The following is a 71,124-nucleotide window of genomic DNA, read 5'->3' as shown; positions in this document are numbered from 1 at the left end:
AACATCAAATATCCAGTGAAAATACTTAAGTAACTTATTAACTGAATTTTTTTTTTTAATACAAAAGCATGGTAACAGGTGATGCATATTCATATTTACGTCTGTTAACAAATTTTTTTTTTGTGTTTTTTTTTAATCAATCTGATTTTCTTTTAGCATCAAATCACTAGTGAAATATTTAAATAACAAAAATAAGTTTGTTTTTTATTTATTTATTTTTTTAAAAATTGGTAATAGGCAATGCATAATCATATTTTCGCGTCGCCTGTTAGCAAAAATATATATTTTTTTAATCATTTTGATTTTCTTTCAACATCAAATATCTAGTGAAAATATTTAAGCAACTTATTAATTGAACTTTTTTTTTTTAATACAAAAGCATGGTAATAGGCGATGCATATTCATATTTATGCCTGTTAGTAATTTTTTTTTGTTATCAATCTAATTTTCTTTCAGTATCAAATCACCAGTGAAAATACTATGCAACATAAACGGTTTTTCTTTTTTTTTTTTTTAATTTGTTAACAGGCGACGCATAATCATATTTTCGCGTCCCCTATTAGCAAATATATATATATATATATATATATATATTTTTAATCAATCTGATTTTCCTTCAGCATCAAATAACCAATGAAAATATTATGCAACATAAATGAGGTTTTTTTTTTTTTAAATATTTGTTAACAGGCGACGTATAATTATATTTTCGCATCGCCTGTTAGCAATATGATTTTCTTTCAGCATCAAATCACTAGTGAAAATATTATGTAACATAAATGGGATTTTTTTTTCTTTTTTAAAAAAAAAATTGTTAACAGGCGATGCATAATCATATTTTCACATCGCCTGTTAGCAAATATATTTTTTTTTTGGTTTTTTTTTAATCAATCTGATTTTTTTTCAACATCAAATATCCAATAAAAATTTTAAGCAACTTATTAACTGAACTTTTTTTTTTTTGGCACAAAAGCTTGGTAACAGGCGACGCATATTCATATTTACGCGTCGCTTGTTAGCAAATTTTTTTGTTTGGGTGTTTTTTTTTTTTAATCAATCTGATTTCTTTCAGTATAAAATAATCAGTGAAAATATTATGAAACAGAAATGAGTTTTTTTTTTTTTAAAAAAAATTGTTAACAGGCGATGCATAATCATATTTTTGCGTCGCCTGTTAGCAAATATTTTTTTTGGTTTTTTTTTTAATCAATCTGATTTTCTTTCAGCATCAAATCACTAGTGAAAATATTATGTAACATAAATGGGATTTTTTTTTCTTTTTTAAAAAAAAAATTGTTAACAGGCGATGCATAATCATATTTTCGCATCGCCTGTTAGCAAATATATTTTTTTTTTGGTTTTTTTTTAATCAATCTGATTTTTTTTCAACATCAAATATCCAATAAAAATTTTAAGCAACTTATTAACTGAACTTTTTTTTTTTTGGCACAAAAGCTTGGTAACAGGCGACGCATATTCATATTTACGCGTCGCTTGTTAGCAAATTTTTTTGTTTGGGTGTTTTTTTTTTTTAATCAATCTGATTTCTTTCAGTATAAAATAATCAGTGAAAATATTATGAAACAGAAATGAGTTTTTTTTTTTTTAAAAAAAATTGTTAACAGGCGATGCATAATCATATTTTTGCGTCGCCTGTTAGCAAATATTTTTTTTGGTTTTTTTTTTAATCAATCTGATTTTCTTTCAGCATCAAATCACTAGTGAAAATATTATGTAACATAAATGGGATTTTTTTTTAAAAAAAAAATTGTTAACAGGCGATGCATAATCATATTTTCGTGTCACCTATTAGCAAATATATTTTGTTTTTTAGTTTTTTTTTTTTTTAATCAATCTGATTTTTTTTCAACACCAAATATTCAGTAAAAATTTTAAGCAACTTATTAACTGAACTTTTTTTTTTTTTTTTTGTACAAAAGCTTGGTAACAGGGGACACATATTCATATTTACGCGTCGCTTGTTAGGAAATTTTTTTTTTGGGTGCTTTTTTTTTTTAATCAATCTGATTTTTTTTTTCAGCATCAAATCACCGGTGAATATTATGCAACATAAACAGGATTTTTTTTAAAAAAAAAAATTATTAACAGGCGATGCATAATCATATTTTCGTGTTGCCTGTTAACAAACATTTTTTTTTTTTTTGGTTTTCTCTTTTAATCAATATGATTTTCTTTCAGCATCAAGTCACCAGTGAAACTATTATGCAACATAAATGGGTTTTTTTTTTTTTTTTTTTTGAAAAAAAGAGTTTGTTAACAGGCGACGCATAATCATATTTTTGCGTCACCTGTTAGCAATTTTTTTTTTGATTTTTTTTTCAATCTTATTTTCTTTCAGCATCAAATAATCAGTAAAAATATTATGCAATATAAATGAGTTTTTTTTTTATTTGCTAACAGGCGACGCATAATCATATTTTAGCGTCGCTTGTTAGCAAATATATATATATATTTTTAATCAATCTGATTTTCTTTCAGCATCAAATAATCAGCGAAAATATTATGCAGCATAAATGAGTTTTTTTTTTTTTTTAAATTTGTTAACAGACGACGCATAATCATATTTTCGCATCGCCTGTTAGCAAATTTTTTTTTTGATTTTTTTTAATTAATCTGATTTTCTTTCAGCGTCAAATAACGAATGAAAATATTATGCAACATAAATGAGTTTTTTTTTTTTAAAAAAAATTTGTTAACAGGCGACGCATAATCATATTTTTGCATCGCCTGTTAGCAAATATTTTTTTTTTTTCAATCAATCTGATTTTCTTTCAACATTAAATATCCAATGAAAATTTGTAACCAACATAAATGAGTTTTTTATTTTTTATTTTTTGTTTTTTTAATCAATCTGATTTTCTTCAACATCAGATATCCAGTGAAAATATTTAAGCAACATAAATGAGTTTTTGTTTTTGTTTTTTTTTTTTTTAATCAATCTGATTTTCATTCAAGTATATTTTATTTTCTGTTTAAACTTTCAAAACACTTAAAATTTATATGCTTTTTATTGTTTGATAGGCGACGTAGTTTCTTCTTTATGAGTCGTCCATTCTAATTTCTTTTTTCTTTTCTTTTGCATTTCGATTTTTTCTTTTTTTGTGTCTTTAAATATTTTCATTTGCCCCTAAAATGTTCAAAGTGAATTTCTCTTTACGTTAAGCATCAAAGACCGTAACACCCTCATTCCACAACTGCTGCAGGTCTTTAACTAACGGCTCCGTGTATACATCAATTTGATTGACGGGTTGCTTCGGTCCAGAAATTAGAAGACTTAATATCATAAATTTCCACTTCATTTACAACCAAGGAGTAAGATTATACGCAACTGTCATCACAGGCCAACAACTATACCTACTACTCAACATATGTATATATATATATATCCATATTTCCATATACGTACACAAACATATACATATTCCTCATCCATTATGCATCAATGGACCCCAAGATTATCATAGTTACATAGTTACATTATATAAAGAAAATTAACACCCTTCATGCATTAATATTATGTTACATAGTTACATGAAAAAAAAAATTAACATAAAAAATCACCAACAGAATTATCGAAAATGCAGAAGGATACTGTCGGTAATTTTTCAGCAACTATGTTAATCTTTGAAAAAATTACCGACATGGGCCATAGGGATTACACACATGCAATGACCAAATAGATGTATGCATTTTTAGGGAAAGGCAGTTGGTCTAGTTCCAAATGATTTAAAACCAGGGGATATGCAAGAAGGGAACAAGGATTTTGTTGGAGAGTTATCAGTGACCATTATGGACGCTCGAAAGCTTTGTTATTTCTTCTATGGTAACAACTATATGCTTTTATCTAGATGTATTTCAAAAGATAATTCCATTATGCTTTATGTATTAGTGAAATTTAGCTGCTTTTAGTCATTGATATGCTTTGTTAATTCCATTATGCTTTATGTATTAGTCAGTGGCATGAAGAAATTGCTTAAATATTTGCTAGGATATGAAAAATGACATAATTTTTTGTAACATTGTCTCTTTTTATTGTGTTATTTTGATCTTCTAATAATGCTCTGAATTGTCAGACCACTTGACTATTTTATATTTTATGTTTTATTTTTTAATTTAAAGCAATTTTTTTTAATGAAATTTATGATTTTCAATTGAATACTTCATACATGAAACAGGTAAAACTGAGTCTTTAGATCCAAAAACAACTATTCTTGTACCTGAAGACAGATATGGACTTCATGCAATTGATACATTGGACCCTGACATGGTAAGGCCTAAATTATTTTTCTTTAAGTTTATTAAAGTTCTTATATTATGAAGCTAATTTTTGCTTCTATTTTGCTACTTGTATGAATATTTGTTAAGGAGAAACTTCCAGATTTCCTTTGCAGATATTTCTTACTGTCCTAGTTTTGGAAGATTACCTGCATCCTTCTAGAATCCCAAACCTGTTGTTGATATCCTCAACAATTCCTTCCTTCTATCTTGCCAGTTTTGGTGTTTTTGTTGTTCAAAGTGTAATCTGAAATATTTATTCCAGTTCAAACTAAAGCTCAAATAACCAATTCTAAGGGCATCTTATGGAGTATATGTAGGCAACACCAGGATTTTTTATATTATAATGAGCAGCCCATCCTATTAAGTGGCATCTTTAACAATGTATTTATTTGCATGCTTTAACTAGTTGGTTTATGCAGACAAGTTTCACTTTGAACTATATGTCTCTCACAATAACTTCATGTAAGATTCTCTAATAAAAATTTTTAATCTTTCACACTTAACATGGTAATGTTGCCAACCTGTTAACCTCACTAGTATATGTAGGAAATTGATAATAAAGCTCTGCCTCCTAGAGTTGATTACTTTACATTTTGAAAGGCAAAGGATGTGGTTAGCTCTTAGCAGCATGCTAGAAAAGGGTTTTGTCTTAGGCAAAATTGCAATCAACAAAGCAAACAACTTTGATGACGGACACCTATTGTCTTCAACATGTTGCCTTCTTTTGATTAAAATAGGGGGAAAAAAAAAAAGTTCACTGATAAAATAAGTGATGGTGATTGGAGTGGATCAGAAATTTCAGGTTTTTAGAGAAGAAAAAAAATTGAACAGCCTTTGTAACTGCAGAGCATAAAAGTTACTAGCGCAGGTTCTGCCTTAATGAAGAATGTTTTATTTTCTGGAGCTTCTTGGGTTGTAGGTGCTTTAAGTAAGATTATGAAACCAGCCAAAAGATTGAGGAGAAAGTAGGAAAGTGATTGAATAGGAACAAAAAGAAGAAAAATGGCATAAAATTGTGCTTAAGTTTATCCATCCGAATCTACACCAATCAAGGATCAGCCATCTAAGGATGAACCTACTCAAGGTTTGATGCTGAGATATGGTCTGGCAAAATAAATACTTTTTAGCATTTGTATTCAGTTCTATTTAGATGTGGCCCTTTTCTAGGCCACTGGGTGATTGATGAGAGTTCATCTATGCCTTTGGATGTGACAATTTCCTATAATTTACTGATGTTTATTTCTCATCTAGCAGAAACTAGTTGAGCTCCATTTGATCTCCCAGAAGTGGAAGCTGAATCAGCTGTAGGCTATAGTGTGAATGAAATTTTTCCTAAGTCTTTCATATGCTTACAAGAGGAGAGGTGAGAGATGCTTTTTCATAAAGGAAAGGAAAGCAGAGGTGGAGCAGGGATTTTTTTTTTTTTTTTTCAATGGAGTTGTGGGAATGTAATTAGTAGCCCAATTGTCGGATGTGTGATTTGGTAGAAAAGTCAATAGTATTGTGGTATTGTTTTGTTAAAAAAGTCATTTGTGGTATTATTTTGTTAAAATAGTATTGTGTTTTAAGTATTTTGTATGTTATTTAGCATTATAGAGATGACATTCGATAATTATGACAATACAATATTAATGTGTTTATGAAATTATGGTGGGAAATTTATTTTTGTTGCAAATACACATTATTAATGATAACTATTGATAAAGTAAGAGAAAAAACAACATTAATAAGTGAAAACTTTCAATTTGTAGTTGCTGAAAAAATTACCATAGGTTTCATCGGTAATTATCGAAACCATAAATGTGGAGTTAACTATATACTTAAAATGTGAAAGAAAACATATCTTTTGTTTTCTCTTTCTGATATTGATGTTAATGTTGCAGACATTTCAGGAGTCACTGATTGCAGCTGGAGCAGGAATTTCCTTGGTTGATTCAGTGGTGCTGTCTCAATAAGTCTCTTATCATAGTGCTTTTTTTTTTTTTTTTTCAAAAAAAAAAAAAATGATTTACGTGTGCTAAAACTTCAACTATTTTATTGAGAATTTGGGTTTTGAATTTTCATTGAAGTTGCTTTGCTAATTATGAAAATATAAAAGGATCAGATGTTTTAGTTCTTGTTTGATATAGCCGTCTTCTAAGATATACTGTTCCATGGTTCAGGTTGCAGCATCAAAGAAAAGCCAGGACCAACCTGTTGGTTCTGCTTTGATAAGACCACCTGGGCATCATGCTATTCCTAAGGGGCCTATGGGGTTTCGTGTTTTTGGAAATGTGGCCATTGCAGCCCATTATGCACAACGAGTACATGGCTTGAAATGTGTTTTTATCATTGATTTTGACATTCACCATGGGAATGGGACAAATGATGCTTTCTATGAGGATCCTGATATATTTTTTCTTTCAACTCACCAAGTAAGTAATTGCTTGGTTTAGGCCGTAAGTTTGTAGCATTTCCAGCAATCCAAGTCACAATTTTTGTTACTGTGCATAATAGCCTAGTACTTTTTCTTACTAATTTTAAAATTCGTCAGTTGGTAGTGGCTATTAATGATATTTTCACGAAAATCCATCATTTTTTAATACTCTTTTTCTTTTTCTGTTTTTTTCCCCTTTCCTTTTGTGATATATTTATTCTTTGTCATTGTAGTTGACTTGTTGAATTCAGTACTCTAAATCTGAAATGGTTATCCAAATCCTATATTTATTTGCCTAAACATGTTAAGAATTTGATTAAGTATGGACTTTAACTACAACTTCTGTCATGATAACAAACTTGTAAATACATTATTACAGTGGTACATTAAGCATTCGTATGAAATTCTATGCATATTATTTGCCATAACACACAAAGGCATGTTTTAGGAAAAATAACCTTGTATCCATGTTTTTAACAAGTTCTGCCATCCTCTGAAAACATGCTCTTTTTCTTATATGTATCTATAAAATATGTCTTTACAAACATGTTACAGTTTGTGATGCCAATACATGAACACGATTGAATAACAACAGATGAAAGGAAAACGGTGCTGTAAAAATTCTTTTTAGATAATATTGTATTGTGTGCATGCACAAATGTGAATATGTATTTTCTTAAAACATGTAGACATTAATGGTATTCCAATTGGTGTTGACAATTTTTTGTTTCCGAAACAGTTTCCTGTCAAACCTCAGTATCAATTCTATTTAAGGTTCTTGCACCCAAAAAAAAAAAGAAAAAAAAAAAAGAAAAAAAAAAGAAAAAAAAAATTCCATTCGAGGTCAAAAACATGCTAATCAGAGTTTCTATCACTCTATAGAACTGTATTTCCTCAATTTTCCTATATAAACAAACATTGTGATCTTTCAAGATTTTGTTTTCCTTTTACTTGTTTATTGCGTGAAGGACCCCTTTTGCTTAGCTATTACATCATTTTCTTGGTTTACATTGTTCTTTCTGTTTAAAACATGTTGGCTGTAGAGAATAAATTTTAGCGAAAGGCGCATAACACTATGATTTCTAGGTACAGTAGTAGAAGAATTGATGTGATTGCAAATCTCAGATAGTAGAGGTACTGTACAGTTAGTCAAATTTTATGGTGTCTGAAAGTCAATTTTGTATTTGTGCTTCACTTATTATCTTCTTCTTGTTGGACCTAGACCTTTGTACTTTACCTTTTAATTTTATGTTTATTTGATGCAATACATTTTTTTCCTCAACTAGTTTAGTTTTACGTATTTGTCAGGAAAATGAAAAAGAAAACAGAAAAAGAAAAGAAAAGAAAACGGGAGAATCTAACATGCACACATTGCATTCAATGAGTCTAGTATTAAAAAAATAATTCACCATCTTACATCAAAATCCCCTTTACTCATTATAACGTAGCTTGACCTTTAAATCTTTTGCACTGAGATTGCTTTGTATATATTTAAATGCTAAATAACCATCATGGTTTTGTACTTTCAGTCCAAAATAACATATGCATTATCGTTTCTTCTTCTGTGTGATTCTTTTTATTTTTACCTTTATTTTTATTTTTATTTCTTATTGTTATTATTATCCTTATTTGAAAAGGATTATGAAATATGATAATCTCAACCTGATAAGTTTGACGAAGTTATGATAATTTAAACCTCAAAAGACTGGAAAATAACACCCCGTTTGCAATTTGATCACTTTTAATTCAGGATGGAAGCTACCCAGGTACTGGTAAGTTTGACGAGGTAGGTCAAGGAGATGGGGAAGGAACAACTCTTAATCTTCCTCTACCAGGAGGCTCTGGTGATATTGCCATTAGAAACATGTTTGATGAAGTTATTGTCCCATGTGCTCAAAGGTTTAAGCCGGATATTATTCTCGTCTCTGCTGGGTGAGTTTATATCCTAGAAAGTTTAACATATGATTAGAGACTAAGTGGACTTCAAAATGCAATTTATTTGCAAATCTATGCAAGCTCTAATAAGAAATTGATTAGACATATATAATCATAGTCCCATGAATATTTTAACCATCTCATTTTGTTGTGGCTTCTAAAAAAAAATGTTTTTATTCATACCTTTGAGCCTATGATGTGGTGGTAATGCCCACAAAGCTATATTGCATTGATTAAGCATAATAAACTTTCAGCAGTACAATCACCTAAGCTGTCACATCATAGAGTTCTATTTTCATAATTGGTGATAAATAGTACTTTTATAATATAATCCTAACATAGGATTTGAATTGTTTTCCACGTGTACTTGGTAACCAAACAATGAAGCTTATATTATGTTGTTATTACTAATTGGTGCAGGACCAGTATAGGAAAATGAGAGAGAATGAGGGGGAAGAGAAAGAAAAGAGGGTGAAAAATAGAAGGGGAAGAGAATGTAGACAATAGGAGGATAAAAAGAGAGAAACAAAGGGGAAATGTTTTGTAATATTCAATAATCAAGTCATGTCTATCTTTCTTGTGTTTTACACAAAAACATATTTATGATTAAATAAATAAATAAAAAATTAAATCCTATACTGTTTAGGAAACAAAACCAAATCAAACCATACCAAGTCAATTATTTACCCCAAAAAAAAAAAAAAAAAACATACTAAGTCAATATAAAATCATAGACAAAAAGTTTTCATGAGAGTGAATTATTAAACTATGGTTTTGTTCTGCAATGCTAGTTTATCTATTCACCATGTTTCATATCTTTTAACTTCATATTTCAGGTATGATGCTCATGTATTGAATCCGCTAGCCAGTTTGCAATTTACAACGGGGACATACTACATGCTTGCATCTAACATTCAACAACTTGCCAAAGATCTATGTGGTGGCCGCTATGTGTTTTTCTTGGAAGGAGGCTACAACCTTGATTCTCTTTCATACTCAATAGCAGATTCTTTCCGTGCTTTTCTTGGAGAGCCAAGCTTGGCATCTCAGTTTGACAACCCTGCTATATTGTACGAAGAACCGGTCAACAAAGTTGAGCAAGCTATCAAGAGAGTAAAACATATACATTCATTGTAAAGATGTAATGTAGATTTACATGGTTTATGTGAACATCTAAAATTGTTGTAGAGTTCAAACTATAATAGCATTGTTTTTCCTTTGTACGTACAGTAATTATAAAGTTTACAATGTGTTTATCTTGTATATATGATGTGTTTAATAATTCATCCAAACAAAAAAAAAAAAAAAAAAAAAGGAGTATCCTTACGTTTTAGACATGAAATACATCTTTCTAAGGAACAATTACTAAAAACTCCTAAGGAGAAAGAATTCATGAGTAAGAAACATTATACTTTGGTAGTTGGTAGTCATGTATATCATACTGTGCACTAGGCCAGATATTTATTATGTAGTGGGATTAGTGAGCTGTTTCGTGGAATGCTAAGTTGCAGTAAAGCATATATTCAAGTATCTAAAAAGAACGAGAGATTATATGCTTATGTATTCTAGTAGGAGTTTGAAACAGATTCAGATTTTCAAAGGGATATTAACTCTAATAATCAATGTCAAACTATGTATTACCTTTAATGGAGGAGCCATTGATTGGAGAAGTATCAAACAGACTTATGTTGTTGACTGTATCACTGAAGTTGAATATATAGCTACATTTGAAACTGCAAAGGAAGCTGTATGGCTTAAAAAATTTCTTATGGATCTTTAGGTGATATCATGTATGGATTGGCCCATTATTCTTTATTGTGATAATAATGGGGCTATAGCACAATCCAAAAAGCTTAGGTATCACAAGAAACGAAAATACATACAAAGAAAGTATCACTTGATCTATGATTTCGTATATAAAGGAGGCACGATGGTTACAAAGATAACTTCTAAGAAAAATTTAGTAGATCATTTTACTAAGATTCTACCTCAGCAAGTATTTGAGAAGCATTTAGATAGTATGGGTCTAAAAAAGGTCCTAGACTTACTTTAGAGTGAATGAGAGTTAGTTATATCTGTGCTCTAAGAGCAAGATAAATTGCAATTTCATTTTTTGATTTAATAATATGAAGCTTTTCCTAAAATGTTTGTGCACATTATATTTTAAGTATAAGGTCCAGATTAATTATATAGAATATGATAACATGGATAAGTTCATAGAAGACATAATATTGGGTTCTCATAATTAATGAATTGTTCCACAGAATATGATAACATGGATAAGTTCATAGAAGACATAATATTGGGTTCTCATAATTAATGAATTGTTCCACAATTGATAAATAAAGTTAAGCATTTTATTTAGAATGCTTAGTTATTATATAATATTAGAATGAATTATGATTATTCTGAGAGAAGTTAGAGAAATTTAATTAAGGATAAGTTTCTGTGAAAAAGAATTAAATCTCAGGTAATATTGGATATGTTATTTTTTTTAAATCCTGAGTAAATTATAAATAGATAGTTAAGTTATTATGTTTTTTTGAACTATCTATAAGTGAAGTTTATTATGGATGAACAAGATAATTTGGAAATTATGATTTTTTTTTATTACTAAGTATTTATGGAATATGCAAAATGGGATTTGTATGAAATATTTTCTTGATATGTTTACTTGCTCAGATATTGAAAGTCACTGGCTAGTATATTGGATCCGTTAGAGAAATTGATAAGTCAAGAAAATAAATAATTCATTGATTGACTGAAAATATTATCAATTAATTATTGATATTTTACAAAAAATAAACATTATTAATCTTGGAGTTCGAATATGGGATTTTAGTAGAGTAGCACCAGATTAGATTAAAGTCCTCTCAAAGCAAATGGGAGATTGTTGAATTTATGTTTTTGGAACAAGTTAATTCATTGATCAAGAGCTTTAATTAATAATGAACCGTAAAATTTCCAAACTAGTTCATTAAATGACAAAGCCCATTTAACTGATAATTAAGATACAAGAAGAAGCTCATTAGTTGAGCCCAAGGTGTTATAAAATATTAGGAAGCAAGTGTTAGTAGCCTATAAATTATTGCCTTTTAGCTTACAGTCACATAAGGTTCTACTTAATTTTTTTTGAGATTAAGAATTCTAATGAGAAAATCAAATACCTTAATAGAAAAACAAAAACTATAAGGTTTCAATGCATTTTTCAGATTAGTCTTTTTTATTTTTTTGTGATTAGATGAGCGCACATGGAGATCTATCACGTAAAAAATAGTTTGAAAGGTCATGTGAATTCAAGAAGATATTTGCTGCACTACTACATATTAGTATTGAGTAATGAAAATATATCTATCATGTAAGGTTCCTAGCTTCTGCTATATAATTCCAACATGAAAAGACAACATAGTAGATGAGAAATCCGAGGGAGTCCAATAGATCATATCATTTTATGGAAATCCAATAACTTATACATCTCCTAGCTCTCGAAGTGTTGAATGTCTTTGTATGCTAGATAACATCACAAAGAATTGAATTCTAGTGTTGACTTTTTCATTAACTGTTTTATTCATATGGACAACTTGTTAATCTTGCTATGCTAACACCATGGTGCATACAATTTTAAGAAAAACTTCCTAGATGAATTAATTTTCATAACGGTTTTGGTTGATGAATAATGATTAGGTACAAGAAATATCATGTCTTTTATCTCTGAAGAGGATGAGAGAAAAGCTAGCTACTGTGACATGGTAAGAGAAGCCCTTTGCTTAATCATCTATTTTAAGAATGCCTTATGTAAGAATTACTCGCTAATAATATGCATCTTTCATATTCTTCTAGTTTTTACTTAAAGATCTGCTTTCCCCATTTGCTTTTTTAATTTTTTATTAAATTTTTAAAATGGGATTGTAAGACTTGCCGTATTAGTTTGTTGCCACCTTGTATTTTTCTGTCTTACTGATATGTATTCTGAAACATGATTTTATTTTAACTTTATTTGAGTATAATTGTTAGCGAAAAAAAAAAAAAAACTTTAATTGAGTATAACATATATTGTTGTTAAGAGCTGAGATCCTGTTAAGTAAATAAATTAAGTAAATTGACACATTAGTACCCTGGTTTTCCCATATGCTTGGATATCAAGGTAATTGGAATGAAAATGAAATTTGTGTTGTATTTGTTTTCTATTCTGTTTTCTTAGAAATCTAACGGATGGTTAATAGAAATAAGAATGTACGGAAACCCATATTATGGTTATTGTGGCTTGCTTTGCAATTGCATATCTGTTTTTAAGGATTGTTGCCATAGTCGGTGCTTCATTGTTTTACTAACTCTGTACCATACAATCTACTCTCTATGAAACAAATTGTGCATCTCATATTTGTAGTCTACAGTTTTTGATCACTAATTTGTACATCTGGTTAGTTTTAACTGCACATTTGATCCTAGTCATTTACATGAAGCCATTATTATCTTCTTCTTCTTCTTTTTTCTTTTTTAATTTTTAATATTTAAAAAAAAGAAAAAAATTAGTTACTTCCATATTGTTCCATATATAAATATTTAGGTGCCTTTTCTTTTTTCTTTTCATTTCCATTGTGCTCTGCTATTGTACCAACTGTTTGTTGAAACTTGAAATCATTCAAACATGAAGCATAAGTTCAAAATGTCATACTATTATTATTGAACTATTTGAAAATTTCCAATTGATCTAATGTTTATTTAAAATTTACCTTCTTTTTTTTTTTTTTTTTTTTTTTAGCTGGGTAGCTTAACTGTTGTGGAAGGGAACAATGCATCTCACATTATGAAAGAGCAGGTTGTGATCCATATAAGCAAAAAGGATCCACTTTCAAAGATTCATAAATATAAGGCTGGTCGATGGGAGGGTCAAGAAAAGGAACAGAACCAGGATTCTATTGGTGGGGACCATAACTTTCATATAAAAAGAATTATATTTAAAATTAAATTATTATTAAAAATAATAGTATTCAATTTTTATATTCAACCAAAAAAAAAAAACTATATTAATAACTCTATTATAAAAAAAATCATAAATCAAAATATAATTTTATGTTCTTCCAAATCTCAAAGATCAATATAATCTCATCAATTCTTTTTTCTTTTCTTTTTTTTCTATTATATGTGCACATTCAAAGACGTTTTTCTAATACTTGTTACAACGTATATAATCAAATTGATCTATGCATCAAACTTTACAAATTTAAAAGTATAAAAAATATATATATCAAATGGTTAGGCATAAGAATAAAAAATTAGTGAAAACAAAAATTCTTAACCTTGATCTCTTTGTACACAATTGAAAAGCAAAACACCATTGAAACCAATTTCAAAATTTTTTTTTTCCCTGTTATTTCACCTTGTAGAGTAGTTTACTATAAGAGATAAAAAAATAAATAAATAAATTGATTAGATTAGGTTAAAGAGATAATATGTGATATATAGAAATTTGTAACTCATAAGGCAGAATATAGAAATTAGTAACTAATTATAACTTGCAGATATTAAGAATTCATAAACTCTATTAAGTCAAAAAAATGATTTAAAAACTCTATTAAGACAAACAAATTTGACTAATTAGCTTTAATGAGATTTTTTTTTTTGGAAAGATAGCTTCAATGAGATAAGTTTAAACAGAAAGTCAAGCAATTTTTTGATAGGGCCAAATTTAATATTATGTTTAATTTTATACGATATATAAAGATATTCTAAAAAAATTAAAAATTCCATACAAATCCATACAAATTTAGAAGTATTCGATTTAGATTTTAAAAAAATCCATACAAGTCCAATAATATTCAATTCATAGATTTTATAAAACTCTATTAAAATATAGATGTATTCAATTATGATTTTATAGAATTCATTTAAAATCTAGTAATATTTAAAAAGTTATTAACTTTAAAAGAGTTTAAAAAATGATGGATTTTAATGGATTTAAAAGTATTTTAATAGTAAAATTGTAAATAAAATTGTCAATATGAAATCTAGTCTTAAACCAAAAGATTTCGTTGGATTCCTATAAATTCTTTATAAAATCTATGGAATACCATAGTAATCCATTAAATTCTTTAAACTCTATAACTCATTTTAAATCCTTTAAACTCTGAATTGAATACATCCATATTAATATAGTTCTGTCCCTGAAATTGATTGTTGTGTAGGCTAAGTCAACACATATGTCTTTAGTGAGCAAGTGCAAGGTGGGTAAATTTCATTACTTTAGCATGCCTAATGAAAGAGAACATAAATATATTCAAGTAGCAAGAACTGCTAGGAAGTTTTAATCTTATTGTTGTTCTAATTTCACCTTTTCATATTCTTTTTTTTTTTCAACAAATTTGGACATAATAATTAATTAAACTATAGTCGGTCTAATCCATATATATTTGATTTACATATGAAAAGTTTAATAAGTGTGTGTAGATAATAAAATATATTTATTCTAAAACAAAATGATATTTGAGGGGTGATCTCTGATAATTTTGAGGAATACAGAAAGCAAAAAAGAAAAATGTACACATGAAATGTTATTGCAATTTTTCCAAAGATCATACAAACTAAAGTTTCCAATGGTCCATATTCAGGAGAACAAGATCGGAATTTTTAGATTCCCACGTAGGAAAGTTGAGAATATAATGGTCCATATGGTTTTGTAAGAAAATGAATTGAAACCCATGTAACCTTCTCTCATTACTTGATTCTAAATCCCATAGACTTAGGCTCCAACGTTCGCCTCCAACGACCATCTCACACGTATAATTCGTATATATTTTTGTAAAAGTAATTTTTGGTTTTTTTTTCCTTTTAATAAGAAATAATTGTTTTTGTCCAAAAGAAAAGAAAGATAAAAGAATTGTGAATCTAATTACTTTTTAAAAAAATTTAATGTGATGACAGCAATGAACCAATTATTTAGAATAGTAATTTGATAATGCAAAACAGAGCATGTTGCCAAACAAGTTAAAAAAAGAAGAGGAAAACAAATAAAAATGCTATAGTGTGTGTTCTTTGTTCTTAGGTATGCCTTGAGTAGGGAAATAATTGTATGGGTTTCTTAGCCCGGTGAGTGAGTTGTCATGTCATGGCCTCCTAATCCACTAGCTCTTGTAGGCGTTATTAAAATAATAATAACCACAAAAAAAAAAGTGCAGAAGATTTATGTGTTGACATGAGGTAGAAACATGGACAAGATTCTTACACTATAGAAAGAAGAGATATGGGAGAGGTTCCAGAGCCTCCAAACATCTTCAGCGGCTGCACTAGTAATATGAGAATTTTTGCACATAGAAAGTGTTGCTTGCTCAGTTTTGTTGAAGCTTGCATGTGTACCATGTTTACTGTGTAACATCCATAACATTTTTGGTATTGAATGATTTAACGTTTTTTCATTCATGGAAAATAAATGAGTTTTAATAGATTTTACATTGATAAGGAATAAATGGATTTTAATTGGGCGATTTTTAATATTCCTTATGTTTGGTCTTATAATGTTATATATGCAGTTTTTTAGAGCTTTCTTTTGAGCAGAATAAGAATTGAATTAAGAGAAGAACTTTGAGGAATAAGTGTAGTAAAGCTTAGATTAAATTCGCAGTGAAAGATTTTGATGGTGTCATGTTCGAAATCTAAATTAATTTTTTGCATTTTGGGAGACGAACATAATAGAGTCATCTGTAGGATGAAATTCATCTTAAGAACGTTTTGGTATCACACAAATCTCGGATAAATCATTCAATTCATATATACTAAGTTCTGAATATTTTATTTTATTTTTTTAATTTAATTTTCTTACATACTGAAATTAGTATCTTTATTTTTTCTTGTTATTCGATACATGGTGCGTACTACGTGCAATTTTGATTTGTGGAAGATGGAGTCCATACCTCTTGATTCTTAAGTGCATGTTTTTTAAAAGGTAATAAGACCGCAAGATCAAATGGTTTTGTTATGTATGCTCAATTTATTTGTTTTATTATGTATTGACATCTGAGAGTGATACTTGGTACAAATGAATGATTTTGTTTGGCACAACTATATTTTAGCAGTAGTTCTTTGATCATGTGTTACATGGAAACAAATGAGACCTAATTAGTGTCATAGATTTTGTTGTCTATATTTTCCTATATTTGTTACAAAGTATTGCCTATTTAAGGCTGGTTCACCTCATTCTTGCATTGTAAATCAAGCCACCAAGTGTAATCAGTCTCCCTTTTTCCTTCCTTTTTTTTTCTAAATTTTTTTTTTTTTTCATTTCTCTCTAGATTTCATAATTTTCCATGTCTTCAATTACGGAAATCATACTGGTTGAGTATAATATGATAAAGAAAACGTTCTTGGATGCTCATTATGTCTGTGTGGTCGAATCACATGACTATAGCATCAGCCAATGGACGTGGATACACATTTTGGCCCCCACTTGGAATCCAACTACGAAGTCATTCTTTATGATCTTACTTGTTTCGGCCGCATTATCAATGACAATAGCTTTGATTTTGAATACTATAGCGACATAACTTCATAGGTCAATGATTTGATCATGATTCTTGAATATCTCATGACTGATTGCTATGTCTACATTAGACATTCCAATTTCTGTAGTATTGAGGATATTGAAAGCAATCCAACAACTCGACCTATTTTCCAAATTGATCCTATTAGGTCCATAAGGTTTGTTCTGTATCTATGATGTCGTTTGCATTTGTTTAAATGCTATTATTTTATTAGCGTTCGAATTTTGAGTTTTAATTTGTGAAATCAAGTACTACAATGAAATGGGCTATGAGGGTTTGTTCAATGACAAGGATACTGATAATGCATTTTTAGCAATGCAATTGCAAGACAATTACTAGGCTTGGGTCCACAGTTTCTTGTCGGATTTAATTGGTTCCAAAGGTCTGACAAACCTAGACTACAGGGACACCATTTTAATTATGGGCGTGGCTATCTCGATAAATATTTCCAAAGTAGTTTTCAACATTAATTTGAGAAGTTACTAGAATAGGATAAAGTATCATTTTCCATACTACAGACCTGTCGTGACATCACAGTACCAGAGTTAGTGGTGAACTACTTTAGAGATCATCTGGATGGCCGAACTACCTTAAAAGATATTGAAAATAGAAGTCATTGCCACATTTTATAGCACCACATCTTGTGCTTGATACGATTGAGCAAGCCCTTTCGGGTATCTTAATGTTTGTGTGGTTAGGGTCCATTAGGGAGTCCTCATTTATATGGCCTCATATTTTGCCATCCTTGGAACCACCCAATTACTAAGTGAATCTCTATGACCTCATGTGTTGATGACTTATTTAAAATTCTTTATGGTTTTGTTGTTGATGTATGTTTGTGGGGTATTCTGTTCCAGCTGTTTTTGGGATTTTAGTTGCAAGAAGATGCCCCACTATTTCCTCCAAGCTCATACTCATCGGTATTAAAATATTAAATTGTGTCATTGGCTCTGTTTTTGAGATTTCAAATTGATTTTTTTATTATTAACTTTTGAGCTTGAAGCCTACAAAGGCTTCAAATAGTTGGTCTGACCTTTAAGGTAGTGTTTCGTATGCAGGATTGGGCAGGTCAGGACAAGACTGTATCCCAATCCGGTGTTTAAGAAGACAATTTTGAGAATGAAACAAGTTGTCCAAGGCGGTCACGTTTTCCCATGAGAAGAGGACTCAAGTGACCCATCTCTCCCATTGGGTCACTCACTGTTCCAAACTCGCCGAAGCTCTCCTTTCTCTCATTGGTGTCTCTTGCTGAAGCAGCTCTCCCTTTGCTCACTGGATTGTGTCAACAATCGAAGCAACTTTGATGGAGCTGAAACCATCCCTGCTATGGTCTTGCGAAGAAGGAGATGAAAAAATATGGTTATGGTGATGTGCTACAGTTATGGTGGTTTGGGCTCTCTTTCTTAAAAGAGGAAAAAGAAAGAAATGAGTCTCTGTTGAGGTGTCAAAACATGGATCATCCGTAATACCATTTAAAAATAAAAAAAAATTGTTCCTTTTTTCACATCTCTCCCAGCACACGGTTTTAACTTTTTACATTGCATTTTTTTTTTCTTTTTCTTTTTTTTTTTTTGGGTGAATTCTTACACTGCATTATTAATACTAAAATAATACTTGTCATTAATACCTAAACTAGTTCAGTGTACCAAATACATAACTACACTATTCTATCTGTCTAATCCAAACATTGTCCTGACGGACGTATCAAACACACTCGGAAGGTTAAGTAGGTTGGACTAATTTGAAGGCAAATGTACTCCCATATGCTTAAATTGTAATTGGGGCCTGGACTGGTCTGAACCTGTGTCAGGTTATAAGGCAGATTGAATAGGCCTGACCCAGAATGTTATAAGGCTGGCTGAACTAGTATCCTTGATTCAAGTAGTTTATGGACGATTAGCCTCACGTAAGGGCCTTTTGTCTTTTTTTATTTTTTATTTATTTATTTTTTTTTTAAAGAGAAGGTTTTTTCTACACAACCCAAATATCAGTTTAAACAAATGTTTTTTTTTTTTTCTTTTTTTTTTAAGGTTCGAATTACTAGAAAGCCTTTTAAACTGAAGCATCGAAATCACCAGCGGTTCAGTTGGGTCGGGTCGTCTTCGTTGGAGACGGACGGTTAGTCGGACCTCTTGATCGGCGAATTTTCGTCAGATTTGTTCGTTGGTGTTGCCGGACTCGATTTCCATGGCGTTCATCGTTGCTTGGAGCCGTCAATGGCCGTTGTATTTTGGGAACTGAACGAACATCTTCATCTTCTTTGAACACAAAAAGAGGTTTGTATGTTTAAACAACAGAAGCTGAAGCTTCGTTTCCATGGCTCAGATTCCCAATTTAGACAATGCACCTCTCAATCTCACATTCCTAAGGTACGAAATCTTTGTTTCGCTGCACTGCAACTATATCATAAGCATTTCTTTGATTAATTTATCTATATATATATGGTGTTATGGAATTCAATATATATATGTACTTCAGGGAACAGTCTCAGAAGGAGCTCATAAACATCCTTAAGAATGTAAGTTCAACATCAAACAGAAAAATAGTATATATATATATATATATATATATATATATATGTACATATATTTTCTATATTTTCATCTCCTTGTTTGTTTATTAGAAAGTTTTGCTGATTACATAAAATACCCCATCCATGGGTCTAATAATTGGGTCGGGCTTAGTTCAATGAAAGATTTACTCTTCTTCTTTGTGTGTATAATTTTATATGTGTTCTACTTGCATATAATTGGAAGAAATGAGGGGCTTTTTGTTGGATGATTGTATGTGTATTGTATTGAATCAATTTTGTAATATATAGATTCGAGGAAAGAAGTGTTTGGTTATCGATCAAAAGCTTAGTGGCTCTCTCTCAGTGATTATCCAGACTTCACTTCTTAAGGTAATTCAATCCTAGCGATTTTGTTCTACTGCTTGTCTCAATAAAATTTTGATTCCGATTTTGTTTCCCTTATGCTGAAATTATTTAGTTGTAATGAGAAGTTTGTGCAATAATTAGTACTCATCGTCATCTTAGATTTCGAGAATTTGCATCTGATTGCATACAAAATTGTCATCTTTGGTTTAAAATCAATGTTGTATGTATTGATTCTATTGTGGAAACTGTGTTCTGCTGTAATCGGTGGAGAAAAAATTGATGGAAATAATCTGACAATTTAGATTGTACACATTGAACTGCTAATTACAAACAGGAGCATGGGGTTGAACTGCGACATCTTTCAGCTGAACCTATTCAAACCGATGCTGCCAAAGTGGTTTACCTTGTCAGGTCTCAGCTTAATTTGATGAAATTCATTAGTTCCCATGTTAACAATGATATATCCAGAGGTCTTCAGCGGGAATATTATGTCTATTTTGTTCCCCGCCGAGCAGTTAGTTGTGAGAAGGTAATAGTTCTTGCCCATTGATTCTCTTATATAGCTTACGTTTTCACTTTAATGGTATTCTTTCATGCATTCACTTAGGAAATGCTTTAAGGTATTGTTTTGCTATGCAGATCCTTGAGGAGGAAAAGGTCCACCACTTGTTGACCATAGGGGAGTACCCATTGTACATAGTTCCATTGGATGAGGATGTTTTATCTTTCGAACTTGATCTTGCTTACAAAGTATGGCAGAAATTTCTACTTTTATCCATTATGAATTAGGTATGGTGTCTTTGACTCTTGGTTTTCAATAATTTGTTCATTTACTGTTTTCTTGTAGGAATACCAAGTTGATGGTGATACAAGCTCTCTTTGGCATATTGCAAAGGCCATTCACAAGCTTGAGGTTGTATAAATACTCATCTTTTTTTGCGCTTTTAATTAATTATGTGTTTGGTTCAGTTGACTCATTAAAGATGAAGCCTCAAATGTGTAACTAAAAATTTATAAAGAGATTATAGAACTAGACTTCCATAGAAACCACAAACTTTTGTGATTGCATTTATTTAGTATGGCTCTATTGTAATTTCTGCAATTAGCCTGAATTCATGAATTGGCTATTGTATTGCAGTTTTCTTTTGGGTTAATACCCAATGTGAGGGCCAAAGGGAAAGCATCAGTTTGTGTTGCTGAAATTTTGAACCGTCTGCAAGCAGAGGAACCTGTTAACTCACCTGATGTAATTATAAGTTGCTTCAAGATTTTCTTGCAATAAATTAAGTTCCACATAATATATAATGTTATCTTTATAGCCTTGAATGAGGGATACCTGTACCTAGATTGTTTCTCACTTATCTCTTCATTTTTACTTCAGATGGTTGTGCCAGAGATAAACACACTTATCCTTATAGATAGGGAGGTAAATCTCTCTCTCTCTCTCTCTCACACACACACACACACATGTATCTTGCTTTTTTTTTTTTTTTTTGTGGGCATCTTCTTGTTAGATGATATGATGTGAGTTGCACTTGCATCATGTTATATTTTAATATCTGTAGTTCATAATGAAACTCTTTGCAGTAGAATATGTAAGATGCAGATGGTTAATATTGCATTTATTATTGCATATTTAGTATAATATGGAAGACATATTAGAATTATTATGGCTTGATAATGAATTTACGATTGTTGGGCATTCAATGTATTCAGTTCTGAAAGCATAGCATATGCTAGATTACTTTGATGCCTTTTCCTCTTCCATGCTTCAGGCTTGGAACTTCTGAAGTTTTGCTTTTCTGGCACGATAATCTTGGGTTTTAAGCACACGCCTGTTGATAATTTAGGTGCTTCTATTGATAATTTAGGTGCCCCCTGTGTGAGGTCGGTTGGATGACTTTGATTCTGAAGTAGTGTAAGATGGCACCTCTTGGTTAAGTAATGCTCCTTCTTAGTCATTTTCATAGGCTATAGCGGAGGGTAATGTGGTTTTGAAGTTTGAGGGTGTAAAAATGAATCTGTGATACATTGTATGTGTTGTTGTGCAAGGATGATCTTGAGGGCTTTGTCGAAATGTACTAAGTGAATCCAGATTTTTCAGTAGTGTTTAAGGTGGGATGTACAGGATGATCATTAAGTACCATGATGGCAAAAGGCAAGGACTCATTTGGATGGATTGTTGCACTAAATTACAAGAGGGATTGTGGATTCAACTAGAGAAAGGAAAGCACGTTTTTTTTTGGGGGGTAGGGGTAGGGGTGCTGAACGGGATTCAAAACAGTTATTTAGTGTTTTAAGGGATTTAGAGTACTATTTAGTAGTTAATGAGGGAAAGCTTAGCACTTCGAGGGAGAATTGTGATGTTGATTGAGCTTAAATGAGCTTGGATTGCAGGAAATTGTTAGTTAGAAGTCTAAGGACCCAGGTAAAATTGCTAGGAAAGGCTTGGTGTCGAAAAAACTAAGAAATACTATAGAAGAAAGGAAGAGATGGATTTTTTTCTGTAGATAACACTTAGCATGCTCATTTTACAAGAGAGATTCAGAATTTGGGATGTTTAGATACAAAAGAATTAACTGGTAAATCTAAGAGTAACCTACCAAGGATAAGAAATCATGGTCCTACTAGTTATTCCCTGTGCCAAAATACTATCTAATCAGGTTAGAAAAAGTACAATCATACTCAGCACAACCATCAACCTACTGCTACAAACAGGAAAAATAAAAATTAGGCATCAAGATACATAGGGAACCATACTGAGTATCAAATTCGATCAAGATTTTGAACTTTGTATAGGGCTAATTAAGGATTTTATTGCAGATTGAATCATTATTTTAATTTCTTATCATCTAATAGCTATTGATAAAATGATATATAGAAGAATTAGAAATTGTTGAATAATATTCTTGCATACCAATTACTGATTTGTAGGGTATTAGGTTTCGTGTTTACTGCTCTAGTGCTTTTTTAGGATGATGAATATATCATGAGTTCTGGCAGTCTTACCAAAAAGTGGCTTTTCCATATCTGCAGGTGGACATGGTCACTCCTATGTGTTCTCAACTAACATACGAGGGGCTTCTCGATGAGGTAAGCCATTGTTTTATTGGAGCACTACTTTTATGCATCTAAAACTTTGTTGTATGACATGATAGTTGAGTAATATGAGTGTAGCAGCTCTAGAAAATGTAGGTGTAATAATCAAATTTAGCTGTCCACTATATATCATTATATAAGTTCAGTTATCATGGTTAAATAAAAACTTTTTAAGTATCTTTCTAACGGCTTTGATTACTGATTTGTCTATATATTTTGTCAATCGAGTCATTACTATCCATATTACCTAAATGAGAAATTTTACATTATTGTCTTTATTTATTTTACAACTTTTGCAAGTATGCCTGGGTGTTTTTAGAAATTATAAATATCTTCCCTTCAGTTTCTTATTTGTTACAAATGTACTCTCATTTTTAGAAATTTCTTCTATTTATTTACATATTTATTTTTGAAGTTTCAAATTTTCTTATGGATGCAACAAATTGAAAGATTTTGGATTGAAGAGAAGATGTTGGTACGAAAATATAATTTGAGGGGAGGTCTATTATTTTATTTATGGAAATATAGACACTTATGCAAAAACTTGTAAAGAAGATAAGAGGTTAACATAAATTTCCCTACTTAGATTAGGGTAGTTGGACCTCTAGTAGTATGAGCTTGCAAGAGATTTTTTTTTTTTTTTTCCTCCATTTTTTTTAATGCAAAATCTTCTTTCAAGGTTAACTTAGTACAGGGATGAAATTTAAGGGTAGGTCTATATTATTTATGGGAATATGGAGAAACATGGTAATTCTCTCATCCTGGACACTCTGTTCACAATTTATCTAGGACAATGCCTATCTTTTTAAGGCTACGTGGGTAAATGCTTTTACACGCATATCCTTTTGTCCCGGACAAATCCTGGATGAGAGAAAAATTATGGAGGCATATATGCAAAACTTGTAACATTAAGAGACTAACATAATTTTCCATACCTCGATTGAGGCAACTAGACCTCCTGTAGTATGAGCACCCATTTGTAAAGAAGCTGAATAGTTTATTTCTTCATTGTTTTAATGAAAAATTTGTGGTCAAATTTGATATTGTAGATTTTTGATGAAATTTAACGGAAGCCTGTGCTTATTGGATTTAGTTAAGCCTTTTCTAATAGGTTCTATGCAGTTTCTAGGCATTAATAATGGGTCTGTGGAGCTTGATGCATCTATCATGGGTCTCCAACAAGAGGGAAAGAAAGTCAAAGTTCCGCTTAATTCAAGGTAAAATGTTGTCTGTGTTTGATATACTTTTTTATGTAATGCAAGTGTATCATGCTCCTACTACACATCTGATTGTTGAAGCCTTTTTGTTTTTATCGTTGTTTCTGGGTTGTTGTTTTTTTTTTCAATCCCTTTTGTCTTATTTTCAATAACTACTTGTCCTATATGTTCTCTGAAAAGCAAGCTCTTGCTCGGATTTTGTTATTTTTATCTTATTGAAAAGGGAGTCAGTAGTCAATACATCTTGGTTGAATGGCCTTCCCACTACTATTGTAGTATCTATTAATTGGACTGATTAGATTGGATAGTCAGATGAAGAATCTAATTATAGGTTTGGTTTACTTGAATTTTGGTAATATTATAATCTTTGAGCACAAAGACGGGTGCTCACTAGTTTCCATTGCAGTATCACTTGAAGAATGCAGGATTTCTTGAAGAATTTAGGAAGTGTCTAGTTCATTTTCTGATGCACTTTAACCATTCAATATGTTCGAACAATATTTTTCAACTCCAAGTGTCTAGAGTTTCTTAAGCTGTATGCACTCTCTCTCTCTCTCTCTCAATAGATTCATAATTCATATAAGTTCATGAAATAAGTGTTATCCTTCTTTTTGGGTTCATATATTTGAATTATTTTGTCCACTAGGTAAAAGTTTTGCTCATGTTGTACTAAATCTTGTTATTGTAAGTGTCTGTAATATGTAATTAACCTTCTATTATGCAGAAAACTTTTAGTCAATAGACATCACCCAAGTTTGGGATTTTAGACATTAGTTGTATATTCCTAGTGGTTCTCCTTAACTTTATTGTACAGTGTAAATCTACTTTTAGTGATTATTTTTATTTATGCTCGCAATACTACTGTGTTAAAGTAAAGAAATTTGTGTAAAATATCTCTAACAATGTACTGCTTTAGGATCCGAATTTGTAAGGTGGTTGTCTTCGGTTTGGTTGATTTTTGCTCCTTTTTTTTTTTTTTTTTTTTTTTAAACAAAATGAACCAGACCAAAGCATGGAGGAAAACCAAACCAAACCAAATTGACCATTTTGAGTTCCGTTTGGTTCAATTTGGCCGGGTTGAATATTTTATTTTATTTTTTAATTTGTTAATAATTTTTTTAAAAAAATATTATTATTTTTAAATTAGTTGAATTTAATATTATTAATATATTTAATTAAATAATCTAAAAAGTAAAAACATAAAAATATATTAAAACTATAATTAAATATTAAAATAATAAAAATTATATATAATATATATGTTCTGTTCGGTTTGGATTGGTTTGAATTATTTTTAATCCAAACTGAACTGAACCAACTATAGACAAAAATTGAATGGAACCAAACCAGTTGAGTTTTGGTCAGTTTGTTTGGCTCGGATAGGTCCAAAATTTTTTGTTGTTTTGTTAACCTTCTCAACAGTTATTAGCAAACCTAAAAAATAGGACTTGACTGTATTTTGAACATAAGTTATATTAAATTTCCATTGAAATTGGAGGAGGCAAACCTATTTTTTTGCCTTCTATGCAAGAACAAGGTGTCTGACTAACTATCACATAAGCTCAGCCTGTCTCTTGGTTTGGTTAATGCATATGACTCCTAGAGCTGTACTTGACTAGAATAATCAATGCCTTTTTTGGTTGTTAATATTATTCCATACCTATTACCTTAGTTACTACTCCCTTGACAAAAATAGCTAATAACTAGTATTGCCTGCTTGGTATCTAGACTTTATATTTACTTTTCAAATTGATTTTAGCATCTTTTTTCTTCTTTATCTCTTTCTTTCATATGTATTAACTGTTCTTGTTGTTACATAGTGACAAGCTGTTTAAGGAGATACGGGATCTCAACTTTGAAGTTGTTGTCCAGGTTGATCTGTTTTTACCAGTTTACATTTGTTTATTGATTTTCTTGTTATTTGTGTCATTCTTTCATTTTTCCTTTCTTCAGTTATTTATTTTTCGTTCCACATATCTCTTTTTTTATTTCATTAAGATCATCTCTTGAAGTTCCAATTTATTAGTTGCCATCTGTTGTATGATTGCAGATTCTACGTCAGAAAGCAACATCCATGAAGCAGGATTATACAGAGATGACCACCACTGTAAGTGAATGGTTCAGCACCTAACTACCCATTTCTTTTACTTTTATTTGTGGTCTCTGCCAGCTTAATTAGCTGCCTTGAAGCTGATATGTGGTTGTTGTTAAGTAGTTCTGATTGATTGATATTTGAATGCATACAGACCCAGACAGTTTCTGAATTGAAGGACTTTGTCAAAAAGCTGAATTCGTTGCCAGAAATGACTGTACGTATTTTCTGATGTGTTATTTGTGGGGTTCTACAATATGAGTTTGGTTTCTAATTTGCTGCATTTTATTTCTTTAGAGGCACATAAATCTTGCTCAGTATTTATCAACTTTTACATCGAAGCCATCATTTCTTGCGCAACTTGACATGGAACACACTATGGTTGAGGCGCAGAGTTATGACATGTAAGAGAATTTACACTGCTGCTGGGAACTTACATTTGGACAGGATTGGAATTTTACAGCCATGAAACTAAATATAGTTGATGAATGCAGATGCTTTGAGTACATTGAAGAAATGATCCATAAGCAGGAACCACTGATAAATGTTCTACGACTTCTCATCTTATTTTCTATAACAAATTCAGGGTTACCTAAAAAGAATTTTGACTATTTGAGGCAAGAATGACATTTTTCATATATGCTTTAAGTTAGTTTGTACAGTTTACCATCAAGTTGCATGAAAATGCAACTTTTTGTATCATATAGATAATTTAAGATTTTCATTCTTGTTTAGGAGAGAACTACTCCACAGTTATGGATTTGAGCACGTGGGTACTTTGAATAACTTAGAAAAAGCTGGATTGCTGAAAAAACAGGTTATCTATTTATTTTTATCTGCATTGCTCATTTAACAAATTTTGTTTATTGTAATATAAGATGATTCATTATGCATCATCTGAACCATTCAGGAGTCCAAAAGCAACTGGCCGACAGTCAAACGTGCTCTGCAACTTGTTGTTGAGGACACTGACACAGCCAAGTATTATTCTTAGCCTTTGGATCTGTCTGTATCTACTGCAAAGTTGTATATTTAATTAGAAAATTTTCTTTTCGGTAATAAACAAAGTATTTTTAGAGCGTTGGTCTAACATAGGTGGCAGCCCATAGTTTCATTGAAGTGGAGAACTCTACTATAATTTTTGCATTTGTATGATATATTGCTATGCTATTCTTGTAAGTTAATATGGTCCACTTCACTTTCTCCTATATAACAGGAATTCAGACAATTTGTCGTTGAATTTTCTAGTTAACAATTCCTTATCTAGATTCTAGATTACTCTTGGTTTCTGTAGATACCAAGTTTCTTTATTTTCTTAGTTTTGATATGCATTGTCTACCTTATTCTATTTTGCCCTTATTAATACACCGAATATAGCCTGCACATTGACCTGTTCAAATTATCGATATATAATAAATACTTGTAACCTAGTTAAGTGGTAAATGATGCACTTGATACTGGCATGCTTTAGTGTGTTCAAGCCTCTCAAATACATTAAGGCTTATTCTCATTTTTGACACTGAAGCACATCCTGCAGTGTTTAGAACCTTTTCGTATCCATTATGGCTCCTTCAAGTTTTTATGGGACTAACACACTTCATGCAGTTTTTCAACCTAATAAATTACAGTATATTATTTCTAGCTTGTTTCATTTACTTATAATTCCTTATAAGTCCATTCTCGCTAATTTCTGTACTTGTTTGCTAATATCACAGCCCCAATGATATTTCCTATGTCTTTTCTGGATATGCACCTCTTAGTATTCGCCTTGTCCAGCATGCTGTTCGATCTGGATGGTGAGGTTAATTATTTTTTGTGCTCTAATTACATAATACATACTAATTCTTGTTCTGAGCAAGCAAGTTTCGGTCTTTTATCTCTTTAAGAATAATGTTATTTATGTTGTATATCTCTTGGTTGTGTATTAACCCTAGAATGTTGAAGCATTATAAGTGATGAAAATAAAATTTCTAAATCTACTCGTTTAACTTTATGAATTACATTTTCACAATAGGTTTGATAAAAACATCTTACAAAGTTGGAAATTAAATTTTTTTAGAACAAATAAAATATATTATCAAGAAAAGTTAAAGAAGTTAAAAACAAAGGATGCTAAAGAGACATTTAGCAACAGTAATTCTCTTATCACCACATTAAGTATTATTCGTTAAATGAAACTTTTAATATGAACTTAATTTTAACACCTGGCAAAATCACAGGATTCCTTGACGATTTTCTGCTTTGATAACATTTTTAGATGATCTCAATTCTAATTTTGTAGCCCATTGTTATATGTTATTTCGGTTTTAAGTGTTTCTCCATTAATTCTTTAAAGCTGAAAATTCTATGGGCCTAATGAGGTTCAATGCTTTCGTTTTTTGTTTTCTGCAACCTCAATTTTATGCTTTTTATTTAACTTCAACTCTTTTTAACTTTAATTTCCTTTCATTATATGGGCTGAAGCTTTGAAATTGGCATACATAGAAGATGTAATTTTTTTTAGCGTTTATTGCATTACATAAACCACCAGTTTTCATTACTTACCTTCATTTAATTTGTCAGCCATATGAAGATTTTTACACCATATTTGGTTCTGAATTGTGTGGCATTTTATGACATTGCTATGCTCTTTTTCTGGAATGCCACTGCTGGGGGTTTTCTGTGTAGCTTATTTTTCTTCAAATCTAATCTTTCTTCAATGTTGACTTCGTGGACCTTATTACTATAGCATCTATGGCTACATGAATGACTTCGTCCCTCTTAAATGTGAAATTTGACTGTTCAGGCGTCCAATAGAAGAAATTTTGAAGCTGTTGCCTGGACCTCATTCAGATAAAAAGCGAGTCAGTAAATCCTCTTGGATTATTCTTCACTTTTTTTTTAAGTTTTTTGGGTTTCTGTTTTTCAGTTGCAAGTTTTCTTTCAATCCTTCTTGGTATGTTGGTTTATAGTTTCTATTTGCAAGCAGTTCTTTCTTGTTGATTCTACAGCAATTATAGCCCTTCTTTCTTATTTGTTATACTGCTGCATCTATTAATTTTTGATATGTTATACTATTTTTACAGGGAAGATTTTCAAGTAGCCCATCATTGGACACTTTACAGGGTGCTTCAGCCAGTATGGACAAGTATGTGTCAACCTATTTCATAGGATACTGCTACAAGCATTGTTTTTTCTTGATATATTGTTGCCTTAGCGTGTTGGGTTATTTTTCTTTGTAAAGAACCACTTTAAAATCACAAGTTTGAAGTTTGTTAATTGATAAGAAACAATTTTGAATAGTTAGAATGTAGGATTATAAACTTCCTGATGTTTGTCGAGTCCATTCTTTTTATGGTTTCTGTCTAAATTTGTTAATAAATTGATACTTCTGTTGCTTAAATGTTTTGACCAATGTTTCCCTTTTTTTTTTTTTTTTTTTCTTTCCGGCTGAAGTTCTACTGGAAAGTTCCACTTGGGTCTGTCTATATGGTTGCTATTTACTGACACTTCTTTTGATAAATCACAGGGTAGCTGATGGAAGGCGCTCCCTGGTTCTTGTTGTCTTTGTTGGAGGTGTAACATTTGCTGAGATTGCTGCTCTTCGATACCTGTGTTCTCAGGTATATTAATTGTTTCGAGTCTATGAGATCCTTTGATTAGAAAAATATTGTCTGCAGCAGCTTCAAAATATATTCAAAACACCCTAGCATATAAGTTTTTTTGTTGTCTGCATCTTTACCACATTCATGGTCCAACGCATGGTTTAGAAACATCTTTGTTCACTTTCAAGGAAGAGGCTTTACACTATAAAATGATGTCAAGTCGTACTCTGTATTGCTTAAAGTGGCACAATCATACAATTGCCATATCAGCTTGGTTAAGCACATTCTAATTGTGATTATGTCAGCAATTCGACGTGTCATACATTATTTCTGTGTCAAATTTCGAAGCATTCAACTTCTTGATTGAAAATATCTATGAACTAGAACTTTTATTGCTTATATTTGAAGATCCTTGTACTGCTTATATTTAAAGAGCTTATGGTAGCTGAAAAGCAATCATTTTACATATTCAATGAGAGGTTAACTTTCAGAACGGTTTATTATTATTATTTCAATATGGACTAGTTTACCAGTTTAAAATCATGTTGTTTCTATTTTATTGTTATACCTATTTAAGATGACTTTATGTCTTGCAGGAAGCAATGGCGTACGATTTGATTATTGGGACAACAAATATCGTCAGCGGCCATTCCTTGACTGAATCATTTGTAGAGAAGTTGGGTTGACTTTTAACTTCTCGTATATTTATTTATTTTGACTTTCACACATTTATATTTTTTTAATTTATTTTTTCTTCTTTTTCTTAGTGTCAAAGATTAATATTTGTATTTTGTTGTCAAGTTGGTATAAATTGTGTTTAAAAGATGATTTTTATTTGAATTATTTCCATAGTACTTTTTTATTTATTGGAATAATAATAATAATAGTAATAATAATAAAAGATTTAGCGCATGATAATGTGTTTAGTTTTGGTTGTCAAAGTTTAAATTTATTACGTTGTAAATTAAAATAGACTAAAATAACCGATTAAAAATTAATTAAACATCACTTATAAAATAAATGATTTGTGAATGTATAAAATCTTTAGTTTCTTTATATATAGAAATTAACTTTTATATATAGTTTTTGATCATTCATAATAATATCTCATATATTTATAATAATTTCTCTTATTTTGTATCTTAAATTTATAACTTTTTAGATGTAGGTATAAATGGTTTATCAATTAAATTTATTTCACATGGTTAAATTTTATATGTACTAACTTTTATATTATATGATATAAGCAGAGCCTTAATGGCCTGTTGAAAACTTTTATAATTTCTAGTAATATAAGATGTAGGGGGAAAATCAAATGATATTTTACTATTTTTATAACAAGTGACATTTTGAACCGTAAGTATTAAAATGTTTATTCAATTTATTTATCAAATGATATCATTATTAATTGGTAAAATCTTATTATTTATATATGAAAAAAATAAAATTTTAAATAGATAAGTGAATAAAAAAATAATTAAATATTATTACACCATCTTTTATATTATTTGATAAATAAATTTGATGAAAATTTTGACAAATCTAGCATTACCGTTTACTTAAAATGCTGCTATTTACAGATACAGATATGAAACACGAACTTTTACAAAATCAGAAGCACCGTTCTCTTGTCACGATGGATGAAAATGATATTCAGAAGGTAGAGGCATGACAACAGGCAGAATTGTGAAGTTAGGTTCTTCCACAGTCACCGTTAACTTTTATGTCCCTAATCCAAGCAAAAGTAACCTTTTAGTCTTCTGTATACGGGGCACATAATTAAAGCACCTATTCCTCCTATAGCTGATCAGGGCAAGGAGTCGATGACCTAAAAACCCTTTTTTCTTGGCCTTTTTTTCGGGTGAGAACCTTCCTATCACTCTCAATGATGTCCTTGAACACCTAAATTCAACTATCTTTTATAACTTAAGCTCCCCATTTATCCCTTCATTAACACAATTTAAGTGCCTATGTATATGGTAATACAAACAATACAACAATTTCCCCATGTCGATTCCCACTATACCTACCGACTACTCTTTCTTCACCTTATATCAGACAGCAAATGAATGACTTAAAACACGGTCCTTATCTTCATGAATTAACAATTACTTTCAAGCCGTTGGAGGACTTCCAAAATACTTCCAGCTTTTCTCTTGGCCCTGTCAGTACCCTTTTCCAACAGTTCTTTCAATGCCTCTTCTGCACCAAGCTCCTTTGCTAGCTTCAACTGTTGCTGGTCACTAGTACACAATGACCACAATACAGCGGCCGCATTCTCCCGATTACGGTAGGAACCAGTTCGTATAGCCTCAACCAATGTAGGGATTGGCTCAGCATGACCAATTGCCATCTTCCCTTCTTGATGGCTGGCAAGAATGGCCAAAATTGCTAGTGCCTCATCCACCATACCACTTCCTGCATCCTTCAGCAATCTCATCAATGGAACTACAATACCAGCCTTAACGGCTCTGGCCTTGTTGCCCTGGTAGATCGAAAGATTGAAAATAGCTGTGGCAGCATCCTTTTTACCTCTTGGAGTCCCCTCACACAGCAAATTTATAAGAGCTGGGATAGCCCCAGCTGCTCCTATTGCGACCTTGTTCTCATCAATGACAGACAAACTGAAAAGGGTTGCAGCTGCATTTTCTCTAGCCTCCATGCTGCCATTTCTCAACACATCTACTATATCAGGTATAGCTCCTGCATTTACAATATTTCCCTTGTTACTGTCATTTATCGAAAGGTTGAGAAGAGCTGTAACTGCATGTTCCTGAGTACGTGGGTCTTGGGAGGATAACAGTTCAACAAGGAGCGGAATGGCTCCTGCCTCAGCAATACAAACTCTATTATCTGCATTCCTCTTTGCAAGCAAGCGGAGCTCACCAGTAGCTGATCTTAGTTCTTCTGGATTCCCATTAGCTAATTTTTCTAATAAGGCATCAATAGCAGCTCGATCACAGTCAGAAAATTTGCTTCCATTTTGCTTGCTTTTACTTTTTCCTTGCTTTCTTGGCAGCTCAACACCATTATTCTCACACCATAAAGCAATTAGACTTTTCAAAACATAGTTAGGTGTCAAGGCTGTGTGCATTAGTGACTGCTGGGTCTTGGGACAGGTTTTATGTCCTGCTTCCAGCCACTTCTGAATACAGGACCGTTCATATGTCTACCAAAAGGAAGTGCCAGTTAACTACATATTTACAATCACTACAAACATAAAAGACTGTAACTTATGAAGGAGAATGTATAATACCTGTCCAGTAGAGACAATGACTGGATCTGTCATCAATTCGAGAGATATTGGGCACCTAAAATCGTCTGGGATAACAGGAGATCTGTGCTTAACCGAGCTCTGATCACCTTTACAGGTGTCATCCACTGGATTTTCCGATAGTACACAATCCTTTAACTTCTTCAGTATTAATGACATCCGTTCAAATGACTCGCCAGGATCTCCACCGCTTGCAATAACCAATTCATGGAAAGCAAGCGACTCTTTCTTCAGGTCACAGATTGTCTTAAGATGCAGCTTTTCTGAAAGTCTTTTAAGAGTTGGAGGGTCTGGCTCTTTTTCTTTCTCGACCACATCTAAATCCATCTCCAGTTGTGAGTCAAATGATTCTTTTCTTTCTATAGCTCTTTTGAATTGAGCATGCACAAGTTCAATCTGAAACAAGTTAAATAGAGGTTAGAACTTCCTTAAAACACTTGTAAGTCTAATATGTAACTCTTTGATCTAGAACTACATAAAATTATAAACTGACGACAAGCAGAAATAGGAATAAACTTGTCGTTTATAACAACTTTGAAAATTTCTTGGGTTGTAACAATACCTGTTCTCGAACTTCATCCGATATAGGGAATTTATCGTAAGGAATCTCCTTCAATGCTGCTTCTATTTGTTCTGTCATTTGGTGGAACTTATTTACAATCTCGTCCCTATGAAAAGCCTTTAAAAAAAAAAAAAAAGAATAAAAAATTTAAAAAAAAAGGTAATTACACAGGCACCGAGTAATTAATATATAAATCTTTAACGATATAAAGAAGAAACCAAAAAAGTGGATAAACAATCAAAGGATGCACAAAAACTATGCAGCTTCACGGTTCATAATAAAAGATCCGAACCCAAAACAGAAAAAAACTGGATAGAGAGAGCAAATGCAACCTAATTGACAGATTGAAACCGTACGAAACTTTTTGACTGTGAAAGCTGTTTAATCTATAAGAGCATCCAAACCAAAAGACCAGCAATTTTTTTTCCACACCAACTGCAAACTTTTCCATTTAATTTAATAAACACATCGTTAGGAAACCAACCAAAATCTTCATCTCCAGCTTTAGTAAATTTTTGAAAGATTCAGCTTACTATTTTTCACTAGAACACATTTGATGTCAGTAGTAATAATCCAAAAGAAAATACAGGTAAAAGGTCTTGTTTGATAATTTGATTGTACGCAAAACAAAGCTTTTTTATATAATATAATGCCTTGGAGTTAACAAAACCAAACAAAAAGAAAAAAAGGAAAAATTTCCAATTTTTTTTTTAGCTGAATATCTTAATTTATTCAGCAAAACCCAAATTTCGATTTCCTTTTATTTCCTTTTTAAGTATTAACCCACAAATCAAAGAACCAAGAGAGAGAGAGAAAAGCAGAGATCAAAAAGAAGAAAGAGCAGGTACCTGATAAAGCTTGCTTCCCTGGTTGACCGACTCCAGAAGCAACTTAGTAGAAACCAAAGCGAGTCTCAGCGATTCAAAGGCCTTCACTTCCTCTTCACCCACCACTTGTTTGTCACTGTCCCTCAATTCCTCGAAAAGAGGGCTCAGCAGCTTCACTCTCCGTACCAAATTCCCGCAAATCTTCTTGAACGCGTTGCAGCACTCCGACGACTCGGAAATCGCCTTCACCGACTCAACCAGTTGACTCAGCACCGAGTTCCTCGCGTCCTCCTCCTTCGTCTCCATCCGATTGACAGCGCAATTCAGCCAACGAAAACCGTACCCCAAAAAAAAACAAAACACACACAAAAAAAAAAAAAAAAAAAAAAATCTTAGAGAAAATTGAAGTATTTACCCTTTAGAATTTGGACATTCTAATTTCTAGGTAGATGGAGAAGAAATGAAAGGCTCAAGGCTGGGATTGTGCTGGAATTATTTAAAGACGGGAGGGATAGAATCGGAAAGTCAAAAATACGCCATTGAAAAAGACCAGGCGTAGAAGCTGTTTTTTCTTTGTATATGTATATGTATGAAGGAGGAGGACAAAGCGTTGCAATGGGTCCGTCTGACCCTGATTCTCTCAAGAAGCACCACTAGATTTATTTATTTATTATTATTATTATTTTTTAATTGTGTAGAGAGAGACTTAAAAGTTTATTTAAATATATAAAATAATAATAATAAAAAAGCATATTATAAACGTTTATTTTATGTTATTTTGATTTTTTAATTATTTGAAATAATCAAATTTGGTTTTAAAATAAAGTTAAAGGATTGTTTTAAAGTTGACCATTTACCGTCTGATAGTGGAGAAAATCCAAATAATTTGTTGACATGTGGATGATTGCCACGTTGGATTGTCTTCCCACAAAAACTCATTAATACTATTGAATACCGTTTTTATTTTGCGCCTGCCTTCTCCGCCTCCTGCATTGAAGCTGCTGCATCCTCTGTGATGTGGAACAAGCTGTTGCCTAATTATATTATATATATACATACATATATATATATATATATATTCATTGTTTTATTATAATTTTTTTTTTAAAAATTTTTTTAGGTAAATAGTTGCCTCCCCATTATAGGAAAGGGGGAAAAAAAAAAAAAGAGTAAAAATCAGTGGACAATTGGCTATGGATCCAGTTAGATTTTTTTTTTCCTCTAATTTCTCTGTAAACTCTATTAAAGCTGAAAAAAAAAACATTTTCACGGTAAGTAATTGTTTCTCATTAACAACTAAGATTTACAATATCCAGAAACTTAAGGAGGTGAAATAGAGTTGAAAGCTGGAGTAATTTTTTTTTATGGTGCCAAAAATGACTACGCTTGGAAATCAATTTTTTTTTTTTTCTTAAGAGGTGTTCCATCGGATCTTATTGAAAAGAGGGCATTTGTTTAATTAGTGATGTATTGAAAAGGGAATGGTGGGGAGCGATTGTTCTTGAATCCATGAACATCCACTATTTCAGAGAAAAATCATGAGAAGGTGTGTGTTGAATTAGCTTCAGAGGCAACAGATGTACTCATAAATTTCATAGTGCCCACCGAATTAATTTTTGATGTACTCTTATTATTTTTTACTACTTTATTTCATTTTATTTTTTTCCTTTTTTTTTTTATCACAGAGGATGCAGCAGCTTCAATGGAGGAGGCGGAGAAGCCAAGGCACAAAAAAGAAACGGTGCCCAACGGCGTTAATGAGTTTTTGGGGGGAATGCCGTGGAAATCATCCATATGTCATTAAATGAAAGGGAAAAGTACTGAGTTTTGAATACTTAGGCTTATGATATGGCTTTTTTTAACACATGTCAGCAAATCATTTGGAATGGTATCAGTTGAGCTGGTACCACCAATGCAAAGAAGATTTTCTCCTGATTAGTGGGGTTGGATTTGATGACATCATTCCTCACCAAATCTATATTGTTCACAATTTTTTTTTGTTTTTTAAGTCTCGGGAATTGTTTATTAATTAGATTATAAAAGTATAGTTAAATTTATTACATTTAAGGCTAATTCTTTTTTTATTTTTTATTTTTTTTTTACATAGGCCAATTATAATTTGTGACTAGTGAGATACCACATTGGGTCGGGGGCTCCTGTCCCCCTCAATTTTTTTTTCTTTTTTATATTTTGAGTAATTTATTTTCAATTTACAATTTTATCCCCCAAAGTATAATGGCGCCCCTTCGTCTCTACCTTTACTAGTCTTTTTATTATTTTATTATTTTATTATTTTTTTATATCTGGTTTTATATTTATTTTGGTTTTAATTTATTTCCCAATTATCTAAATATTTTTATTCATTTATCACTTATTTGTAATCAAATTTATATAATTATAATATTCATATATAATATTTTAGTAATATAATATTTATTTAATTAATTTTTTTTTTGTATATGTTTATTAGCAAACTATAATATTATTTAATACAATTAGTTAGTAGCAAAATACAATGTAATTGAAATGACATTTATATTGATTTTTTTTAATTAGAGAGAAGTCAAGCTATAATTTTTTTTCCTAGGTTTAGTTGCACTTATTTATAAGGAATATAAAAAAAAATTTCGCAAAAATCAAAATTTTATTTCTTTCCTTTTGCCTCAAGAAGTATATATTTTTTTAAGAAAAGTTATTTTATAAAAAATTAGAGAAAACAAATTGATTACTAAATCTTCTGACATATGCCCACTGTTTTGAGTAAATGGTGAGTTTCCCTTTTTGGGTAAAGAGAAACAAAGCAAAACAAAGTAGAAGAAGAGAGAGAGTGGTTGGGAGATAAAGATCAGATGTTGAGAATTTAGAGAGATAAGGATTTAATTTTTCATTCATTCTTATTTCCATCCTTCTATAGCCCTTCTGCTATATATATATATATATATGTGTGTGTGTGTGTGTGTGTGTGTGTGTGTGTGTATTATATGTACAAAGCTCAATTCCTACTAATTCATAACTCCCATAAATAAACATAAAATAATTTATATAATAATTAGCAGTAACCTCCTTCTAGATGATCCCATTTGTAGATAGTTTTCCATGCATGGTTGTTTTATGTTGATTCACACATCCCTAGTCGTTATATGTTGGGTAACAAATCTTTGCATGAGTTGCTACACATCCCTGCATGAGTTGCATGGAAATGAGTTATCCTCGTGAGATCCCCTTCAGCTCCCCCCCCCCCCCCCCCCCTTAGAATCATCCTTGACCCCAAGGATGAAATTAGGATAGGTATGAGCGAGCCGTCTTTCATTCTCCTAAGTTGCATCCGCATTGGTAGTACCTACCCGTTTAACCAACACTTCTTTCTTAGGACGATACTTCCCTCTTTGAATGATTCGTGTGTCTAAAATAGCTTCCGATTGAGAAAGAATTTCAGTTAGTTCAGAGGCAGAAGGGAGAACAGGTTAAACAATTGGTGCTATTCCATGGCATTTCCTTAATAAGCTCACATGGAATACATTGTGGATTAATGATCCAGTTGGCAACTCTAGACAATATGCCACATGACCAATCTTCTCAATAATCCGATATGGACCGTAGTACTGCGGAGAAAGTTTGAGAGGTCAACAAATAGCTAAAGAAGTTTGATGGTATGGCTGTAATTTAAGATAAACAAAGTTTTCAACATTGTAGGAAACATCCCTACGCTTCCGATCTGTCGTAGATTTTATACGATCATGAGCCAGAATGAGATTGCAGCGTAAAATTTGAAGAATCTCTACATAGTCTCGAAGCAACTCATCCACAGCTTGAACTTTTGTTTTGCCTAGTACATAGGTGGGTAAGGATGGCGGTGGGTACCCATAAACAACCTCAAAAGAAGTGAGTTTGATATTTGAATGGACAGAGGTATTGTAGCTATAATCGGCCCATGACATCCAATCTATCCATTTATTTGGAAGTTCGCCAGCAAAGCAACGCAAGTATTTGATTCAGCACCTCCTTTTATCCTTTTGTCTGTGGATGATAGCTTGAACTCAACTTTAATGTGGTACCATGTAATGGAACAAGGTTTTCCAAAAGTGCTAAGAAAAACCTTATCTCTATCACTCACAATGGAATTGGCTCCAAAAACCTTAGCAATCAAAGAAGCCATATATGGGTATTTAAGAGATATGAAATGGGTATATTTTGATAAGCAATCCACAACCACCATTATTACCGCATGACCATGAGATGGAGATAGGCCATAAATGAAATCTATGGATATTTCAGTCCATATTTGTGTTGGAATGGGTAGAGGTTGTAGGAGTCCTACTGGTTTTGTACTATTGGCCTTACAGAGTTGGCATATATCACACTCTCTTATGAATTCCTTAACAACAGCCTTCAAATGTGGCCAAGTGAAGTCATATATAACCCGAGCAAGAGTCCTATGGTAACTAAACTGCCCACCAGTTGAGGATGAATGGGTCTTTGTTAATATTGTAGGGATTAGTATTGAGTTAGGACTCAAATATATCTTGTTATCTTTATACCAAACTCAATCTCGCATGAGATAAATCGTTGGAGTAAATGAGGATGTCTTAGTCATCTTAGTGTAGTAGGGTATTTTGATACGTCCTGCTATAGGATGGCCCACCACCCTAACTGTGGAAGAGAAATTGCATGGCATTGAAATTCTTCCTTACGGGGATAAAGCATCGGCATCGAAATTCTCTCTTCCCTTCTTATATTGAATGGAATATTCATATCCTAGCAATTTAGGAAGCCAACGAGTTTGGGTTGGTGTAGTAATCTGTTGCTCCAACAAATACTTCAAGCTTCGATGATCAGTTTAGATAATGAAGGGCTTACCAAGTAGATATGGTCTCCATCTCTTTATAGCCTTCGCAATAGCTAATATTTCTTTCTCATAAGTTGACAAGGACAATGTAACTCCTTTAAAAGCTTCACTATAATAAGTAATGAGCCTATCTTCTTGCATTCAGATGGTGCATATTCCTTCACCACACGCATCACTCTCTATACTAAATGGTAGAGAAAAATTTGATAGGTGCAAGACAGGTGATGAAGTAGAGGCTTGTTTTAGCTTATGGAAAGCTGCTTTTGCCTCAGGACTCCACTGGAAATCTTTCTCAGTTAGAAGCTGTGTAAGTGGGGTCGCCATTCCTCCAAACCAATTTATAAATTTTCGGTAATAGCCTGCCAATCCAAGGATCCTCATATTCCCTTTTGGCTAGTAGGAGTAGGTTAATTTTGGAATGCCTATGTTTTGGTTAGGTCTATACTTACTCTTTTCTTAGAGATCATATGCCCCAAATAATCAACTTGCATCACTCCAAATCGATATATGATTTTCTTTGCATTCAAGTGGTTAGCAGAGATAATGGTGAGTGCTTTTTGAAGGTGGATAAGATGATCACACTATGTTTTACTATATATTAGTATATCATCAAAGAAAACCAATATGTACTTACAGAGAGATGGCCTGAAAATGTCGTTCATGAGTCTCTGAAAAGTGGTTGGAGCATTCATGATACCAAAAGGCATCATGACAAACTCGTACTGTCCCTCATGTGTTCTAAAGGTCCTTTTATGTATATATTTTTCTCGAACTTGTATTTGATGGTATCCAGACGACAAATCAAGTTTAGTGAAGAACTATGCCCCATGTAATTTGTCTATGAACTTATCTATGAATGGAATGGGGTATTTGTCTTTAGTTGTAATTTTGTTTAGAGCTCCAAAATCCACACAGAACCGCTAACTCTCATTTGCCTTCTTTACTCAACTGGATCATTCTCATTGCCAAGAACTCCTTAACTTGGAATTAATTTTAGCTTTCTAGTAGTAAAGATAACAGTAAGGCATTACACTCACAAGGGGTTAATTTGGTTGTATTAGAATACTATGGTCTTGGGCTCGTTGGAGTGGTAGCCCACTTGGTTCTACAAAATTTTTTTAGAACTTATCAAGCACGGCCTACTGATTTGTTGGTGGGATCCTCCTGTTGTTTTTGGTCCACACGCTTAATTTAAAGGAGGAGTCCATTCAATTCATACTTTTATGATCCTTATCTTTTAAAATTTCTAAAGAAGGTGAGGTATATCCATGTAACGTATAACGCACTCCATCTTTAAAGAATGCTATCACAAGGTTTTTATACTTTGTTTCTATGGGACCCAAGGTTGCTAACTATTATACATCAAAAACTATTTAGCATGCTACTAATGGAAGGACGCAAAATCAGCACATACTCGATACCCCTAATTGTTTAGAGTGACTCCCGTACATTTCTCTGCACAAACTATCTTCTCTCAGTTGGCAACCATCATCGAGAATCCTTCAGTGTGATCAATAGGTAGTCCAAAGCGGGTTACAACCATTTGGTCAATAGAGTTATGGGTACTACCTCCGTCAATCAAAACAATCACACCCCAATTTTGTATTTTCCTCGCTAGCTAAAATGTTTATGGATGGCTAGACCTTGTCATTGCATGAAATGAAATTTTTGGCATGGGTGGTTCCTCTGGTCATGTTGGTTAATTCACATGGTCTTTTTCCTCCTCTTCTCTAGTACATAATTCATCTATCATGAATAGTTATGGTCGTTTACATGTATGCACTTTTCATCACAATAGAAGCACAAGCTTTCGATATGTTGATCCTTGACCTTTTGGCTTGTGAGTTGTGTAAAATTTGATTGGGCTTGCATCTGGTTGGTAGTTTCACCCCGTTGAGTAAGTGGTGGTCCAAAAAGTCCAACCACCATGTCCCCTAATGCTCTGAGATTTTACCCAAGTCTTTGCTATTGGTGAGCCGTCATAGTGCCCCTTTTCTGCATTTGGTTCTGTTCTTCAACCAACCGAGCTACCTTGATGGCATTCTAACATCCAAACGGATGTCAAACTCGGTTTGGTGGAGTTCAACTGAAGAATTTTGTTTCAATCTAGTAAAAGCTTCCAAAGGATCCTCATATTTCGTTGGTCCAAACTATTGACACTGCTCAGGTGAACTGCAGCCATATAAAGGGACTCTTAAACTTGCTCAACAACTGGTGCCATTGAAAAGTGATGCCTTCCAAGTGAAAGGAAGCCAACTGCACTTGTTGAGCAGGCTCTACTCCTTTAAATTGAAAATATTACTCACATTTGTATATCCATCCATTATGATCGTCTCCATCAAACCATGGAAAGGAAAACTTAAGTTTGATATGCATTCCGTCCGATTGATGGATGACCGACCTCGTCTCACTCCTCAAAGTGTGAGGATGATGAGAAGTCTCACCTTGGGAGAATGAGTTAATCTCTCACTCTTCCTACAGTTGAGATTGTTGAGCTCGCAAGGTCTATAGCTCTATCAAGATAGTTTGCAAGGTAACATCATACCTAGCTAGAGCTTTTTGGCATTAGATTTCCCCCTCGTTTCCATGGCTTTGATACCAAATGATATGTGCCCACAATTTTGAGAAAATGATGAGTTTCTATGTTTTGGATCAAGAGAAATAGAGCAAAATAGAGTAGAAGAAGAGAAAGAATGGTTGAGAGGTAAAGATCAAATGTTGAGAATTTAGAGAGATGGGGAGTTAAATTTTCATTCATTCATCCTCCATCCTTCTATAGCCCTTCTATTATATATATATAGATATATATATATATATATATTACATGTACAAAGCTCAATTCCTATTAATTCATAACTCCGATAAACACATATAAATAACTTATACAATAACTGACAGTAACCTCCGCCTACACAATCCCATACATAGGCAGTTTTCCATGCATGGTTGTTTTATGTTGATTCACACATCCCTAGCTGTTACACATTGGGTAATACATCTATGAATGAGTTGCTCCACGTCCCTGCATGAATTGCATGGAAATGAGCTCTCCATGTGAGGTCCCATCATCTTCAAATTGGTTTAACTTGCAATATAGAAAAAAGGGGAGAAGAAAAAAGTTTTATACTCTTATATGTTTTTTTTTCTTTTCTTTAAACTATAAATTAAAAAATAATTAAGTTTAATCATATGGTGGTGCTGCTTTCAAAATAAATTATGGGTACACAATTGGATCTATATACCATTTAATAATTTATATATAATAAAAATTCAACAAAATATATATCTCTTAATGTTTGATCAGATTGAAACCTTAAAGTGTTGCAGGATATTCTTTACGGCACCTACATGAGACTAGAGTTGATCAAAGGCTTGAATCGATTGAAAAAGCTGTAAGCAAAATATTATATTGTTCTTTAGATCTTCTTTTGTTCTTTTCTTTATGATTATGTACTTCAGATGGGAAATGCTTGGGCTTATATTTATCTAAATGTTCTCTGTCATGTCTCTTAATTTAGTTTTCATTTTAACGATTTCTTAAATTTTTTTTTATTATTTTCCTTGATCACTTGAATATGCTTCATGCATTCTTCTCTATTTGCCTTGATTTAATTGTCTTATTTCCTATCAAAAGTTTAGATGTAGTGTCAGCGCCCCCTAACCTTCCTTTTTATATTTTCTGATTACATCTAGACATTATTTATTTATTTATTTTTGTGGCAGATGAGAAAAAATCATGGTATTGAACATTCAGAAATTAAAAATATTGTTGACTCAGGAAGTTTGAGTCTTCCTGCTTTTATAGCCACTGCTGGAACCACGTTAATTATTGGGTTTGTTCCTAATTCTTTGTTGCTTCTTCATATTGCTTTACAGTCTTAACATCTAAACGAACTATTTATTTTATTTTATAGGGATTGAATTAACTTTTATTGTGCTGTTTCCTTAACATCTAACAAGAAAGAAACTAAGAAATCTAGAAGGGAATAAAAAGAAATTGAAGCTGACTCAATTGACCATCCAAGTGACTATGTAACAAAATTGGCAGTAATGACAAAGGTAAGTGTTCCATCACACACACACAAAAAAAAAAAAAAGTAGGATAAAGAGAACTGGTTGCTGTTGCTGCATGAGAGAAGAGGATTCAAAGGGTGCTTGTGCCTTTATTTTTAGATATAATAAAATCTGGAAAATCATTTATTCAACTATGGAAATGGAGAAGCATAAAGATCTTTTGATGCTAATTATTTGAATGATGCTTTGCTTGAGCTACAAATGGCTGGTAGTTTTCTGTATAAATTACTTTATGCTAGTAGTTTCTTCCTTATTTTGAAGTGAGAACTCAGATTAAACATTCTGAACCACCCTTTTGGTTACTTACACTTGCGCTGTTCTATCTCCTCTTTACTGAATTGCAGGTATGGCTTAGGTTGGCGAGGTGGAAGGTTGTACGCACACAGACAAATCAGAAGGGAGCAAACGAAATTTATGGGGCAAATAAAACAAAAAGTTGGCAAGTACTTGGGAAGGTGAAACCTAGAAGGGGTCGCAATTCCTGTTCCTTAGAAGGCCATTAGACAGTGCAAAAGCTCCAGAGAGTGCAAGTAAAGCAAAGATAGAGGGTGCTCCTACAATACATAATTCTAGAGAAACTTATCAGTCTTGTTAACAAACAGTAATTATGAAAGGAAAGTACTTAAGTTGTTTCCTGAAATGGTATGATGGAAAAAATATTACGTAGTTACAAATCATTATAATTTTTTTTTTTTTTTTTTGGGGATCAATATCACTAATTTCATTGTAAGAAACGAGGTCATTTACGTGGAGAAGTAATAAATATCACTTTCTTTCTCGCTTCCTCAAATTCAACAAGGAGCAAACATAGTGATGTTGCTTGTGTGCGATTTGCCTTAGAGCTAAGCTTGACTAACTTTTTTGGCCTAACCTACAGTGGTAGGAAAAAGTGCGAAAACCGTGGTATTTCAACATATATAATTGGGCAATGCAGGTAGAAAGCAGAGATTTCCTGCCTTGTGTTGTGAAAAACTAATGGCTATAGGTGATTGGTGTTTTTTAACAAACTGATTTTTTCAGCGTTCTGGTTGACCTGGCAAGGAAGATTCAATAGGTGTTACACGTCCTCTAATTTGGACAGTGTGAGGCTTTTATTTAGTTTTAAGACCATTTCTTTGATGTGGAAAAAGTTTTGACGTCAAAATGACCTGTTATAGGATCCTCCAATGACATCTTGATGCCAATGCTTGAAGAACTCTGCTTTGTCATGTATGACGGGAAGGGAATGGTTCCTTGATAATCATCCTCCGCCTCAATTGGAGTCATATTTTCAACTTTTACATAAGAGACAAAAGAAGAGCCAAAAAACATAATCTTTGGGATGAACATTTTTTGGTTATATTTTTGCCGCAGTAGCTTGATCACCTTTTTCAATGTGATAACAGTCTAGGAATTTCTGTTCCACCGTGGCAACGATGAAATCCAAGGTTGGTACAAACTATTGGATCCATATTAGGGAGGAGGGACAGAGACAAGGTGGGTCCCATTAGATGCCTAGTTTAAACCACTTATGCAATCTGTTGACGTAGGAGGTTTTTTTGAGCTCCTCACGTGAATGCTGATTTCTGTTTTTATCTGTATTTTTTAGTCTATATAAAATGGCCTTAAACTTGAATGTTGTTGTACAGTTGTACTACAAGACCAATAGATATGAAGGCGGCCAGTACTTTAACCTCAACTATTCTGGCTATTCTCTTTTGTGTGTCAGCAGCTGGTACTAGAACAAAGTTACTTTCAGTCCCAGGTCAGAATGGTGCTTCTTCATTTGCAGCATCCGGCAATGATGATGATGGCATTTGTATATCGCTGGTGAAGAAACAAGGCTATATTTGTGAAGAACATACTGTAATAAACTTGCTTTGTTTATGTTTCTGTTTGCTAAAAATTCTTATTTGTGTAAGCCACTGCAAATGATTCATATGGTGCTATGGCATTTTGGATTCCAGGTTACTACAAAAGATGGGTATATTCTCAGCATGCAGAGAATTCCTTTGGGGAGGTCAGAGGGAAAGGGAGGAAGTAGGGTACCGGTTGTTTTACAACATGGGGTCCTAATGGTTAGTAATTTTGAAACAGGTAGGTGATAGGTTTGATAAAATAGTAAGATTCTGAATGTTATGATTTGTTGGTGCCGGCAGGATGGGGTGACATGGCTGCTTCTACCTCCAGAGAAATCTTTAGCATTCCTTCTCGCTGATAATGGATATGATGTGTGGATAGCCAATACTCGTGGAACTAAATATAGCCAAGGCCATGTATCTCTCAATCCTAACGATAAGGTTAATTCTCTCTCTCTCTCTCTCTCTCTCTCTCTCTCTCTCTGTAATTGTAGTTCTCTTGTGAGTTTCAAACCCTCTGGTTTTTTGGTAAATTTGTTTGCTTTGGTTTTAGGTTTATTGGCATTGGACATGGGATGAATTGGTGGCTTATGATCTTCCAGCTACACTTCAGTATGTTCATGATCAAACAGGAGAAAAGCTGCATTATGTTGGGCATTCACTGGTGAATTTCCACACGTTCTGCAATTCTGTTTTGTGATCTATTTAGCTCTCTCTATCTTATTGTAAGTCTGAAATTCTTCTGTAGGGTACTTTGATTGCTCTAGCTGCCTTTTCCAAAAATCAGTTGTTGAATATAGTTAGATCAGCTGCCTTACTTAGCCCAATCGCTTATGTGGGTCAGATGACCTCACCTCTTGCAAGATATGCTGCTGAACACTTTATTGCCGAGGTAACCAAAAATTGATTTTTGTAGCTATTATAGTTATCAGGTATACCCTTTTTACTATATATTATCATTTTTCTTTAACAGGGATTATATTCGTTAGGTGTTCATGAATTTGATCCGGTAGGGTAAGGAATAACTCTTGCTCCTTATATTTCCCTCACCACTGCTGTACCTAATGTACCAGGATTACTTCTTTGTATATATTTAAGACAATAGCTATAGTGGTACTACATCTATAACCTTTCATATCAAAATGACATTCAGCAAAGTTTTCAAGAATTTAATCAGGAACTGCGAGCGTTGATTAATACAATTGCCAAATGCATTGACCACTTCAGCATCCACTTTAAAGTTTATTTATGTTACTTATTTGAAAGTTGTATTTCAAAAGAAAATAAAATGCATACAGAAACTGGTATTTTTTGTGATACCATTCACAGCAATCAAGTTTTGAGGAACTATATTTTATCACCCCACTTTCCAACGTTAATTTGAAACAGGGACGACGTAGAAAAATTGCTGAAGGATGTCTGCAAGAATCTGGCTGTTGACTGCACCAACTTGTTGACCATTTTCACAGGTAGTATACATGTCTTGATTTTCTTTAGCACTTGCTAGCATGTAGCATAATTGTCCATTTGACTTGTAATTCATGATACCTACAGGCCAGAATTGCTGCCTGAATTCTTCCATAGTAGATATTTTTCTTGCCCATGAGCCTCAGTCATCAGCGACAAGAAACATGATCCATCTTGCTCAGAGTGAGTTGTTACTTCATGATTTATGATTTTTGATCCATGACTTCTAAAGAAACCTAAATAAACTCATTTTAGATCATCAAGCTTTAACAGTAAAGAAACACCCAGCCTATGGTAGCTCAAATGTTCCAATTGGTAATCAAAATTTCTTGTTTTTGACAGTGATAAGACAAGGAACAATCACAATGTTCGACTACGGAAATGAAGATGAAAACAGGAAACACTATGGGAAGCCCAACCCTCCAGCGTATGACATGACAGGCATTCCAAATGATCTTCCTCTTTTCCTCAGCTATGGTGGGGCAGATGCTCTTTCTGATGCCAAAGATGTGCACCTATTGCTTGACAGCCTCAAAGATCACGATGGGGATAAGCTTGTGGTTCAGTACAGGGATGATTATGCGCATGCAGATTATGTTATGGCTGAAAATGCTAAGCAAGTTGTCTATGATCCTCTCATAGCTTTCTTTAAGCTTCAGTGAAAATATTACTTGTAAAAAACAGAAAATACAGTTGCACCTTTTTTCTTTTTTTGGTCCACATACAAGTTGTCTTCACAGATAGAAATATCTCTTCTTTTGTACCACAAATCATAATTATTGTTAAGATAGATTCTAAATTTATAAGATCCATTTTCACCTCCCATTTTGTCATTGGAAATGTTCTAACAGTAATTGTTTTACTGTGTGAGGGTTTACATTGATTTGATTGAAAGTTTGACATTTATTGTTAAATAATACATATTTCCAGCTTGTAATCAATGACATGATGGGTTCAAAAGAGCTACAACCTAATGTAGGCAATGATTCTTGAATTTAGTTATAAACATTATTAATACTTCCATTGTTGTTTATAATGAACTCGACTAAAACTTCCATTCACATACAACTCTCGAAACCATGTGATAGAGCAAAGTTCCACCTTTTACCATTCATGAAATGAAACATTCAAGTTTAAGAGATACAAACCTAAAAGATGGCAGTTTCTTGGGCAGACAAAAACGTAGATGGTTGCAATTCCAGTTTCTTAGAAGACCATTGATTAAGCATCTGCAAAGGATGATCCTTCCAGATACAATCCTGGAGAAAACCAGTAACAACGACGAACAAACTATGAAAGAAAGTCGTTAAGATGTTTGCTGATAAGGTGTGATGAAAAGAATATCATTCTATAGTTTACAAATCATTATAGTTTTATCTTTTGTAATGTTATGTTTGAAGAAAGAATGTAACAGTTCTTTATATCAGTTTTTAATTCTTTTCCTTCTAACTCAACTATTTCTGTTTGTATTCTTGGGTTGTTGCCGTCTCTAATGTGTTTTAGCAATTTGGCCTTGCTTGATTTGACGTTTTAAAATTTTTATTTATTTTTAATTTATTTGGCTCTAATAGTTTATATTGGGAGGGAAACTTACAGTGGAATCGTCCTACTTGAACATTGATTATCAAAAACAATATGGATTATACAGATGTAACATTGTCAAGATTAATGACTATAGTTGACTAATATTTCTAAGTTCCAAGTGTTTCCAATCGTTCTGGTTGGTCCACCAAACAAAGATCAAAGGACAGCTTCCATTCTATACTCAGTAAAAGATCATAGAGTGGGTAGGGGTAGGCATGGATTGAGTTGGTTCGGTTTTGGACCAAAATACAATCCAATCCATACTTTTCGGTTTATCTAATATAGAATCCAATCCAAATCATTGAAACATTAAATCTAAATCAAACCAAATCACTTATGATCGGTTTAGTTTGGATTGGTTAGTCGGTTTGAAACATACTAGTTTATAAATATATAATACAAATTAAAAGTTTTCCAAATATAAAATATAAGATTGCAATCTATAAATATGCAATCTATAATATCTAGCAACACTCATCAATGTTAAAAAAAATAAAATAAAAGAAATACTCTTCAATGGAAAATAAAAAAGAAAATGTAGCAACTGATACACATCATACACTTCATCAAGTAGCAAGCATTAATAGTCATCATCTCACTCCTAGCTAGTGGTGCCACGAGTTTTGAATTTGATGGTTGTGTGTGTGATGGTTGAATTGAAGCTTGATTAATGGTTATGGTGGTGGTGCGGCAACAAGGTATGTAAATGTTTAGGGTTTCAATTTCATTTTGGAAATTGGGAATAAGTTAAAAAAAAATATATTAAAAATTAATATATAAAAATGAAAAAAAAAATTGAAAATAGATCATTTATGTTGGATTGGATTTATATTTCTAACCCAATAATCAATCCAATCCAAACAATTTATGATATTTTGAATCCAATCCAATCCAAACTGCTAAAAATGGATTGGATTGGTCGGTTTGAATGGGTTTGATTGGATTTTGCTGACCCCTAAGAGTGGGGCTTCTATTTATTGTGAATACTTTACTCTGAATGTTCTTTTGTAGGACACTTCAATGATATCTTTGATGCCTGTGCATGAAAAACTCGACTTTGCCTAGCATTAGGATGCTCTTGATTTTCTTGTCTCATGTTGGAGGTAAATTTCAACTTTTTTTTTTTACAAAAAAAAATGACAAAAAACATATCCTTTTGTTAGAAGATTCTGTAACTATGTATTTAACTATATGTTATTTTAGGTAGTTAAGAGATTCATAAACTGTACAAATATTTAGGAATCAATTTTATTTTTTTTATTTTTTAATTAAAGAGATTTGTTACCTATTTTGTATTGTAGAGAGAATTATAAATTCTAATGTACAGAAGCATAATGAAAAATATATATCCCATTCTTCACATTTTTTCTATCTCTATTTTTTATGGTATTAGAGCGGGTTAAACCTTTCGGTGAAAAGTACTGCAATGTGAACAGTATCCCGTGTGAGCAGTACTCGCATAAACAATAGTCTTTTTGTGAACAGTAGCTCTTACGAATAGTATCCACGTGAATAGTATCTCTGCGTTTTTGCACTAAAGATGTCTGAAATCACGTCTAGTTTTCAGCCTTAACCTTCTGAGCCTCAGATTGCCCAGAATTTGCTTGAAAATGACCCTATTCAGATCATTATAATCCGACTAAATGGTGACAATTTTCTCCTATGATCACAATTTGTTCATATGTATTTTAGAGGAAGAGGGAAAATTGGCTATATCACATGAGACATGAAGATGCCTGATATGAAAGATCCAGCTTAAGCTGTCTGGGATGCTGAAAACTCCATGGTAATGACATGGTTGGTTAATTCCATGGCTGAAAAGATTAGGGCAAGCTATCTCTGCTATTCTACAGTCAAGGAATTATGGGATAATGTCTCACAGATTTACTCAAATTTAGAGAATCAGTCCCAAGTTTATGAATTAACTCTGCAGATTGGAGATATCCGCCAAGGTGATGACTTTATGACTAAATATTTTAATTCTCTTAAGAGAATTTGGTTGGACCTGGACTTATTCAACGATTATGAGTGGAAGTCACCCGATAACTGCAATTACTGCAAGAAGATGGTGAATGTTGGTCGAGTCTTCAAGTTTCTTGCAGGTTTAAACATTGAATTTGATGAGGTTCATGGTCGGATTATTGGAAGGAACCTTTTACCCCCAATCGGTGAGGTATTTGCAGAAGTATGTAGAGAAGAAAGCCGGAGACAAGTGATGCTTGTGAAAAAGGTTGTAGGTACAACTGGACCTGTGGAAGGGTCAACCCTAATTATTTCTGAGGCCTAAGTCAGTTGAAAGTCATCCAAAATCAGCGGGGTTGGAGACAAAAATAACCTGCATGTGATTATTGTGAGAAACCTTATCATACACGAGAGAATTGCTACAAGCTGCACGGTAGACCATCCAATGGTAGGATGAGCAAAATTGGTGAACAACATTTACCTACAGCAAATGAGGCAGAATCATCTCCATTCAGTAAAAAGCAATTAAATCATCTTCTTAAACTTCTAAAATCCTATTCGTTATCTAATACTCCTGTCGAGTTTGCAGTACACACAGGTAGCAATTCTTTGGCACTCTCAGTTCTAGGAAAATCTGGTTCTTGGATCATAGATTCAGGGGCTTCTAATCATATGACAAGTTAGTATAATCTATTCAGTTCCTATTATCTTTGTTCTGGTATCAAAAAAGTGAGAATAGTTGATGGTAGTTTGTCATCTATTGTAGGAAAAGGAAACATTAAAATTTATGAAAAAATTACTATAAAATCTGTTCTACATGTTCCAAAACTTGCCTGCAATTTTCTTTCTTTCAACAAACTGTCTAAAGATACTAATTGCTCAATTCTTTTTCTTCCTTCAGGACCAGAACTCAGGGAAGATGAATGGAACTGCTAGAGAGATAAATGGGCTCTACTATTTTGATGAAACATCTACTGGTAATAAAAAAGTTCATGGTTTAAGTAGTACTAGTTCAAACTCTGTTTATGATCAAGTTATATTATGGCATAAAAGATTAGGGCATCCTAGTTTTCAGTATTTTAAACATTTGTTTCCTAAATTGTTTAAAGGAATTGATTGTTCAAAACTTCATTCTAAGTCTTGTCATTTGGCTAAAAATCGTCAAGTTTCATTTCCAATGAAACCTTATCTTGCTTTAAAACCATTTTATTTGTTTTATAGTGATGTTTAGGGTCCTTCTAAAGTTAATACATTTTCTGGCAAAAAATGTTGTGACTTTTATTGATGACCATACAAGGGTATGTTGGGTTTACTTGTTGGAAAGGAAATAAGAAGTTGAACAAAGATTTAAAGAATTTTTCTTAATGATTGAAAATCAATTTCAAACCAAGATTGGTATTCTAAGATAAGATAATGGGATTGAATACTTTAATAAATATTTAGGAGCATTTCTGACCAAAAAAGATATTATTCATCAATCAACTTGTCATGACACACCATAACAGAATGGAATTGGTGAAAGAAAAAATCGACATCTTCTTGAGGTAGCTAAAGCCATCATGTTTTCTATGAATGTACCTAAATATCTCTGGGGAAATGCACTCCTAACTGCTTGTTACCTAATAAATAGAATGCCATCTAAAGTTTTAAAATATAAAACACCTTTACAAATTTTGAAAACTTTTTTTCCAAATCTCAGATAACTATGGATCTTCCTTTAAAAGTGTTTGGTTATGTCTGTTATGTGTATATACCAAATGTTTTTCGATTAAAACTAGATCCTAAAGCTGAAAAATGTTTTTTCCTTGGTTATGCATTTAACAAAAAAGGGTACAAATGCTTTAATTCAGTTACAAATGTTTTTTTTTTAAGAGTATGGATGTACACTTTGTTGAGGACCAACCTTTCTTTAAAAAAAAAAAAATTCTCTTCAAGGGGAGAATATAAGAAAGGAAGATAATTTTTGGGAAACTTTACCTATTCCAGAAGAATTTATACCTTCAATTAATTCTAATAAGCAAATCTCGAAAACAATTGTTGAAAGAATGGAACCTAGTGATAGTACTCTTAATCTAAATTTGCCAAATACTACATTATCAGAAACAGGGGGAGAAGTACTTCAAACAGATAACAATTCTCATCCTGAGTTTCAGTTTTATACTAAGAAGAGGTTTCATAAAAGTACTATTGTTCCAATTGTTCCTCCAGCAGAAGTCCAATCCAATTTGCCTAGTGAAGGTCCTGCAACTCAGAGTAATCCTTCTTCTACTCATATTCCATTTCTATCTAATAATTTGCTTAATCTGTCCTCCTCGGATCTTGATCTTCCAATTGCATTAAGAAAAGGTACCCGAGCTTGCACAAAACAACCTATTGCAAAATACTTGCATATGAAAGACTATCACATACTCATAAAGCATTTGTGACTAGGATTTCTAATTTGTATGTGCCAAGAACTGCTTAGGAAGAATTAGATGATCCAAAGTGGAGGTTAGCTGTGATGGAAGAGATGATTGCTCTTGAGAAAAATAATACGTGGAGTATTATTGATCTATCTCATGACAAGGAGACGACTGGGTGCAAATGGGTGTTTACAATGAAGTGCAAAGCTGATGGAAGTGTGGAAAGATACAAAGCAAGACTCGTAGTAAAAGGATTTACCCAAACTCATGGTATAGACTACCACGAAACTTTTACTCTTGTTGTTAAGATTAACTCCATCAGAATACTTCTTTCTCTTGCAGTCAATTTTAACTAGCCACTTCGTTAGTTCGATGTCAAAAATGTATTCTTGAATGGAAACCTAAAGGAAGAAGTATATATGGACCTACCACCCGGATTTGAAGAAAGTCTTGGAAGAGGCAAAGTTTGTAGTTTAAAAAAAATCCCTATATGGGCTGAATTTGACATTAAGGACCTGGGAAAGCTTAAATATTTTCTAGGGATGGAGTTTTCAAGATCCAAAAAGGGAATCTTCATCAACCAACAAAAATAAAATCTTGATTTTCTCAAAGAGACAGGGATGACAAGCTGTAAAGCTGCAGAAACTCCAATAGACTCAAATGTGAAGCTAAAAGCAGCAACAACAATTAAGGTGGTTGATCGAGAATGTTATCAAAGATTAGTGGGAAGGCTAATCTATCTATCACACATAAAACCTGACATAGCTTTTGCAGTAAGTGTAGTAAGCTAGTTTATGCATTCACTTGGATCTACTCATATTGAAGTTGTGTTAAGGATTTTGAGATATCTAAAAGGAAATCTGGGGAAAGGACTTTTGTTCAAAAATAGGGGTCATCTCCAAGTCGAAGCCTACAAGATGTAGATTGGGCAGGTGATATAAAAGATAGAAGATCTACCTCAGGTTACTGCACTTTAATAGGAGGGAATTTGGTTATTTGGAGAAGTAAAAAACATAATGTTGTAGCAAGGAATAGTGTAGAGGCAAAATTCCGCTTTGTTGCACATAACTTTTGTGAAGTGTTATGGATCAAAAAACTCTTAGAAGAGTTGAAGTTTTCTACACTAGCACCTATTAAAGTCTATTGTGATAACAAGACATTTATTTCCATAGCTCACAATCTAGTTCTACAAGATAGAACAAAACATGTAGAAGTGGATAAATATTTCATCAAGAAGAAGATAGATAGCGGTGTGATATGTATATCCTACATATCCAACACGAGCCAAGCAGCGGATATTTTTACCAAAGGTTTTCTAGGATGCAGTATGAGAACTTAGTTAGTAAGCTTTTCATGAGTGATATATTCATGCTGCTTGAGAGGAAGTGTTGGAAGATTATGTAACTATGTATTTGATTATGTATTATTTTAGATATTTAAGATATTTAGGAATCGGTTTTATTTATTTATTTTTAATTAAGAAGATTTGTTATCTATTTTGTATCCTAGAGAAAACTATAAATTCTAATGTATAGAAGCATAATAAAAAAAATATATATCTTATTTTTCACATTTTGTCTGTCTCTATTTTTTACCTTTGGAATGAAAATGTTTTCATTTACATTTTTTGGCAGACGCATTATCTTGAGCACTGTTTTCTATGTGTTGTTATTATTGGTCTAGGAATTTCTATTAACTATGGCAGCGTTGAAAACAAAGGTTTATATACTCTAACGGGGGTATTAAGGAGAAAAACGACAAGGTGGGTCCCATTGGATGCCTAATTGTAGGAAAAGATTGTCTCCTAGCGGAGGGAGGCTTTTTGACATCATATAAATTTTAGTTTCTGTTTGTGAGCTGTCTCTTTATTTATTTATTTATTTTTTGGCCTCCCCGCCGGGGGGGTATAAAATCCTGTAGACACGAAGGTACTTGAACAATAATATCAAAAGCTATGAAGATGGCCAATACCCCAATATCAGTTATTCTAGCTAAACAAAATTACTCTCTGTTAGAGATTCAGGTAGTATTTCTTCATCAAAACCATTGAGCAGCGATGGCATTTGTGCTTTGATGGTGAAGAAACAAGGCTATGCTTGTGAAGAACATACTGTAATATGCCTGTATTGTTCCTATTTCAGGTTACAAAGAGTTTTCAGACATCTAGTAAACAATGCAATGGCTAATATGATATTGTGCAATGGAATTTCTGGATTCCAGGTTACAACAAAAGATGGATAATTCTAAGCATCCAGAGAATCCAAGTGGGGAGGTCAGCGAGTACAGCAGGAAGCAGGATACCGGTTCTAGTACAACATGGGGTCCTGACCGTTAGTTGATTGGTTTTCATAAAATGGTTTTATTGTTAATGTAATGATTTCTTGAATGCTTTACAGGATGCAATAACATGGTTGATACTGCCTCGAGAGCTTTAGCATTCCTCTTGGCTGACAATGGGTTCGATGTTTGGCTAGTTAGTTCTCGTGGAACAAAGTATAACAGTGGCCATATAACACTGAGGGTATGTTTGGTTTATAGAATAAATATAGGAATATAATTTCTATTTTATAGATTTTATTTTTTCTATATTTGGTAAATTTTTTAATTTGGCAATTGTTATTGCATTGGTATAGATAAGCCTATATTTAAAATAATAATAATTTCTTATTAAAATCTCAGAATTTCTATTTTTATGTTTTAATTTGAATAAGTTTTAAAATATTTTTATCACATCTAAATTTAAATTGATTATCATATACTAAAAATATATAAATAAATATAAAATTTAATTTTTAATTAATTTTTATCAAATTTAAATTTTTTGGAAAAGAAAATATTTATAAAACCTAAATCTTAATTTTAAATCAATATTTTTATCAAATATATAAATAGGAATTATTATTTTTTTTTTCATTTTCTATTTCTATGGATAACTATTCTTATTTTTAAAGAAATACGTGTCCTGATAAGGTTATAATTTTTTTTTTTTTTTTTCTCTGCATACGGTTCTTTTCCTAGTAACACTTAGTTTTCCATTTTTTCACTAAACAACTAGGCTTTGCTTTTAGGCTTATTGGCAATGGACATGGAATGAATTGGTGGCTTATGATCTTACAGCAACGGTTCAGTATGTCCATGATAAAACAGGAAAAAAGATGCATTATGTTGGGCATTCACTGGTGAATTTTCACAGATTTTCTGTAGCCTTTCTGTTCTGTGATTTATTTGGCTCTGTCTTATTCTAGACATATGAAATTCTTTTCTAGGGAACTTTGGTAGCTCTGGCTGCTTTTTCCAAACACCAGTTGTTGAATATGGTAAGATCAGCTGCCTTGCTTAGCCCAGTTGCTTATGTGGGTCATACGGCCTCACCTCTCACAATATCAGCTGCTGAGAACTTTCTCAGCGAGGCTAGCACTAATTCCTTTTCGAATCTATTTTAGTTATTGGATGGAGTAACCTTTCACCCTCTATTATCTTCATGTTAACAGAAATTATACGCGCAAGGTTTTAATGTATTTGATCCCATAAGTTAAGGAACAAACTTTGCTCCTTTCCTTTCTAACACCACTCTTTACCTATATAACAATACTACACTAATACTGCTTTTTATAAATATATATGGTTTAAGAAAATAGAAAAATGCTGCTACATATGGTAAACATACAAATCAAAAGGACACCTTGCAAAACTATTTCACCTAAAAAGTTCATTTGGGGCTTGCTCTGCCTGATTAATACAATTCAGAAAATGCTTCTACATATGCCTCACTTAAGTTGCTTATTTGGCATTAGTATTTTATATAAGTTCAAAGAGAAACTGGTATTATACGCAATACCATTCACAACAGTCAGTTTAAGCTTATCTGCATTTTCAATGTTAATTTGAACAGAGAACGTATACAAAAGTTTCTGAAGATACATTGCAAGAATTCTGATGTTGATTGCACCAACTTTTTATCCCTTGTCAGAGGTAGTATACATATCTTGATTTTTTCTTTATTAGCTATTTGGTATATAGCAATATTCGCCGTTGGGACTTGGAATTTATGATGTCTATAGGCCAGAATTGCTGCCTGAATAAGAGGTTCTTAGATACATTTCTATCCCATGAACCTCAGCCATCCGCGATGAAAAACATGATCCATCTGTCTCAGAGTAAGTTTTTCCACTTTGTGACTTTTGGCATGCGAGTACTAAAGCAACATTTGTTTCTTTATTGGTTTTCTGGAAGGAGTATTAAAGCAACTTAAATGATTATTAACAATAGTACTGTACTTGCTCAAACAGAAACTTACTTAAACTATCAAGTCTTCAAGGTAAAAAACCATCTTAGTAACTAAACAGAAATTCTGTTTTTGTTCCAATTTCGTGTCAAATTTGGTGTTTTGGACAATGGTAAGGAAAAAACCATCACAATGTTTGACCACGGTAATGGAGAAGAGAACAGGAAATACGTTGGGCAGCCAAATCCCCCAGCATACAACATGAAACACATTACAAAGGACTTTCTTCTTTGCCTTAGCCATGGAGGGGAAGATGCTCTTGCTGATATCAAAGATGTGCACCTATTGCTTGACGACGTCAAAATCATCACGAAGATAAGCTTGAGGTTCATTTCTTAAAGGACTATGCTCATGCAGATTTCACTTTTGGTAGTAATGCTAAGCAACTTGTGTATCATCCTCTCATAGCATTCTTTAAGCTTCACTCAGAAAATTGAACTTCCTTTTTTGCTCAAGTCAAGCTATATTGACAAATAGATAGCCTGATAAATAAAATCCTTCTTTTGCTACCATAATTCATAATTGTGGTTAGATTGGTTCTAATAATATAAAATTTACTGTGATTACTCATTTTGTCATTGAATTTGTGATTCCAGTATTTTTTTTTTTTTAACTGTTGACATTGACTATGAGAACCCGATGGAGGCTTGGTTATTTGTTCTTTTTTATTTTTTTGGTTTAAGTTCCAAACAGGGTTGTGAACGATATACTTGAATTGAGGTTTAATAATGAATGTTACAAAAAGCTTTATGATATTTCCAAAATTAAGAATGAACATATCATTTATCACCTATTTTAAAATTGCTAATTACCTTTTCAAATTCTGAATAATGTTTCAACTTTTTCTGTCCTGCCGTCCGTATGACAAAAGATTATTTATGACAAACCAACTTAGCAGGTGAAGAATTTAAGATTAACGTTTAATACCTGGCAAATTATGTTTGTATAACTTCTAAAGTGACAACAACTTACATTTAAAAAAAAAACAATATACCTAAATATATTCATGAAAAGACAAAGAAAATGTTGGATATTATTTAAAAAACTCTATATTTCAATTAAGTAATAGTTTCCAAGCTAACTTAACAGTCAAGCATTCAGTTTGGACACGAAATCATTGAGCCTATTCCTTCCTCTATCAGGATCTTTCTCATAAACTATGAACTGCTAAAATGTTGTTAGTATGAAACCATGATATAAGTCAACTTAATACTCTTATTTTTCAGCATCCATGGTAAATTTAACTAGGACAAAAGTCAATATTCATAAAAAAAAAAAAGAAGAGGCAAATTACCATTCCTTTTAGTCTATAAACAATTATACACATAAGATTATCTACGTACCTTTTTTGGTTCGTACATTGAAAGACAGAGCTAATATCATTATGAGAGTGAATCCAAAGTTTTCAATTTTATCTATATACATAATTACAAAATTCAGTGGAAAAAGCGGGAAGATTTTTAATGAAGCTCACCACAGATGCAATGATCGAACTTCCCAGAACCTTTCAACTATCCCTAATACTCAAGAATGTAATAAAAATAAATAAATAATATAAAAGATAGGAAGAAAGAAGGATAGAGTATTAAAGCTAGATCATAGGTCAGCTCATCCTATCTTCCATGTCATACTTCTTTCCATCAAACGCACTTGTATATTGTAGTAGGAAGAAAAGTTACAAAAACCAATACAATTAGGACTATAAGTCCAATTTAAAACTAACAAAATAACTTTATTATAATAAGTAAAAAAACTGTTGAAACATATTAAGTACACAATGGTAAACAGTAATTAACAATATTAAAACATTATAATTTTAAATAAACATCCGACAGATAGAATATAACCGCTATACTGTTTCTTTGTGTATACTGTTTAGTATAAAAAGCAGCTAGAAGAAAATCCATTTGAGTAACAAATAAGTTCTCAATGGCTAAAATATGGACCACCACTCTACTTCTGGTGGCTCTTATTTGTATGTCAGCAGCAGCAGCAGTAGAAGCAAGAACCAAATTGTACCCAATCAATGATCAAGGTGCTAATAATAGCATTTGCAAAACAATGGTGGAGACACAAGGCTTTGTTTGCCAAGAACATCAAGTAAGAAGTTATACTTTTTGATTAAGATATGTCTGTCCTAATATCATCAACTAATCCCTTTTTCTTTCACCTAGAATGAAAATCTTTTGTGGGTTTCAGGTGACAACACAAGATGGATACATTCTTGGATTGCAGAGGATTCCAGTTGGGCGTTCGGGTAAAACAGCAGACAAACCACCAGTTTTGCTACAGCATGGACTCTTCATAGTTAGTATCTCTGCCCACCTTTATATGTTGATTTACATATTTCTGTTTCCATTTGAGTAAAGACATAACAAAAACCAATTGATTTAATTAATTTTCTGCTTTGTAATGTTTTTTGAAGTCGCATATCCTGTTTTGAACTTTAGTAGTACCTTGGAAATGACATTGCAAACTGAAATAAGCTGTTTATGATAACAGGACGCTGCAACATGGCTATTCAATTCCCCTGATGAGTCTTTGGCATTTATCTTGGCAGACAATGGTTTTGATGTGTGGCTTGCTAATTCTAGAGGGACAATGTCTAGCCAGGAACACAAGTCACTTAGTCCTAATGATCCGGTTGGCTTTGTTTTGCTTTTCTTTATCCATGTTAAACTTCATCATGCAATTATAATAGCTTTTTATCTCTTGCATCATGTAGGCCTACTGGGAGTGGTCATGGGATGAACTGGCTTCTCATGATCTTCCTGCTGTATTCAAGTATATTTATGGTCAGACAGGGCAGAACCTTCACTATGTTGGGCATTCTTTGGTGAATATCTGCATCTTAATTCGCTCAATTTCTTTCAGGGTCACAATTGAAGATTATTTCGTTAGAAATATAATAAAGGATTTACTAAGATTTGGAATGATGAATCATAGGGAACTTTGATTGCTTTGGCTGTTTTCTCCCAACACCAACTCCTGAACATGATCAGATCAGCTGTCTTGCTTAGTCCAATTGCTCATCTGCAGAATATCCAATCCATGCTCATGAAAGCGGCTGCTCAGGATTTTTTAGCTGAAGTAAACTCAATCATATCCAATATATCTACACATTAATTTCATTCATTGAAATGAAACCCGCTTAGAAATTTTATTTTATTTAATTTTCCCCTTCTTTAACAGGATCTGTACTGGTTGGGTCTTCATGAATTTGTTCCAAAAGGGTAAGAGAAAACAATTTAAGCCAATTCAATTGCTCATTTCTTAACTTGCTTGGGAAAAAATGTTACATTTTGTTGAGAAATAGAAGAGTAAAACAGAAGGCGAAACATATAATTTAAACTCTGTAATCCCAACAGGCTAGAAGCTGCCAAACTTCTGAATCAACTATGCAAACTACCAGGAATTGACTGCTCAAACTTAATGACTGCCTTCACAGGTAACTTCATTGTTCTTAAATTCATTAAAAACAAGAAAAAAAAGAAAAAGAGAAAAGAAAAGAAAACTTCATTGTTCATACAAGCACTTTGATTGATTCTTTGTTTTTGCTTTTATTTATTTTGTCTTTTTTCACAGCTAATGATTGACTAATTTATTGCAACATCGTAGGGCCAAATTGCTGTGTTAATTCTTCCAAGGCAGATATTTTTCTTCAACATGAACCTCAGTCTACATCCACCAAGAACATGATTCATTTGGCTCAGAGTAAGTCCATAAGGAAACAGATCAAACTCTTAAATCTATTTTCAGTACTCGATGGTACAAAGTTTGAACATATTTTGCTGGTTTTTCTTTTTTATTTTGGATCATATATGGAAAGCAGTGACCAGAACTGGAAATATAACGAAATTCGATTATGGAAATGAAGAGGGAAACATGAATCACTATGGGCAGCCAACTCCTCCAGTGTACAACATGAGTAGCATCCCAAATGAGCTTCCACTTTACCTCAGCTATGGAGGGAAAGACACACTTTCTGATATGAAAGATGTGCAAGTTTTGCTAGACGACCTAAAAAACCATGATAAAGACAAACTGGTGGCTCAGTACATTGAAGACTATGCTCATGCAGATTTTGTTATGGGTGTTAATGCTAACAAAGTTGTATATGATCCTTTGATGGCCTTCTTCAGCCTCCACTGAGTTTTCACTTCCAAGTTGCTGCTCTACACATTGTTCAGTAAAACATTTTGATTATTACATACCATGTAAATGTTCGAATCATGAATATAAAAAACAGAAAAAAATTGGTTAGATGCAATTTAGTACCCTGTAGTTTGGGAGAGTTGCATTTTGAGCCCACAAATTCAATGTAACACCCTGAAATTTAAACTTCTAATTTCTGTTGAAAAGGTGGTAATCTTGCCACCTTGTGCAAGCCAAAGTCCACCAAGGTTTGCACCCTCTTTCCTTCTTTATAAGAAATATTTTGTTGAATGGCCTAATGCAATATTTATGTCTATGTTTTATGTTCCTTTTAATGTTTTTTGAATGCATAGGTTTTGTTATTTTTATCTTAGGAATTGTCTCTTTGTTGAGTATTGATTTTGTTTTGTAAAATGGACATGTGCTGAAAATTATATTTCCAGTAACATAGGTCCATTGTGGAGGCTGGCATATTTTGGCTTGTTTCAGGTTATGGTTTTTGGATATGTTGTAATAGAGATGTAAAAGAAAATATAGCAAAAAGAATGACTCAAAAAGGACTTGGGAAGCCTAAGATATGAATGTTGCAAATTGGCATAATTACTGAAATTTCCAGCAGTTATGGCCCATATGTTTGAGATGAATTGGAGCCCTTAACCAATTCTTTTGGACCTGGTATTCTCTATATTTTATCCTTAATATTTCAACATACCACATGTCAAAATTCAAGCAATTTGGATGAAGATATCCTAGCCTTCTATCAGGTTAAAGTAGCATTACCCGATTTGATGGAGACAGTCTTTTGAAGTTCAAAATCTCACCAACCTTTGCCACATTTGTGCACTCATATGTAAGCTGGTGATTGAATGGTTATGTAAAAGAATTTTGAGTGGGAAATGTGTAATTTTTGAATTTTAAAGACTTCTATTTCGTCACACACACACTTCACATGTGTGAGACAAGTTTTGAATCTATATAATGCAACAAATGAATGAAATGAAATGATGAATTGTGCTATCTAGTTTGTGTGACCTACTCTTAGCATCTTCTCTCTTCTTCATCTTGTTCTTCTTCCTTTCAAACAAAAACTCTAACAAACCTCAATATCACCATACCAAAACCAAACACAAAAATCACCTAAGCACCAAACCAAAAATTGGATTAAGGGTTGGACACAAGACTAACACCTTGTGTACAACACTCTTGGCCAAGTGAACTCAAAACCACACCAAACTCCAACATGGTATCAGAGCCTGGTTTGAACTATTGAGGTGCCTTTTGAGCTTTCTATCTAGCCTATTTTCTTGTGAGAGAACCCCCCCCATTTTATTCTTTTCACTTTTGGATTGAAGTGGTAAAAAAATCTAGCTAGAAAACTCATAAAAAATCTAACCCAAGAGTTACTTTCTTCAAAATCCGATTTTGTATCATGGCTTCTCAAAGTTTTACACCACCCACTCCACCAAAATTTGAGAGCCAAAACTACTCCATTTGGAGTATAAATATGAAAGTCTACCTACAAGCCTTTGGACTTTGGGATGTGATGGAAGAAGATTATGAAGTTATGGAGTTGAGAGTAAATGCCATACAAGCACAAAGACTTGCACATAAGATCGAGATAGCCAAAGGATTCAAGGCCTTAACAGCCTTTTATTCTTCGGTGAGTGATTCCATCTTCAGTAGAATCATGTCTTGTATAAGTGCTACAGAAGTTTGGTTAAAGTTGCAAGAATAATTTCAAAGAAATACTAGGACTAGACAAATGCAAGTTTTAAACTTAAGAAGAGAGTTTGAAACAATTAGAATGAAAAAAAATGAGTTGGTTAAGGACTTTACCATAGACTACTAAAGGTTGTGAACCAAATTAGGGTCCTTGGAGAGCCATTGATCGAACAAAGGGTTGTAGTGAAGATATTGGTAAGCTTACCAAAAAAAATTGAAGCTAAGATTTGTTCCCTTGAGGAATAAAGGAATCTTAGTAAGATTACATTAAGTGAGCTTATCAATGCCCTCCAAGAAACCGAACAAAGAAGAGCTATAAGAAAGAAGGAGTCTTGGAAAAGTGCTTTTATGTTTAGTCAAAGCAAAAAGAGTAAGAACAAAAAGAGCAAGAACAAGAACAAAGGAGGAATCGACTATGGAAGTTTCAACAACAACAACAATGCAAGGCAATAACAAGGAGGATAACAACAAAATCTTGGGAGGTTATCCATCATGCCCTCATTGCAAGAAGTATGGACATGCATCAAACAAGTACTTTTGATGACTGGATGCAACTTGTGATAAGTGTGGACAACGAGGACATGTTGGTTAAATATGCAAGCAAGGAAGGCAATACGCAAATGTGGTAAATGAGGAGATCGAGACCTTATTTGTGGCTACATGCCTTAAAGTTACAAGTAGTGGTCTTGGTTGGTTGGTAGATAGTGGTTGCTCACACCACATGACTTTTGAAGAAACCAACTTTATGGAGCTTGATTGATCCTACAAGATAAGGGTGAAGATTGGGAATGAAAGCTTCATGGATGTAGAAGGAAAATGAGACATCTCATTGAACACCAATAAAGGTACAAAACTTATCCAAAATGTTCTATATGTGCCTTCATTATATGAAAACTTGTTGAGTGTTGCACAATTGGTTGAAAAGGGATATATTTTGAACTTTGGTTATGATGGTTGTTTGATATTAGATACTTTTGGAAATGAGGTGTTTAAAGTTGCCTTGAAAGATAAAAGCTATAGGTTGAATTTACTAGATAGTGAACAAGCTTTGAGAAGCAAAGTTGAGTCCATTTCTCAACTTTGGCATAAAAGACTTGGTCACTCTAGTTACGGTGCAATGAAGAATACTAATGGTTTGGTGAATGATATGCCTTGATTGATGATGTGAAAAATGTTTATGAAGTTTGTCAACTTGGAAAGTCCACTAGGTTACCATTTCCTAAGACCGGTGCATGGAGAGCCAAGGAGAAGTTATCATTCAGATTTATATGGTCCGATGAGTGTGTTTTTTTTGAATGGTTGTAGATACTTTCTTACCTTCATTGATGACTATTCTGGATGTGTTGGGTTTATTTTCTCACACACAAATCACAAGTTCTTGAAAAGTTTTGGAATTTAAGAAAATAGCTAAAAATCAAAAGTAGGTCCACCTTAAAGTGCTTAAGGATTGATGGCTACTTGCTTGGACATGGCTTTAGGAGGAGTCAAAATGAATCCACCTTGTATATGAAGATTTAAAGAAGCATGGTAGTGGTTTCTTTGTATGTGGATGACTTGTTGGCCACCGGTGAGGACCCAAGGAATGTGGATAAGCTAAAGCATGAACTTGAAGAGGAGTTTATGATGTCTAGCTTGGGTCTCATGAATTATTTCCTTGATGTGGAAGTAATGCAATGCCAAAAAGGAATATTTATATCACAAGAAAAGTACATCAAGGATCTCTAATTGTTCTAAGACCGCCATCATTTTGGTAGGTTCGCCTTCACTTCCCGTTGCTCTTGAATCACCTTTGAATCCCATGGATTTTTCTTCATTAATTTTTAATGATCCATCTCCTCTCCTCATCCTTGAATTTGCCATGTTACTAAAAATAATACAAAAAAAATCCTTACCAAATTCACTCTCTCATGTGTTTCACTCAAACAAGGTCTCGACACTCGTGCTTGTACTAGTTTCGGTTTTTACCCTCTTTTAAGCTCAACTCTCTTGCCTTTTTCCACTCAAAGAATTATCTCAAAGTTCTAATTAAACACACACAAAATAGCAACTAGATCAGAAGTATGTCTTAATTAAACTTATCAACAAAATAACAACTAAAACTAACAAATACCGAGTGAATTGACAAAATCTAGTCTCGGCCTAATTAACCAAAAATAAGATAACACAACAACCAATTTTCGGAATCAATAAGAAACTGACCAGAATATTAAGAAATAAAAAATTTAAGGATAAAACATAGAAAAGAGATTCAAACAATGAACAAGAATCAATTCGAACAAAATATGGAATAGTTGTTGGTTGCTATTCTTGTAATTTAAGTCTTTATGTCAAATCTTTTACCAATTTTAATCCAAATAATTTTGAGCACTCAAAATTCGAATATCCAGCAACCAAATATTGAATAAATAGACAATATCTCAGCAGCTCCAACAATTTTCCAGCAAACTCCAAATTGTAACAAAAAATCGGCCTTTTATAATTTTTTTTTTAATCTTTGGCCTTTTTTTTTTTTTACTCACAGAATATAGAATCACTCCAGTAGCAAAATCAATAGCAAAAATTGCACCACACTCCAAATAAAAACAAATTGCACAATTTTTAGAATTTATGCAATATGCTTCCAAATCTTTTTTTTTTTTTAATATATGAATGCAACTAATTAGGATCAAAATAGCAAATAAAAATAAACAAATAAACCAAATTAACAAGAACGATAATGAAAAACAACCAACAACCTAGGAGACAAAAATATGGTAAAACAAGGAAACCTAATTTGACTAGGAATTTTTTTTTTTATATAGAACGTGTATGAACTAAGAGCAATCTTAACCTAATGGTAAAATTACAGATTAACATAAAAATAAATAAAACAAATAAGGTAGATCAAACTTGAACAAAATCTTGGCTTTGATACCAAAAGATACGAACCTAGATCGACTCGTGCCTAAACCCGTATTATATTATCCTGGATTGAAAAATTAAGTTCAAGTTCTTATGGTCACCTTAATCCCTAATCAACCTATGACTAGAAACCTTGGTATATGATGAATACGCCACAATAGGTGAGGGATGTCTTATTGATAAGTCAAACTAAAACACTCACTCTTTAATGGTGTTTTAGGTGTTCAAAGAGAACAAAGTGAATTCTTTCTCACAAATAATTTTTTGAATAATATGTAAGCTGATTTTTCATTAAAAATATGCCTTTAAATAGAATTGAAAGAACAAAATAAAAACCCTAAAAACTAAGACGAAACCGATCATACATCGACACATTCCTAATGTGGCCAAAAATTCCATTCCTTTCCTAATCTAATTTTGATTAATTAATTCATTTATTTTGAATTAGGAATTAATTAATTTATAATTGAAATAATAAAATATTAACTTTTCTAAGTTAATTTTTCCAGCAAAATAATTAAATAGTAGACTAGTTTGACTACTAAAACAAAGTCAAAATCAAATTAGGAATCTAGTTGACTAGTTTGACTACTAAGCTGACTTTGACTAATTTTCAACTTGTAAAGGCTCCAAATCTGATCCAATGTACTATGTAGGATGCAAAATAGGATTAATGATGATTGCCACACGTTGCCTTTGATTGGAATAGAGAGAAAATGCCAAATCAGCAAAATACAGTAAAGGCAGCAACAAAAATAGCAATTTTAGCCAAAAACTCCTCCTATGCGCAAATACCTTCTTTGATTGCTTTTTCTTCTACCTTGACTTGTTTCCATGACCTATTAATGGTATGAATTAAATGTAAGAAGTTTTAAACCCATTCTGTGCTACCCGGAGTCTATATTTGTACCAAAAGAGCTACCCAGATCCGTATTGGACTTCACCACCTGGATGCATAAAACGGGTCTTGTATGTTCGGATATGGATAAACCTTTTTGAGAATTTATAACTCTCTATATGAATCCAGCCAGGTTTTCTTTAAATCTCTTGGCTTATACTCAAGTGATTGTCCTAGTCTTCATCTATATTGGATTAGCACCCTAGCGGGTAGCCGGTTGAATGGGTTCAAGTGAATTCTCATCATTCCCCTCCTCTTGAAAAGGATTTGACCTCAAATCAAAATTATTACCTGCAGTAAAAGGAGATAAGTCAGCAACATTAAATGTAGTGCTAACATTATACTCACCCGGGAAGTCAAGTTTATGAGCATTCTTGTTAATCCGCTCCAAAACTTGAAAAGGTCCATCTCCACGCGGCATAAGCTTTGACTTTCTTTGTTTGGGAATCCTCTCCTTTCTTAAATGCAACTAAACCCAATCTCTTAGGTCAAACACTATCACAAAAAATCCTACAAATACAAGCTCATTTCGATAAAAATTACACTTTTTAATGTTAGCAAATAACTATTTCTTCCTAAGTATTCCTAAAACTAACCTTAGATGTTCTACATGCTCATCTAAATGCCTACTATATACAAGAATATCATAAAAAAAAATAACCACAAATTTTCCAATGAATGGGCACATAACATGGTTCATTAATCTCATGAAAATGCTAGGTGCATTAGTTAATCCAAAAGGCATTACTAACCACTCGTGCATTCCATACTTAATTTTAAATGTGGTTTTCCATTCATCTCCCTCTTTCATCGTAATGTGATGATATCCACTCCTAAGGTTAATTTTAATAAACATGCATGTACCATGTAATTCATCTAATATATCATCTAACCTAGGAATTGGATGTCTATATTTAATGTTAATATTATTAATAGCTCTACAATCCACACACATGTGCGATGAACCATTTTTTGTAGGTACTAACAAAACAGGAACAACACATGGACTCATACTCTCATAAATATAACTTTTGATACTCTCATGAATATAACTTTTGTCTGATAACTCACTTACCTTTCTTTATAGCTCCTTTGTCTCTTTGGGATTACTCCTATATGCAGGCCTATTAGAAATTGCAGCTCCTGGCACAAAATCAGTTACTTACCTTCCTTTGTAGCTCCTTTGTCTCTTTGGGGTTCAGGCCTATTAGAAATTGCAGCTCCTGGCACAAAATCAATTTGATGTGCAATCCCTTGGATAGGTGGTAAACCATTAGGAATCTTCTCCGGAAAGACATCATCAAATTCCTGCAAAAGAAAAAAAAAATAGGACTTGATAATTCAAGTTCTTCAAGTTTAGCTTGATCATTTAAATAAGCATCTTTATATATCATGACCAGCAATGGTTTTTTACTTAAAATTACTTTATTAATATTTCCAAAACTAAGATAGAAATTTTTATTTTTCTTTTCTTTCCTCTCTTTTTCTTTCTCTCTCATGGACTCCATTTTTTTTACCTCACTCTCGACTTTTCTTGGATTTTTCTCACTCTCGGCTTTGCGATTGTTTTTCCCCTCACAAATGAGTTTAGAATACTTACCTTGGACAGCAAGCTTGGCCTTAACCATATGAATAGGTGGTGAAAATGTGGGTGCCATACTAGACCTTTCCTTAAGCTTTTCAGCCTTCCTCCTTTGCTTCATTTGAAGTTGGTCTCTAAATACCTCCTTTGGAGTTAATGGCTCCAGATTAACCTTTTTACCTTTAAATTTAAAAATAATGGAATTCCCTCTTCCATAGAGTATGGCATCCTTATCAAATTTGCATGGCCTTCCCAATAAAATATGACCAGCATGTATGTGAACAACATCACACAATACAACATCCACATATTTATCAATGCTGAATTTTACTTTGGCTTGTTTGTTCACTTTCATCTCACCACTATCATTAAGCCATTGTAATCTATATGGTTTTGGATGTTTAATGGTTGCTAATCCTAATTTATCAACTGTCACATTACTAATTATATTAGCACAACTTCCACTATCAACTGTCATACTACATATGTTACCTTGAATTTTACATCGGGGGTGGAAGATGTTCTCTCTTTGTATTTGATCCTCATCTTTGTACACGGTTAGAACCCTTCTTGCCACCTAAATCAATTCAGCCCTTGAAGCCTTAAGTATTTTGGATTCCTCAAGCACTTCATCTCTAATTTCTTCATCAACAAATTCAGTTTTAGCATTACTTTCTTCACTTTCGAATTCCAAGTCTCCATTACCTTTCAACACCATGATTCTCCTATTCGGGCATTGACTAGCAATGTGTCCTCATCCCTGGCATTTAAAACACACAATGTCATGAGTTCAAGAAGGTTTATGATCAGTTTTACCTTCAAACTTAGGTGCTTGGATAGATTTGGTTTTGACTTCCCGTTTTGGCCGATTTGAACTTTCCTCCCCAAGTTTTGATTTTTGTCTTGAATCAAAGGTGGGATTGCTTCTCCAAACACTTGGATTAGACTTTCTGCTATTGGGAACACCTCCAAACCATGAGCTTGTACCCCTCCTCTTGAATTGAGTTTCAATCTTGATGGCCACATGAAGCATCTCCTCCAATTCTACATCTTGTTGAAGCTTCACTTGGTTGGCTATCTTGCGATTCAAACCACCCAAAAACCTTGCCATGGTTGCGTCACGGTCCTTATTCATGCTCAACCTTATCATGAGCATCTCTATCTCTTTATAGTAATCCTCCACGGACCTACTTCCTTGAGTTAATGATTAGTGTTTTTGATGCAGTAACCTTTGATAATGAGTCAGCATAAATCTCTTCCTCATGGCTCCTTTTATTTCTCGCCAAGTAGTAACCAATTCATCACCCATTCTCCTTTAGGTACTTTGCATTTGTCCACCATTGGAGTGCATAATGACCAAATTCCAAAGCTACCAATTTAACTTTCTTAACTTCTGAATAGTTATGATAGTCGAATATCATCTCCATTCGCTCCTCCCATTCTAGGTAAGCCTCTGGATCAATTTTTCCCATAGAAGGTGGTATGTTGGCCTTAATATTTCCAAGATCATCATCCTCTTCCCTTGTTGGTCTCCCATGGGTTGGTCTTCCTTGGAGTGCAAAAATATCATCAATTTCTTCTTCAAGATTATCTCCAAAATTACCTTCCCCGAATTCCTCTCTAGATTGACCTCGGCCTCCATGTACATCAAACCTTATATTCGGCCCAGTTGTGATGTTTCTAACTCATCCATCCTTTGATCTGGGTGATCAAATCGAGGATTCATCCAATGTAATTGTTCTAAGACTGCTATCATATCGATAGGTTCACCTCCATTTCCCGTTACTCTTGAATCACCTTTGAACCCCTCGGATTCTTTTTCATTAATTTTTAATTAAACTTATTAACAAAATAGCAACTAAAATGAACAAATACCGAGTGGATTGACAAAACCTAGTCTCAGCCTAACTAACCAAAAATAAGATAACTTAACAAGCAATTTTCTGAATCAATAAGAAACTGCCCAGAATATTAAGAAACCAAAAATTTAAGGATAAAATATAGAAAAGAGATTCAAACAACGAACAAGAATCAATTTGAATAAAATATGGAATAGTTGTTGGTTGTTGTTCTTGTAATTTAAGTTTTTGTGTCAAATCCCTTACCAATTTTAATCCAAATAATTTTAAGCACTCAAAATTCAAATATCCACCAAACAAATCTTGAATAAATAGACAATATCTCAGCAGCTCTAGCAATTTTTCAGCAAACAAATTCAAACTCCAAATTGTAACAAAAAACTGGCCTTTTACAATTTTTTTTTTAATCTTCAGCTTTTTTATTTTTTTTTAATACTCACAGAATATAGAATCACTCTAGTGGCAAAATCAACAACAAAAACCGCAATTCCAACACCAAAATAAGACTAAACCCAAGACCACACTCCAAACAAAAACAAATTGCAGAGTTTTTAGAAGTTATGCAATATACTTCCAAATCTCTCCCTTTTTTTTTTTTTTTAATATATGAATGCAACTAATTAGGATTAAAACAGCAAAGAAAAATAAAAAATAAACCAAATTGACAAGAACAATAATGAAAATCAACCAACAAAACTGCAATTCCAGCACCAAAATACCACCAAACCCGAGACCACACTCCAAACAAAAACAAATTGCACAATTTTTAGAAGTTATGAAATATGCTTCCAAATCTCTCCCTTTTTTTTTTCTTTTCTTTAATGTATGAATG

The 71,124-nt window shown here is 32.7% G+C and overlaps 6 protein-coding genes across 7 annotated transcripts; 5 read left to right on the top strand and 1 right to left on the bottom strand.

The window, feature by feature from the left end:
- Window positions 1-3,599: 3,599 nt before the first annotated feature.
- LOC132803568 (histone deacetylase 14, chloroplastic-like) lies at window positions 3,600-9,860 on the top strand. Its single transcript, XM_060816794.1, has 7 exons — window positions 3,600-3,614; window positions 3,718-3,844; window positions 4,197-4,288; window positions 6,183-6,239; window positions 6,462-6,713; window positions 8,466-8,647; window positions 9,487-9,860. The coding sequence occupies exons 1-7, from the start codon at window positions 3,600-3,602 to the stop codon at window positions 9,785-9,787; spliced, it is 1,026 nt and encodes a 341-aa protein (XP_060672777.1). The 3' UTR covers window positions 9,788-9,860.
- Window positions 9,861-18,902: 9,042 nt separating this feature from the next.
- On the top strand, window positions 18,903-30,897 carry LOC107417209 (vacuolar protein-sorting-associated protein 33 homolog). Of its 2 annotated transcripts, none has more exons than XM_060816546.1 (23): window positions 18,903-19,050; window positions 19,215-19,553; window positions 19,663-19,702; window positions 20,006-20,086; window positions 20,397-20,591; window positions 20,702-20,812; window positions 20,910-20,975; window positions 21,201-21,308; window positions 21,444-21,488; window positions 23,099-23,155; window positions 24,284-24,378; window positions 26,199-26,250; window positions 26,429-26,485; window positions 26,625-26,687; window positions 26,768-26,874; window positions 26,965-27,087; window positions 27,206-27,287; window positions 27,381-27,451; window positions 28,186-28,266; window positions 29,256-29,313; window positions 29,536-29,597; window positions 29,979-30,072; window positions 30,651-30,897. In XM_060816546.1, exons 2-23 carry the CDS (start codon window positions 19,501-19,503, stop codon window positions 30,738-30,740), a joined length of 1,791 nt encoding a protein of 596 aa, XP_060672529.1. In that variant the 5' UTR covers window positions 18,903-19,050; window positions 19,215-19,500; the 3' UTR covers window positions 30,741-30,897. The 2 variants fall into 2 exon arrangements, with proteins under 2 accessions (XP_060672529.1, XP_060672528.1); XM_060816545.1 differs by having other exon boundaries at window positions 18,909-19,090.
- Window positions 30,898-31,520: 623 nt separating this feature from the next.
- Window positions 31,521-35,366, bottom strand: LOC107417208 (U-box domain-containing protein 14). Its single transcript, XM_016025804.4, has 4 exons — window positions 34,739-35,366; window positions 33,891-34,007; window positions 33,311-33,724; window positions 31,521-33,223 (listed from the first exon to the last, which is right to left on the bottom strand). The coding sequence occupies exons 1-4, from the start codon at window positions 35,021-35,023 to the stop codon at window positions 32,156-32,158; spliced, it is 1,884 nt and encodes a 627-aa protein (XP_015881290.3). The 5' UTR covers window positions 35,024-35,366; the 3' UTR covers window positions 31,521-32,155.
- Window positions 35,367-42,779: 7,413 nt separating this feature from the next.
- LOC132799295 (uncharacterized) lies at window positions 42,780-44,174 on the top strand. Its single transcript, XM_060816793.1, has 4 exons — window positions 42,780-42,783; window positions 42,891-42,955; window positions 43,287-43,396; window positions 43,982-44,174. Exons 1-4 carry the CDS (start codon window positions 42,780-42,782, stop codon window positions 44,094-44,096), a joined length of 294 nt encoding a protein of 97 aa, XP_060672776.1. The 3' UTR covers window positions 44,097-44,174.
- Window positions 44,175-44,840: 666 nt separating this feature from the next.
- Window positions 44,841-47,727, top strand: LOC107403904 (triacylglycerol lipase 2-like). The gene is made up of 9 exons (XM_060816646.1): window positions 44,841-45,482; window positions 45,584-45,694; window positions 45,776-45,916; window positions 46,029-46,139; window positions 46,224-46,367; window positions 46,449-46,489; window positions 46,865-46,944; window positions 47,030-47,125; window positions 47,285-47,727. Exons 1-9 carry the CDS (start codon window positions 45,252-45,254, stop codon window positions 47,602-47,604), a joined length of 1,275 nt encoding a protein of 424 aa, XP_060672629.1. The 5' UTR covers window positions 44,841-45,251; the 3' UTR covers window positions 47,605-47,727.
- Window positions 47,728-59,104: 11,377 nt separating this feature from the next.
- On the top strand, window positions 59,105-61,354 carry LOC107405457 (triacylglycerol lipase 2). Its single transcript, XM_025069084.2, has 9 exons — window positions 59,105-59,275; window positions 59,375-59,482; window positions 59,678-59,818; window positions 59,901-60,011; window positions 60,122-60,265; window positions 60,368-60,408; window positions 60,544-60,623; window positions 60,794-60,889; window positions 61,008-61,354. The coding sequence occupies exons 1-9, from the start codon at window positions 59,105-59,107 to the stop codon at window positions 61,325-61,327; spliced, it is 1,212 nt and encodes a 403-aa protein (XP_024924852.2). The 3' UTR covers window positions 61,328-61,354.
- Window positions 61,355-71,124: the final 9,770 nt, after the last annotated feature.

This window comes from Ziziphus jujuba, chromosome 4 (assembly GCF_031755915.1).
Source record: "Ziziphus jujuba cultivar Dongzao chromosome 4, ASM3175591v1".
NCBI classification, from domain to species: Eukaryota; Viridiplantae; Streptophyta; class Magnoliopsida; order Rosales; family Rhamnaceae; genus Ziziphus; species Ziziphus jujuba.
The sequence above is the reverse complement of the archived record's forward strand: the minus strand, read 5'-3'. Positions and strand labels throughout refer to the sequence as shown.

Excerpts from the sequence above, each read along its gene's own strand:
- LOC132799295 (XM_060816793.1), top strand. Across the intron at positions 42,956-43,286 it reads TTGAATCGATTGAAAAAGCT|ATGAGAAAAAATCATGGTAT; the intron begins GTAAGCAAAATA and ends TTTTTGTGGCAG. Across the intron at positions 43,397-43,981 it reads GGAACCACGTTAATTATTGG|GTATGGCTTAGGTTGGCGAG; the intron begins GTTTGTTCCTAA and ends ACTGAATTGCAG.
- LOC107405457 (XM_025069084.2), top strand. The coding sequence starts at position 59,105 with ATGGCTAAAATATGGACCACCACTCTACTTCTGGTGGCTCTTATTTGT. Across the intron at positions 60,624-60,793 it reads CTTAATGACTGCCTTCACAG|GGCCAAATTGCTGTGTTAAT; the intron begins GTAACTTCATTG and ends GCAACATCGTAG. Across the intron at positions 60,890-61,007 it reads CATGATTCATTTGGCTCAGA|TGACCAGAACTGGAAATATA; the intron begins GTAAGTCCATAA and ends TATGGAAAGCAG.
- LOC132803568 (XM_060816794.1), top strand. Across the intron at positions 4,289-6,182 it reads ATACATTGGACCCTGACATG|ACATTTCAGGAGTCACTGAT; the intron begins GTAAGGCCTAAA and ends TTAATGTTGCAG. Across the intron at positions 6,714-8,465 it reads TTTTTCTTTCAACTCACCAA|GATGGAAGCTACCCAGGTAC; the intron begins GTAAGTAATTGC and ends CTTTTAATTCAG.
- LOC107417209 (XM_060816546.1), top strand. The coding sequence starts at position 19,501 with ATGGCTCAGATTCCCAATTTAGACAATGCACCTCTCAATCTCACATTC. Across the intron at positions 26,875-26,964 it reads GAGGCGCAGAGTTATGACAT|ATGCTTTGAGTACATTGAAG; the intron begins GTAAGAGAATTT and ends TGATGAATGCAG. Across the intron at positions 29,598-29,978 it reads GCTTCAGCCAGTATGGACAA|GGTAGCTGATGGAAGGCGCT; the intron begins GTATGTGTCAAC and ends GATAAATCACAG.
- LOC107403904 (XM_060816646.1), top strand. The coding sequence starts at position 45,252 with ATGTTGTTGTACAGTTGTACTACAAGACCAATAGATATGAAGGCGGCC. Across the intron at positions 45,917-46,028 it reads CTCTCAATCCTAACGATAAG|GTTTATTGGCATTGGACATG; the intron begins GTTAATTCTCTC and ends CTTTGGTTTTAG. Across the intron at positions 46,368-46,448 it reads CTGAACACTTTATTGCCGAG|GGATTATATTCGTTAGGTGT; the intron begins GTAACCAAAAAT and ends TTTCTTTAACAG.
- LOC107417208 (XM_016025804.4), bottom strand. The coding sequence starts at position 35,023 with ATGGAGACGAAGGAGGAGGACGCGAGGAACTCGGTGCTGAGTCAACTG. Across the intron at positions 34,008-34,738 it reads AGGGAAGCAAGCTTTATCAG|GCTTTTCATAGGGACGAGAT; the intron begins GTACCTGCTCTT and ends TTTTTTTTAAAG. Across the intron at positions 33,224-33,310 it reads TCATTGTCTCTACTGGACAG|ACATATGAACGGTCCTGTAT; the intron begins GTATTATACATT and ends TCCTTTTGGTAG.